We start from the raw sequence: 69247 nt of genomic DNA, 5'->3' as shown, positions 1-69247 counted from the left end.
GAAGAAGAGCCTCAGGTAAAGCTTCCTGGCGGGGGTAGGAAGGTGCAGGGAAGGGAGCCCACAGCAATGGGGTTGGGAGCCAGAACATGCAGGGATGGGAGTAGGGAGATGGAAGTGAAGGCAAGGAAAAGTCAGAAGGCAAAGACCTCGAAGTGGGACAGCAGTTTGTTCAGTCAGAAAGCTGCTTGTGGCTCTCTCATCACTTGTAGGAAACCAAGTGCCCAGGCCTGGGAGGGGCCCAGAGATGAATGAGGATTGGTGGCTGCAGAGTTGTCTCTCAGTCCCTGGAACAAGTAGCCTACACTTAAAAAGATGTTTAAGGCCATGGCTGGTTTGGCTCAACGGTTAGAGCGTCAGCCTGCGGACCAGAGAGTCCCGGGCACGTACCTCGGTTGCAGTTTGTCCCCGGCCCCCCGGTTGGGGTCGTGTGGGTGGCAGCCAGTTGATGTGTCTCACTCACATTGATGTTTCTCTTTTTCTCTTTTCTCCACTCTCTCCCTCCCACTCTATCTGAACATAAATGCAAAAATGTCCTCGAGTGAGGATAAAAAAAAAAAAAAGAAGATGCTTAAGGTTCCATGGGCCACAGAGGCCTAGAGTAAGCCACCTGCCCTTTCTAGGCCTCAACACTCTTTGCTGCCAAATAGCTTACCTGTCTGTAGCCCAGGCCCAGGGAAGCATTTAGCCTTAAAAAGTAGCTCACAGCCCTGGCCGGTTTTGCTCAGTGGTTAGAGCGTCGGCCTGCGGTCCGGAGAGACCCGGGTTCGGTTCCCGCTAAGGGCACGTACTTCGGTTGCAGTTTGTTCCCGGCCCTGGTTGGTCATGCGGGTGGCAGCCACTCAATGTGTCCCTTTCACGTCGATGTTTCTCTCTCTCTCTCTTCCTCTCTCTCCCTCCCACTCTATCTGTACAAAAAATGGAAAAATGTCCTCGGGTGAGGATAAAAAAAAAAAAAAAAGTAGCTCACAGGTAGTAAGCAGGCAGGTAGCTACTCCCCAACATTGGGGCCCCCTCCTGCCACCTGAGTCCTCACAGCCTGCCCCAAGGGGCAATGCTTAGAAATGGGCTAGAGAAGGCCATACCTGGTGGAGGCACACCCTGGACTAAGAAGGGGCACTTCCACTACTAGCCCCAGTCCACCACCAACACACTTGGGCATGGCAGGAGAGACACAGGGAATGCAGCTCTCCTCCTGGCTCTGGTTGAAAAAGGGATGACTGCCGCTCCTGAACTCCAAGTCTGACTCAGATGGAGAGCAGGTTTGGCAGAAGGGTCTCCCCTTTCAGTCTCAGCACCCCAGCCCTGCCTGGTTTTACCCCTCAAAAGCCCCTCAGGTGCAGTGTCAGGACCTTTCTGTGTCCCCACCTCAACTCCAAGCCAATGACTTTTTTTAGATCTTCCTGGGGGCCACCACTACTGACTGTGCACAGTTGTATAGGCTGTGCCCTGACAAAGGATGCCTGAGCAAGGAGGAGAGCAGGCACGAAAATGAAGCTGAGGCTCCTCTTGCATCCCTGTGTCTTTTCTGAAGTTCATAAAAGCACTATGTGAACAAGCTAGTGCAGCCCCTCATCATCCATGTCTTTAAAGGCAAAGAAGTTAGGGGATGAGTCAGAAAATGGACATAGTCCAAGGTTCTAGACACGCCTCAGCCCAGGGTGCCTCTGAGTTGGAAAAGTCTTGGCCATTGCCTAGTCCAGCCCTATGCATTGTCAGGAAAGATTCTGAAAGGCTTTTTAATAAACAGAACTAGCCCCAGGTGTCCTTTCAATGGAATGTTGGTGTATAGCTGATCTTTCCAGCTTATCTGTCTCTGGGCCTGTACAGACAAGAGTTAACATGTGCAGAGCTGACAATTCCCATTCGTAAACATGCAAATACATTTGGTTCTGTTAAGATACAATTGATTTCTGCCATGTAGAAAAGATGATTACAAATATTTTAGTGCATCTATTGGCAAATTTATTTCAGTATCAGAGTAACCTATATATGTACCTGTTCTGCAGATTCTCCTTTGAGAATTGGTAACATCTTGCCAGTTTTTTCATTAATAAAAGATCTAAGTAAGATCTCTGATGCATGTTCATTTTATATTTGTATGAATAGTGATGTTACCATTTTGGAAATTACCCTTTAACTGCATCTACCAGGTAATAGTACAGCTGAGGTCACCAATGGGGGAGGGAGACTTGCTTCAAATGACTCAGGGGCTGGGAATGGGTGACAGAGCTGAATCCAGACCATTCTGAGCTCTGCCCTGCTCCTGGAGGGAGGGAGCTGTGCTTTGCACAGGATGTGGAATTGGGGGCTGTGACACACCCCCACTCTGAGGATATAGAGTGACCCCTTTGGGCCCCTCCCTGTTGGTTCCTACCTTAATTCAGATCCAAGACACAGTCAACTCCCCACCCCCAGTGGTAGTTTGGGTAGGTTCATTCAGGACATGCAGGTGCTGAAATGCCCCACTGCCATCCTGGACACTGTGCTGGTGATACTTGTAGGAAGGGCTTTATTCTTGGGTGGGTTGTTCTCAGTTTCCTTATCAATAAAATGCAAATAATTATGGTTCCTGCCTTACAGGGGTGTGGAGAAGATTAAATGAGATAGTGGATGTGAAGCTCTTGAAATAGCTCAGTATAGAGTAAGCTCTCAATAAATATCAGCTACCAGTCATTAGGTCTGTTTGCTTTGCAGAACTTCCAGTGGCAGACATTTGGGAAAGGAGGCTTGGGATTCCTTCCAGATGCTGGCCTAGCATCTGCTCCATCCTTGGCTAAGACACTCAGCAATTGCTTCCTGGATGATGGATCAGTGACTCAGCTCCCTGGCCATGAGGATATCCTGGCCTGCCCTCTCTGACACTCCCATGCTCCCACCCAGGGGGCCCTGGGACCTGGAGGACAAAGGGGGAGGAGCAGAAAGATAGGTGAATTCCTTACAGGTAACTATGTGGTGCCCCAGGGGAAGTCATTCCTAAGGTTCTTGGTTTCTCCATCTGCACAATCGGCACTTTGGAGCTGAGAATTGCTGAGGACCTGGCAGCTACCTTCTAGGGAAGAACAGATGGTCTCCAAGAGCATAACAGCTGGAAGGTGAAGGTCTCCTGGGCCAGGCCCTGCTTCTGGAGATAAAGCACAGAAGACAGGAAGGAGAAGGCACTCCCCTCCACACCACAGGCAGTGACCTAACAGGTTGAAAGACAGAGATGGCCAAAAGGCCACATGCCCAAGTCTCTTGACTAATGAGGAAGAGATTTTGGTCCAGGCCTGCCTAATGAACTTGTAGGGGCCAGAGGGGTGGCTGTAGCATTGCTCCGACCTCAGGGGACCAACCTTAAATATGAGCAAATAACTCCACCAGGGCATGAGAAAGTGGGAAGGTAGATGTATTCTTCAGGGATCTGGGTGTAGTAAGTGACAGAAACACAGATCAAAGCAGCTGAAAAGAAAGAGACCTAGGTAACTATAGAGACCAAGGCAGACTGAGCATGGGGCATGCACCCCACATCTAAGGACCTTAATTCACACTGGAAGCGGGCTCTACTTTTTCTTGGACAACTTCACCCTCAGTAGGCTCTCCTCATGTGATGACCACACCTCATGTGAGGCCCACCTCATCTCCACTGAACAGCTAGGAGCCCCAAGGTATAGAAACACCTCTTTCCCTGCAGTCCCAGCTTTAGGTCATGTGGTCGGGTTTGGGTCACATAACCACTCCTGACTCTATGGTCAGGATGACAGATTGCTCTGAGGGACTAAGCTAGTCATGGGCCTACTCCTAGAGTTTTGGGAAGGGGGTGGGTACCTCCATAAGAACTACATGCACTGGGGTGGGGTGAGATGTATTGCCAAAAGAAAATGGAGGTAGTGTTTAATGGGAGGGAAGGAGTACTGAGTTGACGAAAGAAATGCCTGCCTACTACAGTAGGCCACCACGATATCCTTAAATGAAATCCCTGGCAGCCTTGGTCCCTCTCTGCCCACCATTTGGAGGTCCTCAGGTTTATGCAGTAAAGTTACCTCATCTCTCTCAACCACTAGAAATTCTGCCTCCTGAGTCAGATTAAAAGGTAGTTTATAGTAAAATGTCATTGTCTCCCAGAAGCAGTTAGACGTGTTTGTGGAAGTAGGCACAGCCTCACTGGAAATGGTAGAATTAATCTAATAGTGGAATTTAGGGCAGTGAGGCAAAAGGACCGGGGAGGTCTCTGGGGAGACTTCCAAGTACGCAGTGAAGCTAACGGCACGAAGGCAGCCCAGCAGCAAAGAAAAAGCTCCTTCCCGTCTTAGGTGTCCATTCGAGGCAGATGGCCCTCCCAGGCATGTCAGAGCTCTAGGCTCTTCTGCTTCCTTCCTCTGAGGGATCTATTTGTCCAGCTGTCAGCCTGTCACTGCAGCTCTGCTCCAAAGCTCTTGTATAGGTGTGTATCCATCAAGCATCAATTTCTCACATTGATGAAAGATCTTTCTAAAGAAGGAGGTTTATTCTTCTGGACGATTACACGTAAGTTCTGTGTGGGAGGGTCCGAGGGTCATTTGTGTGGCTTGGACAATGCTCATGTTCTGTCTGTATTCAGACGTGATTATGGAATGGTCTCATTTTTGTCTCAATCTATCCCAGTCACAGAGTGGCCTTGTCTGAACTCGATGGTCTATAAAATTGTTCATGTTCAACAGGAGTACACCAAGTTCTGGCTGTGAGTTCGAGGCCAGCTCCTGAATGTGGGGGCTGCTTTTCTCTTTCTTAGTGTGTTCCTAAGGAGAGGTCTTTGATCAGATTTTCTGGGAAGCCTGAGATCCCACAAAGAAACAAATGATTACTCTCTAAAATCATCTGTAGCTCAGATAGACAGGGTTTGAATCACAGATACCTGTCCATAAGTGGCCCTTCATATGGCTCATTACACGTGACCTCCACTGCTGCCTCTGTGAAATGGGTGGCTCTGATGTCAGCATCAGGTTGGTGGTGGGGTGTAACCACCAGCAGAGGCTCCAACAACATTGGTGAAATTTAATCACTCTGTAAAAACCAGTCTTGTAAAGTTAAATCCCTCACTCTTTTTTTTTTTCCTTTATTGATTTTAGAGAGAGAGGAAGTGAAAGGGAGAGATAGAAACATCGATGAGAGAGAACAGCGATTGGCCGCCTCCTGCATGCCCCCCACTAGGGATTTGGCCCATAACCTGGGCACATGTTCTGACTGGGAATCAAACTGGCAACCTCTTAGTGCATGGGTCGATGCTCAACCACTGAGCCACACCGGCCAGGCTTCTTTGTGCTTTTTTAAATGTCCTTTTTATAACCCCCAATGGAGAGAAATTTGGCATCTAATAAAAATGAATGTGCCCAGCCGGTGTGGCTCAGTGGTTGAGCATCGTCCCATGCACCAGGAGGTCACCGGTTCGATTCCTGGTCAGGACATGTGCCCAGGTTGTGGCACAAATCCCCAGTGAGGGGCATGCAGGAGGTGGCCAATCGATGTTCTCTATCATCGATGTTTCTCTCTCTCTCTCTCCCTCTCCCTTCCTCTCCTTCTAAAATCAATAAAGAAAAAAAAATTTTAAATAAATGTTTCTCTCTTTTGCCCCAGCAATCCCACTTCTGGCAATTTGCCCTAAAGATACACCTCCAACAATGTGAAAATACATATGCATAAGGTTATTCATTGTAGCCTGGCTGATAATTGAAAAATAAAATGACAACAATGTCAGTTTCTAGGTGTAGGCAGTGGTTGAATAAACTCTGATACAGTCACACAATGGAATCCTACACAGCAATGGAAGAAAGCTATGAACTGATGAGGAGTGGTTTCCAGGACATACCATTAAGTGAAAAAAAGCAAAGTGCACAAAAGTATCTACAGTATACAAGCCTTCATGTAAGAAACAAGGTAATATAAGAAAACATACATATATTTCCTTATCTATTTTTAAAATACTTTTTATTGATTTTCTAAAGAGAGAGAGAGAGAAACAGCGATGTGAGAGAGAAACATAGATCAGTCACCTCCTGCACGCCCCCCACCAGGGATGGAACCCGCAACCCAGGCATGTGCCCTGACCGGGAATCAAACTGGGACTTCTCAGTCCATGAGACGGCACTCATTCCACTGAGCCACACCAGTCAGGCTATATTTGCTTATCTTTACAAGAAGAAACATAGGAAGGATAAACCAGCAACTACTGAGACTGATTGCCTAGAGTCACTGGGTAGGAGTTGGCTAGAAGGAACAAAGAAGTGATACTTCTCTGAGTTTACTTGTTGGAATAGTTCGGACTTTTGAAACCATGTTAATGTTTCACATTCTTAAAAGATAAATAAAATTAACAAGGATGAGGGAAAGTCCTAAAACAAAACAATCAGAAACAGATGAACCTTTATTGTATTTTAAACGCAGCCTCACTCAAGGAAGTGGGAATAACTAACCCAAGTAACTATTGAACATAGATAGTGTCCATCAGGTTAAAGACAAAAAGGACTATAACAAATATTAACTTCTAGTTAGACTTGTCTTCTGTAATAGTATAGGTAGTAAATATGAAATTATTGCAATGTGTATCCTAGGATTGAGCAAATAAGTAAAATACTTGTGGATAATGAGATTCAGGTTTCTCACTGTTGGAGAACAGTTACAAATACAGAAAAGGGAAAGGCTAGGATGAACTCTCTGGTTAGGGATTGGTATTGTCAATAGGAGTTCATGGATTTTAATATAGAAGTAGATATATAAGATAGATGTGTGTACGTATTTACATACATATGTGTATACAGATTCACTACATATAGTGAATATATAGGAGATTATACATATATCCTAACTCTGTCCACTGAGAGAGCCTAGAATCAGCCACACTGCAGAAGCAATAAGTACTTCTAGTGCTCAGATCTTGGTTTCCTGAATGCCATTCTCCACTAAAAGGAAACAAGGTTTCTTGGGGGAGATGGCTGACTCCAGGACCAGAACTGGGAAAGTACAAGATGAGCCCGAAACATCCTGATGTAATCTAAAGGAAAGACGTGCTCAAAAAATGATGGCGATATGCCAAAAGGACACAGAAGCCAACTTGAGAGAACTCCCACTAGCCATATCTAGAACAATTTGAGCATTAAAATAAACAATGATAGTTCTTTCAACAAATGGTGCTGAGAAAACTGAATATCCACAAGCAGAAGAATGAAGTTGGACTCTTACACTATATACAAAAATTAACTCAAAATGGATAAAACATCTAAATGTTAAGGCCTAAAACTATAAAACTTAGAAGAAAAGTATAAAACTCTTAGAAGAAAACATAGAGGAAATCTTCATTACATTGATTTAGTAATGATTTCTTGGATATGACACCAAAAGCACAGGCATTAAATAAAAAGTAGAAAAGTTGACTATGTCAAAATATTAAACTTCTGAATATCAAAGGATACAATGAAAGAGTGAAAAGGCGATCCACAGAATGACAGAGAAAATTTACAAATCATATATCTGATAAGAGGCTAATATCTAGAATATATAAAGAACCCCTACAACTCAATAACAGCAACAACAACAAAAACCCATTTTAAAATGGGAAAAAGACTCAAATAGACATTTTTCCAAAATATATATATATAGATGGAGCCAATAACCACATGAAAACATGCTAAACATCACTAATTGTTAAGGAAATACAAGTAAAACCACAATAAAATACTACCTCACACCCATTAGGATGGCTACTGTAAAAACATTAAGTATACCAAGTGTCGCCTAGCCCCTGTGGCTCAGTGGTTGAGCACTGACCTATGCACCATGAGGTCGCTGGTTTGATTCCTGGTCAGAGCACATGCAGGGGTTGTGGGCTCAAACCCCAGTACGGGGCATACAGGAGGCAACTGACTGATGTTTCTCATCGATGTTTCTCTCTCTCTCCCTCTCCCTTCCTCTCTCTAAAAATCAATGAAAACATTTTTTTTTTAATCCTCACCCAAGGATATTTTTCCTTTGGTTTTTTGTTGTTGTTGTTGTTGTTTTTCAGATAGAGTGAGAGGGAGAAAGAGGGAGAGAGAAAAACATTGACGTGAGAGAGACACATGGACTGGTTGCCTCCCACACAACCCCGACCAGGGCAGGGTCGAACCGCAACTGAGATCCATGCTCTTGACCAGAATTGAACCCACAGCTCATTGGTCCAAGGGCGGACGCTCTAACTGCTGAGCCAAACTGGCCAGGGCAAAAATATATTTTTAAAAATACCAAGTGTTGGCAAGGATACCCTTGTTGCAACACTTGTGCACTGTTGGAGGGAATATAAAATAGTACAGCCACTGTGGAAACAGTATGGTGGTTCCTCTATAAATTTAAAATAGAATTACTGCCCAGCCGGTGTGGCTCAGTGGATTGAGCATGGTCCCATTGACTGAGAGGTCCTAGTTCAATTTCCTGTCAAGGCACATGCCCAGGTTGTGGGCTCAATCTCCAGTGTGGGGCACACAGGAGGCAGCCGATCGATGTTTCTCTCTCACATCAATGTTTCTATCTCTCTCTCCCTTCCTTTCTTTCCAAAAAAATCAATAAAAACATATTTTAAAAAATATATAATTACTGTCCTGGTCAGTTTAGCTCAGTGATTAGAGCGTTGGCCTGCAGACCACAGAGTTTTGGGTTTGATTTCCAGTCAAGGTACATACCTGGGTTATGGTATGTCCCCGGCCCTGGTCGGGGTTGGGCAGGAGGCAGCCAATCGATGTGTCTCTCTCACATTTCTCTCTCTCTCTCTCTCTCTCTCTCTCTCTCTCTCTCTCTCTCTCTCTCCCTCCCTCCCTCCCTCCCACTCTATCTGAAGATAAATGAAAAAATATCCTCAGGTGAAGATTTTTTTAAAAGCAGAATTACCTATAATCCAGAAATTCCACTTCTGGATGTATATCCAAAAGAACTGAAAGCAGGGGCTCAACAAGATATTTGTACACCCATGTTTATAGCAGCATTATTCACAATAGCCAAAAAGGGGAAGCAACCCAAGTATCCACCAATGGATAAACATATAAACAAAATATGGCATATACATACAATGGAATATTATTGTCTTAGAAAGGAAATTCTGACACATGCTACAACATGGATGTACCATGCTAAGTGAAAAAAGCCAGTCACAAAGGGGCAAATACTGTATGATTTCTCTTATATGAGGTACTTCAGAGTAGTCAAATTCATAGAAACAGAAAGTAGAATGGTGGATACCAAGGGCTTGGGGTGGGGGCAATGGGAAGCTGGTGTTGAATTGATATGGAGTTTAAGTTTGGAAAGATGAAAAAAGTTCTGGAGATAGATAGTGGTGTTGGTCGCATGACAATGTGAATATACTTAATGCCACTGAACTGTACACTTAAAAATGGTTAAGATGGCAAATTTTATGTTATGTGCATTTTTTTTTAATTTTTAATTTTATTTATTTATTTTGGTACGTGCCCCTAGTGGAAACCGAACCCGAGACTCTCTGATCTGCAGGCCGACGCTCCAACCGCTGAGCCAAACAGGCCAGGGCTATGTTATGTGCATTTTATCACAATTTAGAAAACATATGCTCAGTGAACAAAACAAAACACAGCACAAAAGATGACATATTGTATCATTTCACTTATGTGAAATGTACAGAATAAGCAAATCGATCTATAGAGACAGAGATTAGTAATGATTACCTAGGACGGTCCAGAGTAAATGGGGAGTAACTGCTAATGGGCACAATTTATTGTAGAGGGGGGTGATTGAAATGTCCTAAAATTAGATTGTGGTGATTTTTACACAAATCTATAAAATATACTAACTACCATTGCATTGTACAACTAACACAGGTGAATTTTATGGTGTGTAAATTATACCTCATTTAAGCTACTTTTATAAATAAATAAAGTAACTGACTTTAACCTGTAAATTAAAAGAATCCATGAGTCTCATACTGACACAAATAAACAAATGTATAAATAAATACGTGGGGAAGAGGGAAAGCTCTTCCTTATAGTAAAATCCCAACTGTACATGTAAAAGAAAATCACCATTTGGCTACCATAGTAGTAGTAATTGCTTCAGGCAAGAATCCCCAATGGATGCTAAACTAGTGAGTGGAGGTTTGAAGAAAAATAGGAGAGTTACATAGTCTCAAAGTATGTCCCTACAAAATACTTATTAATTACAAAGGGAAATAGTACACTTACAGTGGAGAAAACTGGAAGATGCCACCTTAATCAAATGATCAAAGTTAATAACAATTTGAGAATTAACCAATACTTTGTACCTCTGTATACACTAAGAAAAACACAGGTCACTTCCACAGAATTCCTGCCAAAAATGCAGAAAACAAATCTAACCCTGAGGAAATATCAGATAACCCAAAATTAAAGGACATTCTTCCAAATAATTGGCCTGTGACTTTTTAAAAACATCAAGACCATAGAGTTAAGGAAAGAGTGTGGCATTATTCAGATTGAAGGAGACTGAAAAGACCTGATAACAGAATGCAGCCCGTGACCCAGGATTTCCTTTTCCTATAGAGAAACATTATTGGCACATCCACTAGGATGGCTAGAACAAAAAAGTCAGATAACAAGTTTTGATGAGGATGTGGAGATATTGGAACCCTCATACACTGCTGGTAGAAATGTAAGAAAATGTCCTTATTCTTAGAAATTCATACTTAACTATTTAGTTAAAAGGGCATCATGTCTACAACTACTGTCAAATAGTTTATAAAATATATAGATAGAAACATGGATAAATAGATTAAATGTTATTATTATGAGGCTTGGCAATTTTTGCCAATCTAATAAGTGAAAATGTGATCTCATTGTATTAATTTGCACATCTTTAATTATGGGGAGACCATTTAAAATGCCCCAGAAACCATAAAGCAGAATGACCACAAAGGCTATAAAATTTGAAATATATTTATTGAGTACCCACTCTCTACTAAGTTCCAGTGATAAAAATATGAAACACCACACCTAGTAGATGTGAAATGTATCTAATTGTTGTTTTAATTTTGTATTTCCCTGATAATGAAAGAGATTGGGTTATCTCTTCACAGGTTATATATAATGGCCATTTCAGGGGACTTCTGCTGTGAATTATCCACTGTCCATTTTCTAGTGTAGTTTGTCCTTTTCTTATTAATCTGCAGATGTCCTTTACATGTTCTAGAATCTAGATACTAGTTCTTTATCACACACATTAAAAACTAGATGGAAACAAGTCTATGAAGCTCAGTGAGGCATATATTAAGCATCTTTCCATTTTAAATGCAAAGTCTTGCAATTAAGGGAAATATTTCTGGCATGTGCTGTGGGTCACTGTTGACTCTACTTGAGTATGTCTGAAAACAGAAAAAAAATGGAATGAAGTCTAATTTATAAAATGTATGGCCTGTATTCTGCTGTTAAGAAAAGGAATTAGCAAAAAGAACAAAAAATAAATAAAAAGAAGAAGGAAGGGGATTCATATCTGTGCATCTGGTCCATGTAATTTATTCATTATATATATATATTCTTACTGGGTTCAATACTTTTTATTTATAATACATGAATATTAATTTATGAGTTAAAACTCCATTTAACCTCAGGTTAACTTTTATTTTAAAGAGGGGAGACTTACACACTTCTCTTCAATTGCCACCGGTATTTCCAAGCAAAGAACTGCTAATCCCATTCTTTTGTTTAAGAGAAAGGGACACAAAGCCCAGAGAGTGGGCATGACTTGCCCAGCTCCATACAGGCAGGTACTAATCTGATTAGAATCTGCTTTCCTTAACTCCTCGGGTCATGGTGGAGTCCCAGCTTCACTTCGGCTACCTTCTCCCTTCCACATCATAGCTAAGCATGCAGTGCGCGCACAACAAATGATCCTTTGGAAAAATAGGCCCTTCATCAACCTAGGGACAGAATGGAGTGCCCAGACACTGCACGGGAGAGGAGGCAGGCAGCAGGTGTTGGTGCAGGCAGAGTCCAATACAAACCATTGTTGGAGACGCTGTAAAAGCTTCATAAAAGCTCCGGATCGATCGGTGCTCCGTAGCAGCCTGGTGGTTCACAGGGAACACTCACTAGTTGTTGGGGGTCACCCTCAATGCAGGGTGAATAATTAAGAGATGGGAAATGAAGCTAGCAAATCCGTTCTCAACGACCAGCCAAGTGCTCACAAGGAGTCCTTAGGGAAAGCACAGGCGCCTAATTGGTGGTCCTGGGTTACACAGTCAATACTTACAAATGTTTCTGGCCCGTCCCTGGGGGTGGGGAGGATTGGAAATTCCTTTAGTTCCCTCAAAGGATGGGAAGGAGACACCTCGGTTTATTTTCCCATCTGTGAAACGGGTGCACAACATTGTCTTGAGGACGTGCGCGGGTGAGCAGTCAAGGTGAGGGGGCTTTCCCTCCTCACTCCTCCATCTTTCCCATCTCAAATTCCAAAGATTAGGAATCTGACGATTGGAAAGTTTGTTCTTGGACTGCCAGAACACCTCCGGACGCGAATGTTCAGGACCTGCAACACTCGGGCCGGAAAGGTGCGGGCACAAACGTGGTAAGCGCAAACGTCCCGCACCACCCCGCTCCTCTCTACCTCCTGCTCCTCCTTCCCTCGACTCTCCTGCTTCCCTCCTCCTCCGCCGGCCCCGCCCCGCTCCTGCCGTCTCATTGGCTCAGCTGGCCGGCCGGGCCTCCCCGGGATTTAAAGGGCCCGCTCTCCGCGCAGCCCTGGGAGCCGCAGCTGGTCCCGGCCTTGCGGCCTGCGAGGGAGGCTGCCGGGAGGAGGCGGCGACGGTGGCGGCGGCGGTGAGTCCCCGGCCCCCGGGACCGCAGCTTCCTTCCTGCCAGGTAAGTCAAAGGAGTGCGCGCACGGCTCCCCCGCTCTCATCCTGAGCCGGCCTCCCCGCACTGGTCTGCAGCGCGTGTTCTGGGGTCCCCTCTCCATCACCTTTCAAACTCCCCTTTTTGCTCTGCTCCCAACCACCACCACCACCTCCCTGAAGCCCGGGGGCCTGGGCAGGGCTTTGTTGGTGGCCCGGAGTGGCCGGGTGGGGGTGAGATGTGGCATGCGGGGGATACAGGACACTCCTCACATCCGTACAAGGAGAGATGCACATGGCCCCCAAGTGTCACAGGATCTCCCTCTCTGCCCTCCACACAGAGTGACTCTACCTTGGAAACCAAAGAGACTTCCCATTTGATATACCGGCCTGGAATGCACACCATTCATTCCCCATCGGACCCTGACTCCTCACAGCATAGGAGAGACACAGGTCCTTCATTCACCACAGGTCATGGGCTGTGTGTGTGCACCCAGGGCACCCCACACACACACACAGTTGGCGGCTCAATCTGATGTACCTGACACCCACACCCTCCCCCAACACCCCAGTACCATGTGTCTAAATGGATTGGACAGCCTCAAACTGAAATTTGAGTGTTCAAGTCTACCCCTTGAGCATGGTCTGCCCCATGGACATACTGGCTCTGTGTCCCCACTTTGACAGGTCTCTCCATCTGTCCATCCATCCGTGAGGGGCTGCAATGGCCACCTTCAGCCGCCAGGAATTTTTCCAGCAGCTGCTGCAGGGCTGTCTCCTGCCTACTGCCCAGCAGGGCCTTGACCAGATCTGGCTGCTCCTTGCTATCTGCCTCGCCTGCCGCCTCTTCTGGAGGCTTGGTAAGTGCCTACCATACTATGTGCCACCATGCCAGGCCATATCACACCTGCTACATTTATCCATACCAAGCTACACCTTATGCTGCCACATCTTGTCATGCCAAGGCAGGCATCAATATGTCCAGCCCACCACATTCTCACCAGGCGAAGCACCATTTTACCACACCACATCCTACTATGCCCAGCCACCCCATGCAACACCACTGCCAAGCCACATCCAGTTATGCCAAACCATGCCTTTCAATATTCCTGGGTTCTAGGATTCTGGAAAGCTAAGGTTCTTGAATTTTGGGATTATGAAATGTCCTAATGTTATAAGATTCTGGAATGCCAGTGTGAAAGGGTTATGGAATCACAAAGTACCACGTTACAGGGTTTGGGATCTGACAAGTTGAAATTCTCACATTCTAGGCTTCCAAAATGCTGGCATTCTGGATTTCTAGAATCAGAGCATGATGAGATTTCCAGATACTAGGATTCTGAAATGTTTCCACAATGACAGCAAGCCTATAGCCAAATGCTAAGATTCCAAGTTGCCAAGGTCCCTATAGGATGCTGAGAATTATGGAAATCTGAAATTCAAAGGTTCTACACTTTCTTTTTTTCTTTTTCTGTTATTTTAAATAGATGTTATACTTTTTCTTAGATTTATAATTTTGAAATATTTCAGTTACTGAAGTTAAGTTGAAAGAATAATTAAATGAACCACCCATATATGCATTACCAGATTCTCCAACTGTCAACATCTTCCCACAGTACCCTGCTCTATCTATCTATTTATCTATCTATCTATCTATCTATCTATCATCATCTTCCTAAATCATGTGAATAACCTGCTGACACTTCACCCCAAATCCGTCCGTGTGTGTCCCCCAAAACAAGGACATCTTCCCCCAACAGCCTCAACCATCACCTCTCAAGAAATTTAATCTGGATGCAATAATATTACTCAATATTAGTTGATACTCACATTTCTCCCAGGGTTCCCAAATGTCTTTTATAAATATTCCTTTTTTTTAAACCCAGGCCTTGGCCCTGGCCGGGTAGCCCAGTTGTTTAGAGCGTCATCCTGATACAGCAAGGTTGCAGGTTCAATCCCCAGTTAGGGCACAAACAAGAATGAACTAATGAATGCATAAATAAGTGGAACAACAAATACGTTTCTCTCTCTCTCCCCTTCCCTCTCTCTCAAACCAATAAATAAACCCAGGCCTTGCAACCTCTCCAGCTCTCCAATACCTGCTTTGGCCCCCCTGTAATCCCACCACATTTCAACCTCTAGGCCTTTGCCCAGGCTGTGCCCTCTGCTCAGGTTGCCCTCCCTTCCTGCCAGCCCATCCAACTTCCCTTTCTTGTTCTCTCTCTCTGAAGGGTTGCCATCCTACCTGAAGCATGCAAGCACTGTGGCAGGCGGGTTCTTCAGCCTCTACCATTTCTTCCAACTGCACATGGTTTGGGTTGTACTACTCAGCCTCCTGTGCTACCTCGTGCTGTTCCTCTGCCGACATTCCTCCCATCGTGGCGTCTTCCTCTCCGTCACCATCCTGATCTACCTGCTCATGGGGTATGGGTGTGAACCCTCATCCCCACACTATTGGCAGAGGGTGGGTGAGCCACCCTCCCCCACCCGGTTGCTCCTCGTGAGGCTGTTCAGGACAAGAAGGGTGTGAGATGTTCCTGGAGGAGGGAATATGGGAGACTAGTTCTTTCTAAAGGCTGTACAGGACAGGCTGGACTTGGGCTCCCCCTGGAGGAGGGAGTCCTAGAGAATTATTCTTCCATGAGGTTGTGCAGGACAGGGGAAGGTATAAGCCTCTCAGAACCTTGGTCCCCGCCCCCCTTTGTGGTCTCTGAGGCCATAGGAATCATGGGCCCAAGACCGCCACCTTTTTTCCTCAGTGAGATGCACATGGTGGACACTGTGACATGGCACAAGATGCGAGGTAGGAAGCCCTGGCTCTCTCACCTGCCCCAGCCCCCTGCCCCACTCTACATCTCCTAACACCCCCAACCCTGGTTTTTCCTTCCCCACTTTTGTCCTTCATCTGCCCACCCCACTGGACATGCAGGCCTCAGATTCCTTTTCCATCCGTCTCTCTCCCATGCCTCTTCCCCCGTTTGTCTTTCCCATCTCATGTACATGACTGACTCTTGAAAAAAGGCATCTGCCAGTCCTGGGCCCACCTGCTCATCTGCCTATCTGACTCTGTGCCCACCTGTCCACCCAGGAACTTCTCTTTTCATACCACTTCTCACCTGGTGTTCCCCATCCCCCCATGCTGACCTGCTCTCTGCCCATTCACTTGACCATGGGCGCCACACATAGGGGCCCAGATGATCGTGGCCATGAAGGCGGTGTCTCTGGGCTTCGACCTGGACCGGGGCGAGGTGGGTGCAGTGCCCTCACCTGTGGAGTTCATGGGCTACCTCTACTTCGTGGGCACCATCGTCTTTGGGCCCTGGATATCCTTCCACAGCTACCTACAGGCTGTCCAAGGTCGCCCTCTGGTGAGGTCCTGGGTGGACAGGTGGGCAGGGACTGTGGGAGCCCTCACAGGGCAGTCTTCATGGAGCCTTGATCCCCACAGAGCCGCCGATGGCTACAGAAGGTGGCTCGGAGCCTGGCGCTGGCCCTGCTGTGCCTTGTGCTGTCCACCTGTGTGGGCCCTTACCTCTTCCCGTACTTCATCCCCCTTGATGGTGACCGACTCCTTCGAAAGTGAGCATGGTCTTCGAGGCCTCTGCCCTGCAGTGAGGGGGTTGGGTAGGGACCTGGGGTCTCCCCAGCTCTGAGCCTGTCTCTTAATGCTTCTGTCTGTCTTCTGTTACTACAGCAAGAAACGCAAAGCCAGGTAAATGAGGGCAGATGCTGAGGGCAAGTGGGCTAACTGAGGGGTGGGGGCACAGTCTGTGACCTCTTTGTTCTGTTAAGTCTAAGACCATCTGACCATCTACCCCGTGACCGGACAGAGACAGTGTCTTTCTGTGGCTGTCATTTGACCATTTCCTCTGTGACTCCATGTATGACTGATACTCTGGCACATACTGTGCATGAACGTCCATCTGCTACACTGTTTCACCATTAGAAGCCAATTACATGACTGTAACAGGGAGTGACAAGTATGGGTTGGTTGGTGATGCTGACCTGGCTAGATATGTGTATGGGTTGTTTGTCTCTCAGCCACTAGCTCCCTATCTGGGACTGGAGTTCTGGCTGTGCCATTGTCAATGATGGGGTATGTGGCTGTCATTGGGCAATTCTGGCTTGTCTGTAACTCTGGCTGGGAATGAGTCTAACTGTAGCATGTCATGTGCCTGTCTGTGATGAATGTCGCCTGTGGGTCTGCCTTCTTTGGCTGCATGGTGTTGTCTAGCTGAGGGGTTATGACTAACTGTGTGCCCATACCTGTCTGCAGGACTGACCACCAGTCTCTGGTTTAACTGTTGGATTTCATCCAGCTGTTTAATTGTATGACCCCCTTGTCCCCCACTCACTGGCTGCTGAGTGTGTCTGATGCTGGATGAGGCTCTGGAAGGTGGAATGACTGCCCAGTGTCACCCAGTTAAGCAGCCAGGAATTAATCCCAGGCCTGGTTCCAGAACCGACTCCTTTTCCAATGTGGGACCCTGCCTGTTTTTTAACTGTGTCTATTGTATAACTGACAAGATGACTGTCTTGAGTGTAGTCTTGTGTATGTGTGCATAGCAGGGTGCTTATGATCTCTGTGCCTAACTACAGGACTTTTGTGTGTCTTATGGTCACTGAGTCAGGTCAGAGAGCTGCGAGGCTGAGAGTCTGACAGTATTTGTGTCTGGCCACGTGGCTATGTCACAGTGTAGGACTGTTAGGTCAAGCCTCTGACAGTGGCTGGGTCTGGATGTCTGGCCATGTGAGACTGCAGGGCTGTGTCATATTGTAGAGCAGCTCACACATGAAACTAACAGTGTATGTATGTGTGTGATTATCACACTGTACCTCTTTTTGCCACTATGTTTCTGTCTTGTCTATGAACAACTCAGGCCAGCCTCCTAGGCCTCTGACTCTCTTTCCTTTCTTCTCTGCTGCCTTCCTGACTCCTGGGGGCATTAGGGGCACCATAGTAAGGTGAGTCTACAGAGAGGGGCTGGGGATGATGACACATGGCAGGGTGTCATACCAGCCCCTGGGCATGATGCCTCTCCCCCCTGCTCCTTTCTCCCCAGGTGGCTGCGAGCCTACGAGAGTGCTGTCTCCTTCCACTTCAGCAACTATTTTGTGGGCTTCCTGTCTGAGGCCACAGCCACGTTGGCGGGAGCTGGCTTCACTGAGGAGAAGGATCATCTAGAATGGTGGGGAGGGCTGGGGGGGCATCCTCTCCCACAGGGTGCTGCCTAGAGGAGCTACAGGGAGGAGGGGGTTGCTTCCGTGGGAGGAAACAGCCAAGACAAAAGTGTGGCAGTCAGGTGAGTTGACATCCCAGAAGAATTTGTATTTCTTTTGCCCACAGGGACCTGACGGTGTCCAAGCCACTGAAAGTGGAGTTGCCTCGGTCAATGGTAGAAGTTGTCACAAGCTGGAACCTGCCCATGTCTTATTGGCTAAATAACTGTGAGTCACCACTCCAAGAGTGGGGAGTCCTCACCACAGGCCCATTCACATACCTATACAGCATTTACTGAGAACCTATTATGTGCTAAGCACTGAATGTACTGCAGGGACCAAAAAAACCCAAATCCCTGCCCTTATGGAGCTGGCATTTTTGTGGGGGGAGCAGATAATAAGAGAAAAAAATACACAGTAGTTCAAATGGTGATAAGTGCTATGGTAAAAATAATAATAAAGCAGGAAAGGGTGATCTGGGAATATTGGCGGTGGGGGTAGGAGGTTGCAATTTTAAATAAATTAGCCAGAGCAAGTCCCACAGAGGAGGAGGTGACATTTGAACAGAGACCTGAAGAAGGTAAGAGATCAAGCAGTGTGGATATGTGGGGGAGGAATATAATATATGGAGGGAACAGCCAGTGTAAAGGCCCTGGGGCAGCATTGTGGTGGCATGTTTGAAGAGACCAGTTCGGCAGGACGAAAGAGAGTGAGAGGGCCAGTGGCAGGAGGTAAGGTCAGAGAGGTGACAGGGGCCTGGTTCTGTAGGGCCTCACTGGCCACAGGGAGGACTTTGGCTTTTTTCTAAGAGAGCTGGAGCCACAACAGGGGTCTGAGCATAAGAGGGCTTTGGGCTGACTTGGGTTATAACAAGACCCTCTAGCTGTTGTGAGGACAGATGGGGAGGGGGTGAGGACAGATGCAGTGAGGAGGCCACTGCAGTAGTCTAGGCCAGTGATGGTGGTAGCAGCAGTGGACGTGGAAAGGAGAGGTCAGATTCTGGATAAATTCTGATGGTGAAACTGATAGGATTTGCTGAGTTTGGTTGTGGGAGTTGGGGGAGGGCAGATCAAGGGTGATTCTCAGATTTTTACCCTGAAGAACTGAAACAGTGAAGTTGACATTGGCTGATGTCGGGGAGACTTTGGGAGAAACAGATTGGGAGGAAAGTTCAACAGCTAAGTTTTGGACATAGGAAGTATGAGACCATTACAAAGACTTTATCCTGGGGCTTCCAACATATTGCGTGTATCCTCACCCTGCCCTATGGCCCGCAAGAAGGGCAGGAGGGAATCTTGGGAGACTCTTGACCTGTATCTTCCTCTTCCAGATGTTTTCAAGAATGCTCTCCGCCTGGGGACCTTTTCAGCTGTGTTGGTCACCTATGCAGCCAGCGCCCTCCTGCACGTGAGCAGGGTGAAGTGGGATCAGGGTAGAAACTGGGCGGGGTTGGCAGGGCCTCCTCTTCACTCACCTCATTCCCTCCTGGGGCCCCACCAGGGCTTCAGCTTCCACCTGGCTGCGGTGCTGCTGTCCCTGGCATTTATCACTTATGTGGAGCATGGTGAGTAGAGCCCAGCCTAGCAGATGGGATGGAAGGTTGGTAAGGGGTTGGAACCACCGTCCCCTGAGGCTAACCTGATCCCCTGATTCCTCCTATCTACCTCAGTCCTCCGGAAGCGCCTGGCTCAGATCCTCAGTGCCTGCGTCTTGTCGAAACGGTGCCCACCAGACTGTTCACACCAGCATCGCTTGGTGAGGGTTCAGCCTGGGCAATTTCAAGCCCAACACTCCCCCTCAAAAATGTCACTTCTGTCTCCATCTTATATGTCTCAGGGTGCCCAGCTTCCTCTTCTGGTGCCTGAGCCAGCCCCAGAACCTCACCTCTGTTCACTGCCATCTGTCTCTCTAACAAACATTTATCAAACACCTGCTGTATACACACTGGGCATTCATGTCCCCAGTGAACAGTTATTGAATACCTGCTGGTACCAGGCACTATTTTAGATGCTGGAGACACAGTGGTGAGCAAAACAGACTATAATGTTCCAGCCCTTTAGGACAAACATTTTAACAGGAGAGACAATAAATAAAAAATAAGTCAGTAAAATGTAATAGTTTGTTAGACTGTGATTAGTGCCAAGAAAGAAATACATAAGGGAAAGGAAAAGGGAAGTATCAAGGGGTAAGTGGATTCAATTTTAAATAGGAAGGTGTCTTTTGAGTTCTTTAACTGAAGGACAGAAACATTCCAGGTAAAGGGAAGGACCAGTGTAAAGGCCTTGAGATGGGAGAGGGCCTGGAATATTTGAAGAACAGGAGACCAGTGTGGCTTAAGCAAAGTGAGTGAGGGGGAGAGTAGTGGGCCCTGTAGGACATGGTGAGGATTTGCTTTTGTTTTGTTTTCATTTTTTTCATTCTATTTGTAATAAGAAGTATGGACAGCCTCAGATTTGTCTCCCATTGACAACTGATGTTTATTACCATAAACCCCCAAATCAGAGTTCCACCATTCTGCCTCCTTTGCCTGAATACTCGCTTCTCCCCCAACCTGAACGCCTTCAATGCTAACGGTACCTTGATCCCTGGATACCTCTTGAGCTCCCATAGGAGGATCTGAACCATCTCTTTCCTATCCCGGGGGTGCCATGGACATCCTCATTCCTGAAACCCACTGCACTTTATGCATCTCCCTGGGTTCCCCTGCCCAGGTGGGACTGAGAGACAGTGAGTAGGTCCAGCTGCCAAGCAAATCCATCTGTCCCCCACAGGGCCTGGGGGTACGAGCCTTAAACCTGCTCTTTGGGGCCCTGGCCATCTTCCACCTGGCCTACCTGGGCTCCCTGTTTGATGTCGATGTGGATGATACCACAGAGGAGCAGGTGAGGTGGGGCCCTGGGCTGGGGATACCCAGGGATGTGCCACCTGCTCATGGGAACCATGAAGACAAAGGGGGGTGGGGAGGCTGAGACATGAGGACCTCGTGTAATATGTCTCTAGCTTGTGCAGCCAGTGCTCCTTGGTCCTTCTTTCCCGTTGTCCATCTGGTTGATTAGCACTGCTGGGTTTTTTTTATTTGGGTGAAGTATGCAAAATATGTCTATTTTACTTATAAAATTTATTTTATAGAGATGGAATGCAAAATCCAGGTTTTACTAAATTTTTCAATTAGTAATCTCATCATATTTTTTTGTTTAGGAAGAATATGCAAGGTTTCTTTCTTATTTAATTTTTTTTAGTATCTTTACTCAAGTTGAGTGTACAAACTCTAGATTCTACTTTGAAATGTACACAGTATTTTTATTTATGTGGAGTATGCATATTCCAGATTTTACTCTTTTTTAAATGAAAAACAATTTTTAATTTTTTTTTTTTTTTTTTTTATCCTCACCTGAGGACATTTTCCCACTTTTCGTTCAGATAGAGTGGGAGGGAGAGAGAGGGAGAGAGAGAGAAACATTGACGTGAAAGGGACACATCGAGTGGCTGCCACCTGCACAACCCAACCAGGGCCGGGGACAAACTGCAACTGAGGCACATTCCCTTAGCGGGAACCGAACCCGGGTCTCTCCAGACTGCAGGCCTTCGCTCTAACCGCTGAGCCAAACCGGCCAGGGCAAAACAATTTTTAAAATAGTGTTTATTCATATGGCTCTTGCAGGATCCAGGTTTTGCTTCTCGTTTAAATTTTTATTTTGAATTAAAAATAAAACTTTATTTTATATTATTTTCATCATTTAAAATAATTTGTAACTTTTATTCAGTTTGAGTGTGCAAAATATGGGTTTTCATTCTTTTTAAATAAACTTTTAGCTTATTTTAATTAAAACATTTAAAAATAGTTAATCTATATCACAAGGTTCAAAAACCAAACAGTATTCAAGATATTCAAGGGAAAGTCTTGCTCCTACCATCTACTCATTGCCCTCTTACAGGTAACCACTTTCATTCATTTTATTAAAATATCTTTCAAAAATTTAAGCATAATAAGCAAATGTAAAAATATATTTTAATTCCCTCCCCCCTGGTTTTTACCCTAAAGGTGACTCATGAATGACACTGTGTACTGCATGTTGCTTTTTTATATAATAATCCTTGAAAATCTTCCACATTAGTACACAGTGTCCTCAATCATTTTTTTCCATTGTAAGGATATGACGCAGTGTAGTTTGTCCCTTATCAGTAGACACCCAGGTGATTTCAAGTCCTTTCCTATTGCAAATTATATTACAGCAAGTAATACCCTTATACCCATGTAGATTCACACAGGTGAAGACAGAACTATAGGGTCTACTCTTGGTAGTCGAAATGGAGAAGTTACCTTTTTACCTTCCCACCAGCAATGTGTGAACATGTTTGTCACCCCACCAACAGAGTGCCTCTCAGACTTCCTGGATGTGTTTGCCAGTTTGAGAGGAGGAAGATTATGAGTGAGGCCACGCCTTTAAGAGCTATTTGGTTTTTTCCTTTACTGAGAATGGCCTACTCACCTCCTTTGCCAATTTTTGTCTTTTTAAAATATCAATTTCTAGGAGCTCTTTTGTTTTGTTTTGTTAATCCTCACCAGAGGATATTTTTCTATTGATTTTTAGATAGAGTGCAAAGGAGGGAGAGGAGAGAGAGAAACATTGATGGTGAGAGAACACTTTACATATAAGGGAGAATAGAATACAGGTCAGAGAGTGCAGAGAGTAAGGTTGTCTTATCTTGTTTTTATTTTTTATTTTTTTTTTTATCCTCACCTGAGGACATTTTTCCATTTTTTGTTCAGATAGAGTGGGAGGGAAAGAGAGGAAGAGACAGAGAAAGAAACATCTATGTGAAAGGGACACATCAAGTGGCTGCCTCCCGCATGACCCAACCAGGGCCAGGGACAAACTGCAACCAAGGTACGTGCCCTTAGCGGGAACCAAACCCAGGTCTCTCTGGACCACAGGCCCACGCTCTTATCTTGTTTTTAAAATTATTTTTAGCCCTGGCAGGTTTGGCTCAGCAGTTGGAGCATCGGCCCCGTGGTCCAGAGAGATGCGGGTTCGGTTCCCACTAAGGGCACATACCTCGGTTGCAGTTTGTCCTTGGCCCTGGTTGGGGTCATGTGGGTGGCAGCCAGTCAATGTGTCTCTCTCACATCAATGTTTCTCTCTCTCTCTCTTCCTCCCTCTCTCCCTCTCACTCTATCTGAAGATGAATGCAAAAAGTGTCCTCGGGTGAGGATAAAAAAAAATAATAGTAATAAAATGATTTTTAAAGAAGAAAACACGAAAGGGAAAAAAAAACTAAATCTGCTTACCTTTTATATGCACCCAGTCTCTTCTCTGGAGCCTCGCCTAAGATTACCATGGAGTCACAGAAATGGCCTTGAGCAAAGGATGGGTTTTCCTGAGACCTTCTTTGTTCTTGTTGAGTGGGACCATCACCTCTTTCTTTCCCACAGGGCTATGGCATGGCATACACTGTCCGCAAGTGGTCAGAGCTCAGCTGGGCCAGTCACTGGGTCACTTTTGGATGCTGGATCTTCTACCGTCTCATAGGCTGAGGCACATCTGCGGACCCTCCCAGCTCCCTCAAGACTCAAGACCCCTCCTCAGGGTGCCAACTGTTATGGAGAATGAGGGAAGGCCCTCTCTCTAATTCTTGACCCCTCTCCACCATAGCTCCAACACCCCTACACACACACACCCTATTTTCATGCCTGCTGATCCCCACCCCACCACAAGGCGGGAAGGGAGTGGTCCCTGCTGGGCCCTAGGGGTTGGGGATGCTTAGGGAAGCAGAGAAGGGGAGATCCACAGCCTTCCTAGTCCCTTTTTATATACAGTTTATTATTGTCAAATAAAAGTAAGAAATATGCAAAAGACTCTTTCTTTACTGCTCAGTGGGGAATAGAAGTGAGTGAAAAAGGGGGCGCAGCATGGATAAATTTTGGAAGCTGGAAACCATGAAGAGGGAGCAGGTTGTGACTAGTTCATGATTTACTATTGTTCATGATTGGATGATGAGCCTGAGGATGGCACTGCTTGATATGAGTGGGGCAGGGACAAATTGGACAGTTGCATGTGGAGAAGACCTGATACCAAAGGGCTGGAAAAACTGAGGGTTCCTCATTCTGATTGGTTGCTCTAACTGGGACAGAAAGAAGGAAAAGCAAGACAGAATTGTAGCTTACTAGTCCTTAGGACTGAGGGTTGTGAGTTGTAACTGGATAGGTTTGGGATGGGTCTGGATTCTGACTGATTGTGCGGTCTGGGTGTCCATTGGCTTAGAGTTGTGGACTTCTGATTGGTTCTTTAGAGCTGGCATAAGGAGATTGAGGATCTCCATGCCAATTGGCCCTCAAGGAGTTTTGATTAGTTTTTCTGATTTGAAGTCGGGAGAGGTGAGGATGAACGCTGAGGTAGAGGATGGAGGTGTGACCTGTCTTAGTATTGTTTCCTTGCTCATTCGAGCATTAAAAATAAAGGTTTTTTTCTGGAAACTTTAATTTGTCTGCTCAGAAACCAAGGGCAAAGATGAGAGGACGCAACGCAATGCTGATTCAACATCAGACGATAAGAATGACTACTCACTTCCCAAAAATGATTGACTGATAAGGGGATAGGGAAATTGAAGCCAAGGCTTGTTGCCAGTCGGCTTCGGCCGAAAACGCCTACCTACCTCCACAGTCCCTGCTTTCACCCATCTCCTGATTCTGGCTCAGCCAACAACGAAAATGGCACCACGCGGGAGGGCGGGGCAAGCGGCACACAGAGAGCTCCTATTGGTTGGAAGAGTGGCACTGGCCGCCTCCCCAACCCCTCCATTGGCCAACTCCATTAGATGAGGAACCTGTGAGGCAACGGGTCTGAACGGAGCCCACAGGCAAGCCTCAAGAAAGTCGGGACCCTGTAGGAGAGGTCGCTGCGACAGCGCCACTGAGTGAGTGCCACCCTGCCCGGCCCCACCTGGCCTGCCACTCCATCCCGTAGCTCTCCACTGCTAAATGGCTGGCCGCAGGTGCGCCTGCGCAAAACCCTTCCTCACCCACCCTGCCACCCTTCTACCCTTCCTCATCCATTCCGCCACTCTTCCACCTAACCCCCCGCGCCTGCGCCAGACCCTTACCCCTCCATCCCTCCGCCCTTCCACCCACCCCCACGCGCCTGCGTGAGACCCCTGACTACCGCGTGGTCAGACGGACACAGAGGATCCTCCTTCTCATTGGGCGGCTGGACTAGAGGGTTCTAGTTTTGATTGGTGGTCTCTGTATTTGACCCTCCTTCTCTCCTCTTTTTTTTTTTAATCCTCCACTGAGGACATTTTTGCATTTATTTTCAGATAGAGCAGGAGGGAGAAACATAAATATGAGAGAGACACATGGAGTGGTTGCCATCCACACGACCCCAACCGGCCGGAGACAAACTGCAACTGAGGTACGTGCCCTTAGCTGGGACCGAACCCAGGTCTCTCTGGACTGCAGGCTGGATGCTCTAACCGCTGAGCCAAACCGGCCAGGGCCCCCCTTTTCAGCGCCACGCGCTAGACCTGTGCTTTCCACCTTCCTATTTCTTGCAGGTAGTCGGTTTTCGCTATTGTGGGAAGCATCTGGCCTTCCACACACTGAACCTGAGGGTTGTAGTTCTAATTAGTCTTCCCTCTTCTGTCCTGCAGTTTCTAGGACTACAGAGAGGGAATAACTCTCCACTGAACGATGCAAAACTCTGACCCCTGCAATAGGACCCAACCTGGTGTCTGTGTCTCCCCCAGCAGCCTGTGACCCCTGAGGGCATGGACCGCTCCTAGTTTCTGTGTGTAACCTTACCAGGGCGTGACCAATGAGGGCTGTGACCTGGTCTCGTGCTTATTTCAGCCCACCAGAATGTGAACAATGAGGGCAAAGGACTCGTCCTGGTGTCTTCCTCCGCTGACTCTGACCCTGAGGGCAGAGAGCTAGTCTGGTTACTATGTCTACCACATCATATGGTTACCAGAGGGCTGGAACAAGCTTTCAGTCTTCCTTTGGACTTATAGTCATGATTTTAAAACAGCATATAACTAGATTTTGTTTCTAGTCCAGTTTTACAAGTCTGTTAACTGATAAATTTAGTCAATTTGCATTTCTTGTGATAATAACCATTTGGATTTGATTTTATGGTCTCATTCTGTGCTTTCTATTTGTTCAGGTTTTTCTCTTCCTTTTTTCTTCTTTCTACTTATCCACACACAGCCATCAGCCTACAAAGACATGGCCACCAATGCTAGCCCCTCGCACCCGTACTGGCCTCAGCACCTGAGACTGGACAACTATGTGCCTAATGACCTCCTAGCCTGGCATCTACTAGGTGTCCTCTTCTCTGTCTCTGGGGTCTTAGTTGTGACCACATGGCTGTTGTCAGGACGTGCTGCTGTCATTCCACTGGGGACCTGGCGGCGATTGTCCCTGTGCTGGTTTGCAGTGTGTGGGTTCATTCACATGGTGATTGAGGGCTGGTTCAGCTTCTACTATGAAGACCTTCTTGGAGACCAAGCCATCTTGTCCCAACTCTGTGAGTCCTGAGTCCTTTCATGTGCTATGGGAGGGAATTTTTCGGGAAGGGATTGGCTTAAATGTTTACCCACCTAACAACTTTTCTATTGATTTATTTAAAAATTTTATTTAACTTCTTTGTTGCGTATATATACTCACATGGATCAAAAAGCAAACCATTTAAAGAAGTATGCAGTGAAAATCTACCTTCTGTCCACCAAGTTTCCCGAATTATCACTGTTAATAATTGCTTGTTTTCTTCCAGGGTTTATTTACACATAAATTACACACAGAAGCCTCTGTTTGCTCAGTCGTAAAGAGGGATAATAGTAGTACCAAAATATATATAAGGCACTTAGAACAGTGTTTGGCAAACAGTAGGTGCCATATAATTGTTTATTATCATTATTTGGCAGACAATAGATGCTATATAACTGTTGATTATCATCATCATTTATATTTTTCCCTTTTATATAAACTAAGGTAACATGCTATATGCACTTCTGAATTTTGCTTTTTTTTTTTTTCCATTAGATCACACCTCATCAGTTCATAAAGAACTTTCTAAGCATAGATGTTACAGAATTATTTGACTTGTCTAGTATTGGTGGGCATTTCCCCCAGTCTTTTGCTGTAATAAGCAATACTCCTTTTTTGCTTCATGAATAAAGGTGCTATGAACATTGTTATACAAGTCTTTGTGTGGGGATCTGCTTTCACTTCTCTTGGATAAATATGGAGGAGTGGCTGGATTGTATGGTAGATATGTGTTTAACTTTATGAAAAACTTCCAAACTTTTCAAAAATGGCCGTACCGTTTTATATTTTCACTAGCAGTATATAAGAGTTCTACATCTTTGCTAACATTTGGTATGGTCAGGTGTTTCTTAAATTGTAGTCATTGTAGTGGATAAGATTTGGGGTTTTTTGTTGTTGTTGTTGTTGTTTTAATTTTTTTTCTTTTATTGATTTTAGAGAGAGGAAGTGAGAGGGAGAGAGAAAGTGAGAGGGAGAGAGATAGAAACATCGATGAGAGAGAACGTCAATTGGCCACCTCCTGCATGCCTCCCACTGGGGATTGTGCCCACAACCTGGGCATATGTCCTGACTGGGAATCGAACTGATGACTTCTTGGTGTATGGGTTGATGTTCAACCACTGAGCCATACCAGCCAGATGAGATTTGGGATTTTAATTTGCTTTGATTTAATGATTAATGAAAGTTTGAGTACCTTTCATCAGTGTATTGACCATTTGGAAATCTTTAGTGAAGAACCTATTCCAATCTCCTGTCTATTTTATATTATGTGATCTGCCTTTTTCTTAATGATTCTCTGCTCGCTCTTTCATTCATTCATCTGTTCACTTTTATTCTCTCTCAGTCTCTCCCTCCCTTTCTTTCTCTCTTTCTCCCTCTCTCTCTCATTGCCTACTTCATTCACTCCATCATCTATACCTGCCTCCTTTTATTCTACAGATATTTATTGAATACCAGACAATCACAGCAACATTTACTGTTCTGTCAGGTTTGCACACCTATCTTGTATACACATATTAACTCTAAAATCCGAACAGCTATCCCATTTCAGATGAGGAAAGGGAGGAGTGGAAAGGTTTTATAGCCTGCCTTTTTACATGGGCCCTCAGCTCTCACAAGTCTGAGTTCCTTTTCCTGCCTTTATTTTTCATGTGTGTCTCTTGTCTTCTTCAGGGAAAGAGTATGCCAAGGGAGACAGCCGATACATCTTGTAAGTGTTTGCCTCTGTCAAGGGAGACCTGAATTGATTTGGGGTTGTGGCGAGTTATGGCGCACTAATGGGGTTCCCTGTGGTTAGAGCACAGTGATGCCAGTGTCGCTTCATCCTTTCTCCTGCAGGAATGACAACTTCACGATATGCATGGAGACTATCACAGCTTGCATGTGGGGACCACTCAGCATTTGGGTGGTGGTTGCCTTTCTTCGCCAGCAACCTCTCCGCTTTGTCCTACAGCTCGTGGTCTCTGTGGGTGAGGAGAGGGCCCACACTGTGTGCTGGAGGGATATTCGGGGATGCACAGACATGGGGGCATCCGTGTGGGTGGGATCTCTCAGTTGTGCCCATCCAGGGCTGAGTCAGACTGAATGACAAACTCCCTGAGAATTTAGAACAGCCATGCCCTTCGCAGCATGTGTTCACAAATAAGTGTTCTCCTCCTCCTCCATCACAAAGTTTCCTGTGAAGGTTACATGAGGTGGCCCATGCTGGCAGGCCCTTGGGTCCTCTAGGCTCAGGATTTTGAGCCTCTTTCATCTGAGATTAAGTCTTCTTGTTTTCTTACAATGTTAGCTTTCTTTAGTTCTAGAAATGTGAGTCCTGGAATCCTCAACTGTCTTGAATGAAAGGATTTTGAGCTTCCATAAATTCTGGAGATATGAGCTCTCCTGGGTTCTGAAATTCTCAGCTTCCAATTTCTGGAATTCTCACTTTTCTGATTTTTCAACTTTTTGGCTATATGATTTCAGAATTCTGAGCTCTCTGAAGTTGAGAATCCTAAGTGCTGAGACCTCAAATGATGATTTGGAAAATGCCTTGGAATAGCTCCTCCTCCTCACAGGATTTCCCCATTTCCCTTCCACCTCCCACAGGTCAGATCTACGGGGATGTGCTCTACTTCCTGACAGAGTACCGTGATGGATTCAAGCATGGAGAGCTGGGCCACCCGGTCTACTTCTGGTTTTACTTTGTCTTCATGAATGCCCTATGGCTGGTGCTGCCGGGAATCCTTGTGCTCGACTCTGTGAAGCAGCTCACCCATGCCCAGAGCCTGCTGGATGCCAAAGCCACAAAAGCCAAGAGCAAGAAGAACTAATGGGTAATGGGCTGGACTTGACCACTGGCTGATGATGAACTCTCCACCTGCCAGAAGAGTCCAGTCCTTGCTCCCACAGGTTGAAAGGACAAAGCGAATTGATCTGTCAAACTCAGTCTGGTGGGTGGGCACCAAAAGGTCCAGCAACAGGGAGGAAAGGAGCTGTGTAGAGCTACTGCCAGGAGCTATTAGTACAGAAGTCCAAGAGAGCCTAGGAGGTCCACATTGGTGGCAATTTTTTACAACCAAGAAATAAAAGGTCTTGACCCTAACACAGAGATCTTTATGACCCCAAAGACACCTCTATCACTCACTCATTCCACAGACCACTATTATCTCAGCCATAGATTTCCATCCTCATCACATAGACCTTCAGTCACATAGACCTCACAAACTCCCATCACTAACCCCAGAAATTCTCATGATGGCTGATTAGATTCATGAGACATATACCTGCAATCTCTTTTAAAGAGTGATCTTCTACCCACACCCTTTGTGTTCTCTCCAGAACACACTTTCTCTCTCTTTTTTTTTTTTTTTTTCAATGGGGACAGGCTAAGAATTTCCCAAATCTTCAAGTTCTTCAGTTTACTCACCTTCTTGCCCCCTAATTAGGCACCCCATAGATAATACCCCATCACTCACCTCACAGACCCCCAATTATTCCAGAAACCTCCTTCACTGACCCCACAGACTCACCCATCACTACCTTAAAGATCCCCATCATTTAACCTAGAGACCCCACAAAACTCATCCCCACAGACCCTCTTATCACTCACCCCATATACCCCATCATTAACCCTGAAGACACCTATCATTCTCCCCACAACAGCCTTTTATTTGCCCTATAGACTGCCCATCATTTACCTCACAGACCTCATACCATGGACCCTATCACTTGCTCCAACACACATCCCATCATGTACCCAACAATCCCATGACTCACCCTACAGATCCCCCATCACCCACCCTTAAAATTTCCCATATACCCAGCCAATATAGCTCAGTGGATTGTCATCCCATGGACTGAGAGGTCCCGGTTCAATTCCCAGTCAGGGCACAGGCCCGGGTTGTGGGCTCGATGCCCATTAGGGGGTGTGCAGGAGGCAGCTAATTAATCTTACTCTCTCACATTGTTTCTCTCTCTAAAAATATCCAAAAAATTCCCCATAACTCACCTTGCAGAATTCATCATTTATCTCACATATCCCTGTCACAATTCACAGATCCCTAATTACCCGACAGATCTTCTATCACCCCACATCACTCCCCAGATTCCATCATTACCCCACAGATACCCCTCATCCTACAGACACCCCCATCATTCATCTCACAGTCTGTCATTAACCTCATAGACCTTCAGTCATAAAACAAATGGGTACTTGAGGAATGTTGAGGACGTGACAAGGAATGAGTAATAAAATTACAAATACCTGTACACTGGCTCCAGGTGACCTGTGCAGAGCAGGACTTTAGTTCCAGTCTTGGTTCTGCTTGAGCGTACAATATAACTTTTGAAAAATGCCTCACTTCTAAGGCCAAAGCCATGAGTTACTTCCTCACTTCACCTCATATCCATCACTTACCTCATCATTACTTAAGACATGCTGGCTTTCTTGCTGTTCCTCAAACATGCCAGGCATAGCCCCACCTTCCATCCATAGCACTGTCTACTCTCTGTGCCACTTACTATCCCTTTGACCTTGAGAATGTTTCTTCCTGACCTTCAGTGATCTCATCTATAAAATGCTAGTAATAGTATTATCTACCTCAAAGGGTTTTATGCAGTTTAAACGGATTAATAAATGTAGGCGCAATTTGTTCAATGGAAGAATAAATGAAAGAGCCCTGGTCGGTTTGGCTCAGTGGTTAGAGTGTCAGCCCATGGACTGAAGGGTCATGGATTCAATTCCTGGTCAAGGGCACATACCTAGGTTGCAGTTTTCATTCCCAACTGGGGCTGTGCAAGGGGCAACCAATCAATGTGTTTCTCTCACATCAGTGTTTTCTCCTTCCCTCCCTTCCACTCTATCTAAAAATCAATGAAAAAGTATCCTAGGGTGAGGATTAGAAATAAATAAATAAAAGAAAGAGTTCTCCTCAGGACCATGGTAAGGACCTCCTTTTTTATCTTGTTTCTATTATTTTTCCATCCAAGGCTCTGCACAACCAACACAGGGGCTTCTGACCACATCACAGCCACATCTAAAACCTGTGCTCCAGTGCTTTCAGGATAAACTCCAAGCTCCAGGCTGTTCGCTCATCCCACCCTATGATAACTTTAATGAAAAGGAAACTCAAACTCCTTGTTTCCATAAAAAAATCCAGCATTGCCATAAGAAATATTTTTGACTCCAGCCTGTGGAGCAAGGGAAATGTACTAATAACCCTCTTCTGGCTTTCAAAAGATTCCTCATTTATACATTCCAGAAAATAGATGTCAATTTAATATTAATACCAAGGCTGCCTGGCTGGTGTGGCTCAGTGGCTGAGCATCGACCCATGCACCAAGAGGTCACTGATTCAATTCCTGGTCAGGGCACATGCCCAGGTTGTGGGCCAAATCCCCAGTGGGGGGGCATGCAGGAGGCAACCAATCAATATTTTCGCTCATCGATGTTTCTATCTCCCTCTCCCTCTCTCTAAAAATCAATAAAAAATTTTTTTAATATTAATACCAAGGCAACAAGTTATTTTAAGATACCAAAATAGAATTGCAGTCTTTAAAAAGTTAATGTTAAGGGTAACATCCATACAACACCAACAACAGCTGAAGTCCAGGCATCCTTTATTAGAAATTACAAATGAAGATGTAATTTCACTTATTTGTGGAATACAATGAACAAAATAAACTGATGAACAAAATAGACCCAGAGACATAGAAGTAGTGTACAAACTGACAAACCTCAGAAGACGGGAGCAGGGGGGAGGGAAGAAGTAAACCAAGAACTTATATGCATGTATGCATAACCAATGGACCTAGACAACAATGCCATTGGGGGGTGGGAGCAGGATCAGGAGAAGGGTGTCAGTGGGGGGAAAAGGAGAAACATCTGTAACAAAAATAATAAATACATGTTAAGTTTATGTCTGAAAAATTTTTAAATTACATTTAAAGAAGAAAAGTAAAACAATACAAAACACACACACACACAAAAATTACATTTGCAAGAGCAGTCTGTATTTTGTCCAAACCATACAGATGTTGTGCAATAAAGTGAGAATGCCTTTTTGTATTTTCCATACATAAAGTTTCTCAGAGGTAGTTAAAGATATGTTCAGTCTTTCAGCCAATATTTAGTGGACACACACCATTTAATAACAGGACCAACCTCAATATGCTGTCCTGGAGGATTAAATAAAACAAAGTCAGCCCTGGCCTGTTTGGCTCAGCAATTACAGCACCAGCTCCTGGACCAGAGTTGCGGTTGCATTTCGGTCCAAGCCCTGGTCTGGTACTGTGGGAGGCAACCAATTGATGCATCTCACATCGATGTGTCTCTCTCATGTCAATATTTCTCTCTCTCCCTTCTTCTCTCTCTAAAATCCATAAAGAAAAAAAGCCAAACTTGAAAAAGCTAAGATCTCCAGAGAACATAAAAATGGCTTTTTTGTTAAATTATTTATTGAAGTATAACATGCAAAAAAATTACAAAAATTTAAAATTTACAGCTCCATGAATTTTCACAATGTGTAAACTATTTTTTTTAAAGATTCTGGAAAAAGGGTTATTTTTCCCGCTCAGCAGATTCATTTGAAGAGAGGGCCACAGCATTTGAAATACATGACATTCTCTGTAAGCTGAGGCACAGGCAACTTGGAGCAGGCTGGGGGGGGGTGTCTAACGTCATCGCGCAGCGGCTTCCTTTCCCCGCCCACTTTCCTCGCTAGACTAGATTATCACTTTAACACTAACTAGGTGAATCTGGAAGTAAACTGCCCAAACAACCAAATCGCGGACAAGGGGAGGTGGGACTTCAGTAGGCGCCTGCGCACTGGCTGATGTGAGGCAAAATGCCGGTCATTGGGGGGCGGGACTCCTGGCAAGAGTAGCCTATGCGCACGCGCAGGGGTGACCTCCATTTCGCCAGGTGCGGGGGGGGGCATGGAGGGTTTGCTAGGGTCGCGCAGTGCCCTCTGCGCCTGCGCCCGGGCGCAAGGTGGGGCTGCGGGCGCCCGCACTCTGGGGTGTGTGTGGGGGTAGGGGGGCAACCGTCACCCGTCACCCTAAGGTGGGTGGCGGCGGGATGGCGACGGCCTCTGGGTCTTCGGATTTGACCGGCTCCGGAGCGCCACCGCCTGGCGGGGGAGTCCAAGCGGCGGCAGCTGAGGAGGAGGAGCGAGAGGTGGTACGGGTCCGAGTCAAGGTGAGGCCCGGGACTCCCAGGGGAGGAGAAGGCGGTGGCTGTCCCCGGATGGAGGGCGGGACCTGAGATTTGCAGTGTTACCTGAGGGGCGAGGCTGGAGGGCCTAGTGATGGTGGCAGAGGGTGGAGTAGTCTGGACCTGGGAATGCAGGGGCAAGGCTGGAAGGTATAGAGACTAAAAATGGTTGGGTGGAGATTATGGTAGAGAAGAGGGGCTATAGAGGTGGAGGAGGGGCCTTAATACTTGAGGAATGGGGGTAGGGTTGCTGTCTGAAAAGGAGGCACCGAAGTCAGTTAACATATGTGTTGAGAGTGCACTTTTGTGCAAGTCCCCACCAGGTGAGGGAGACAACCAGCGAAATAAGTGAGATGCTTCAGACTCTGATAAATGACATGAGGAAATAATGAAAAAGGTTCTGAACTAGGGTGTTACTTTAGACAAGGTTATACAGGGAAATCCCAAGAGAGGTATTGAAGCAGAGACCCGAATTAAAAGGAGTCAGCATATGTCTAACCGAGGGATGAGTGTTCTAGGCAGAGGAAACAGCAAGGGCAAAGGCTTAGGAGGTGTGAGGAGCTTGGCATGTGCTCTTAGGTTTCCATATTGCTGGAGCCGAGGGAGTGAGAGGAAGAGTGGATGAAGGTGAATCAGAGAGGTGAGAGAGGGGCAGATTGTGAAAGGCCTTTGGTGTGTAGTCTGAGTAAGAAAGCCGTTGCACTAGTTCCAGCAAGCAATGATGGTGGCTCAGACTGGGGTGGTGGTACTGGTGGTGCTGAGAAGAGGGTAGATTCTGGAGAGAACCAAAGAACTACTTAAGGGTACTAGAGGAATCTCTAAAGTAGAGGTTTGGGAGTTCAGAAAAGAGATGATACCTGAGCTGTGAGTGAACCATTTAAAGAAAGTGGGAAGAACCTTTCAGACAGGGGGATCAGCACAAGCAAAGGCCTGAGCCAGGATATGTTCAAAGTAACTTACAGCACTTTGGTAGTACCAGAATGTAAAGTTCAAAAAAGTTCATAGGGAGAGGCTGGCTGAGGGCCTATAGGCCTATCTGTTGGGGACTTTTGAAGGTATTTAAGCAGGAAAGTGTTGTAACTTGATGTGCTAGATTTGTTGCAGCATGGAAGACTGATTAAATAGAGGCCAGACTGGACATGGTGATCCCCCACCACTTCTCTGACCTTGCCTCCTACTGCTCACTCCATTTCAACATGGTGATATGGCCTACTCCGTGTCTTCTCTCCCCAGAAATGTGAGAGCTTCTTGCCACCTGAGTTCCGCTCTTTTGCTGTTGACCCCCAGATCACCTCACTCGATGTGTTGCAGCACATCCTCATCCGAGCATTTGACTTAAATGGGTGAGTAACGGAAGGCTGGTGACTGACCAGTGGTCTACCCACCTCAACAGCGGTTGTTTGGCTTCTTCATGTTGTTGTTTGGTAGATTATTTGTCCATTTTATTATTATAAATAATCCCACAGTGAACAGCCATATATGCATATCTTGGAGTATTTGAGGAAAGCGAGTCATAGGATAAATTCTTAGCACTGGTATTGCTGGATTAAAGGGTGTATGCTTTTAAAAATTTTAACAGGTGGTTCCGAAATGCTCTCCAGACAGGTTTTACCAATTTACAATCTCACCAGCAGCATATAAAATCTGTTTCCCTCATACCCTCGAAAACACTGGAAATTTTGCCAACCTGATAGATGAAAAGTGGTGTCTCTTTAAGGCAGGTATGATGGTTATTTTATTGTGGTGGTTATTTTAGAGGAATACATGCATATGGTAACAAACAAAGAGTACAAAAGTGATGGGTATTTAGGATGTTTCCATGGTTACAGTAGTCATCACACGACATACTTCTTTGCATAGTTACACAAGTGTATCTGAGAACAAATTCCTAGTTGTTATTTGACTGTTTTGCATAAACATCTTTTGTTGTGAAAAATGACATACAGATTGCTTTTTTTAATGCAGTAAGAAGGTTGCTTTCTTTCCACTTCTATCCTTCAACTACCCTGTTACCCTCCCTAGAGGGTACCAACATTTTACCAGTTTCCAGTATGCCCTCCAGATACAAACAGGTGTGTGTCTGTTTCTGTATTTGTGTAACAAAGTAGAGATGAATGATCTGCCCTCAATCCTTAGCACAATATCTAGCACATAGTAGAAAGTTGTTGTCAACACCATCTACCTTCCCCTGATTCTTTTGGAAACTGTCCCTGAGGCCTCTAGGGCACTGGGGCACTGAGAGCTGCTGCACCTCCCATGTCCAGGAAGAAGAACTTTGGCATCAGCTACCTGGGCCGGGATCGGCTGGGGCAGGAAGCTTACCTCTCACTCCTGTCTGACTGGGACCTCAGCACAGCCTTCATCACTGCCTCCAAACCTTACCTGCAGCTGCGGGTAGACATTCGGCCCACTGAGGACAGTGAGTACCCAGTGTCCTGAGGGGCACTGCTCTGGGACCTACCTACCCTGTCCCCATACGGTGATTCCACTCCTTGCAGTACACTGTCTCACAGTGCGCTAAGGAGTAAGGTAGCCTAGTTCAGAGTCCTGGGTTGGCAACTGGGCCTCAATTTCTTTATGCGTATAGATAACCGTATCTTAGGGCTATCGGGAGGATTAAACAGGGAAATTCATGTAAAATGCCTGTAACGGTGCATGACTGTATAGTGAATGCTCAAAAAGTTTTAGCTCTGTCCCTGGCCGGTTTGGCTCAGCGGTTAGAGCGTCGGCCCACGGACCAACGAGTCGCGGGTTCGATTCCGGTCAAGGGCACGTACCTCAGTTGCAGTTCGTCCCCGGCCCTGGTTGGGGTCGTGCGGGAGGCAGCCACTAGATATGTCCCCTTTACGTCGATGTTTCTCTTTCTCTCTCTCTCTCTTTCTCTCTCTCCCTCTCTCCCCATCTCTCTCCCACTCTATCTGAACAAAGATGGAAGAAATTCCTCGGGTGAGGATAAAAAAAAAAAAAGTATTAGCTCTAATAACATTAATTATATTTACTATTGTAGTACATATTCTAGCAATATACAATTATATAATGCAGTATAGCAATAGAGCTATGGAATACAATAGTATGTTCCAGTTATAATAATATGTAAATATAGCAATGCTGATTATAATAATGGCAGTTGTATTTATTTATTTACTCATCCTGTACTCATATTCATTTGTTTAGATTCTTGCTCACTCATTCATTTGTTCCCTTGGTCTCAGTTACTTCTTGTCTTCTCATATTTATTCCCTACTCTTGCCTATGCTGGTCCCTCAGAGCACACAGATTCACCCAAAATGATATGTATATGCATGGAGAAAGTGAAATAAAACAAATGTGGCAAAATTGTGACTAGTTAGGGGAGCTAGATGAAGGATGTATGGGTGTTCAATGTATTCATCTTTTTTCCCCCTTAAGTATAAGGTCTTGTATAGTTTTTTTTTTATTATTGGGCACATCAAGGTGTTTCAGACTCATCTTGTACATTTTCTGTCCAAACCTGGAATCGTCCATTTCTCTAAGAAGCCCTAACTCCTTTTATTTTTATTTTATTTTATTTTATTTTATTTTATTTATTGTTGTTAATCCTCACCCGAGGATATTTTTTCATTGATTTTTAGATAGAATGGAAGGAAGGGAAGGAGAGAGAGAAAGAGAAAGAGAAAAACATCAATGTGAGAGAGACACATCAATTGGCTGCCTCCTGCACAATCTCGACTGGGGCTGGGGATTGACCCTGCAACCCAGGTACGTGCCCTTGACTGGGAATTGAACCCGCAAACCTTTGATCCATGGGCTGATGCTCTAACTGCTGAACCAAACCGGCCAGGGGAATGTATTCATCTTTTTAACTTTATTATAGATTTGAAAGTTTTTAAAATAAAAAAATTGTGGAACGGAAGACCTACTTCCTAGACTCAGGTAACTCCTGTGGCCATTTGGGATGACTGAGGCATTTTATTGACATCAAATAGCTAACATGTGTTGAACACTTGGGGACATTTTACACACATAATATTTTTTTAAATATTTTTTTTTTTAATCTTCACCTGAGGACATTTTTCCACTTATCTTCAGGTAGAGTGGGAGGGAGAGAGAGAGAAAAAGAGAGAATTATCGACCTGAGAGAGACACATCAACTAGTTGCCTCCTGCATGACCCCGACCAGGGCCAGGGCCCAAACTGCAACCCGTGGTACGTGCCCTTGACTGGAATCGAACCTGTGACTTTTTGGTCTGTGGGCCAGTGCTCTAACAGCTAAGCCAAATTGGCCAGGGCTTCATTGATATTTTAGAGAGAGGAAGGGAGAGAGAGATAGAAACATCGATGAGACAGAAACATTAATGGGCTGCCTCCTGCATAACCCCCAACAGGGATCAAGCCTGCAACCTGGGCATGTGCCCTGACCAGGATGTGGCTCAGTCCAGTGAGCCACACCAGCCGGGCTACACACGTAATATTTATTAATTGGATTGTCAAAAAAGTCCTATAGGATAATAAATTAAAAAATAAAAAATAATAAAAAATAAATTAGCCCTGGCTGGTTTTCTCTGTGGTTAGAGCGTCAGCCTGTGGTCCAGGGAGACCCGGGTTTGGTTCCCGCTAAGGGCACATACCTTGGTTGCAGTTTGTCCCTGGCCCTGGTTGGTTGTGCAGGTGGCAGCCATTCGATGTGTCCCTTTCACGTCGATGTTTCTCTCTCTCTCTCTTCCTCTCTCTCCCTCCTACTCTATGAACAAAAAATGGAAAAATGTCTTTGGGTGAGGATAAAAAAAAAAGTCCTATTGGGTAGAGCTGATTGTTCTCCCCATGTTATAGATAAAACAGGCTCAGAAAGAGGACAGAACTTGTCCATGTCACACAAACTAAGTGGGGGAACAGGATTTGAACTGAGCTGGTTGCTGAAATGACTCCCCAGTCTTTGCTCTTGACTATTTGACTCTATAAACTTTTGGGCTTATTAAGATTGGCAGCCTTGAGAAAAAGAGACAAGAGAAAGAGAGAGAGAGTGATACAAGAGTCAGAGAGAAAGATAGTGACAGAGACAGGCAGACAGACAAATGAAAAAAGACAATCCTGCCCAGTGAGGCTCAGTTGGTGGGAGCATCATCTCATACACATTTAGTTAGTTGTGGATTCCATTCCTGGTCAGAGCACATAGTAGGTTGCAGGTTTGATCCCTGCTCGGGGCACGTGTGGGAGGCAACCAGTCGATGTTTCACTCTCTTCCTCTCCCTTCTTCTCTCTCTAAAATCAATAAAAGCATGTCCTTGGGTTAGGATTAAAACAAAAAAATACAGTAGCCAGAGAAACAGGAACTTCTGCCCCTGAGTAGCCCTATGTGCTTACATCAGTCACTTAACTAATTTCTCAAGCCTGGCTTTCCTTACCTGTAAAATAGACATAGTAATGCTATTTCAGTAAAGAAATCAAATCTTCTCAGCTAATAAATACATAAAGAAAACTCCAAATGCATAAGAACTGAAACAAATCCAAATAAAGCACAGAGACAGACACCCATCAGTCTGGCAGAAAGACAGTTAGTTAGTTAATCCTCACCGGAGGATTTTTTTCCCATTGTTTTGTTTTGTTTTTTAGAGAGAGTGGAAGAAACACCAATGCGAGAGAGACACATCGACTGGTTGCCTCCTGCACATGTCCCAAATGGGCCAGGGATCAAACAGGGCCCCGGAATTGAGCCTGCAACCCAGGTATGCACCCTTGGCTGGGAATTGAACCCGTGACCCCTGGTGCACAGGCCAACGCTTCAGCCACTGAGCCACACCAGGCAGGGCCAGAAAGACATTTAAAAGTTTGGCGTTTTTTTTTTTTTTAAAGAGAATCAACTTTTCGGTTATTGATAAGTCCGTTCTTTTCTTCCTTTGATAAATGTCTTATTTATCAAATCCCCGCATCTACACAAGTTTGTTTCCTTTTTTTTTTTCTTTATTGATTTTTAGAGGGAGAGGAAGGGAGAGGGAAAGAGAGATAGAAACATTGATGAGAGAGAACATCAACAGGTCTCCTCCTGCATGCCTCCACTGGGGACTTGGCCCATAACCTGGGCATGTGTCCCGACCGGGAATCAAACCAGTGACCTCTTGGTGCATGGTTTGATGCTCAACCACTGAGCCACACCGAACTGGCTACACACGTTCATTTCTAAATTCCTGATGCTCTAACATTGATCTCTGTTAAATTCTTGACCAGTTATCATGTTGTTTTAATCACATAGCTTTATGATAGATAGATAGATAGATAGATAGATAGATAGATAGATAGATAGATAGATAGATAGATATTTTTATCCTCACCCGAGGACACTTTTTCATTCTTTGTTCAGATAGAGCAGGAGGGAGAGAGAGAGAGAGAAACATCGATGTGAAAGGGACACATCGAGTGGCTGCCACCCGCACGACCAACCAGGGCCGGGGACAAACTGCAACCGAGGTACTTGCCCTTAGCGGGAACCGAACCCGGGTCTCTCTGGACCGCAGGCCGACGCTCTAACCGCTGAGCCAAACCGGCCAGGGCGCTTTATGATATATTTAATGATTTCCTTTTTTAAATTTTTCCTTGAATATTCTGTGTATTTATTGTGCTTTTCATTTGATAGAGTTAGCTTATCATTCCATTGAAATCCTGATGGGAATTTGATTGGAGTTGTATTTTTAAAATAAATTATTTAAATTAAAACTAAGTTTGAATTACCCAGTAAAATATTCTCCTTATTAAAAACGAAGGCATTTCAAATACTAATGCTGAAGTTTCCTGGAACCACTATGCCTATTTCAATCCCCTACCCTTTTGCCCTGTTGGAACTACTTTGATTGGTTTGAACATAACCTTGCAAATCCTTTATTTATTCATGTCATGCATGTGTGCACACGCACGCACTCACGCACACCCCCTCAGAAATTTATCCACAAATAAAAATACTTAAGGATATTCGCATTTGTATATATACATAAATAGTATGTTTGTAACATAAATGGTATCATACTATACATTAATAAGTATCCAATAGATGGAGATTTTATTATAAATACTATTAACAGCCCTGGCCGGTTTGGGTCAGTGGTTGGAGCATTGGCCTGCAGTCTGGAGAGACCTGGGTTCGGTTCCTGCTAAGGGCACGTGCCTCAGTTGCAGTTTGTCCCTCGCCCTGATTGGGTCGTGTGGGTGGCAACCACTCGATGTGTCCCTTTCACGTCGATGTTTTTCTCTCTCTCTCCCTCCCACTCTATCTGAACAGGATATCGAAAAATGTCCTTGGGTGAGGATAAAAAAATAATAAATAAATAAATAAATATTATTATTAACAGCGTTCTTGTGGTTGTGTTTATGATGGTGAAAGCAATAGGCATTTCCCTGGCCGATTTGGCTCAGCAGTTGGAGCATCGGCCTGCAGATCAGAGAGTCCCAGGTTCGGTTCCCACTAGGGGCACGTACCAAATTAATTAATTAATTAAAAAACAGGCATATTATGACCATTTGGATGACCCAGTCCCTCTTTCTGGAAAGAAGTCAGTTTCTGTCACCTCTACAAAGGCCAAGCCTGGCCTTTGACCAATTTGTGCATTTGTGATAGGAATTCTCTTTCCGTTAGATGTATTGCAAATGTTTTTCCCAGTTTACCTTTTATTTTAAGGCATTGTTTATGGTGATTTTTTTTGTCCTATCAAAAATTTAAATTTAGCCTGGCCAGAGTGGCTCAGTGAATTAAGTATCGTCCCATGGACTCAGAGGTCCTGGTTCCATTCCACATGCCCAGGTTGCAGGCTCAATCCCCTGTAGGGGGCATGTAGGAGGCAGCAGATCCATGTTTCTCACATTGATGTTCTCTCTCTCCCTTCCTCTCTCTAAAAAATCAATTAAAAACATATTTTAAAAATGTTAATTAAGCCCTGGCCAGCTTGGTTCAGTGGTTAGAGCATCAGCCTGCAGACCAGAGTCCCAGGTTCGGATCCTGCTAAGGGCATGTACCTAGGTTGTAGTTTGTCTCCGGCTCTGGTTGGGGTCGTGTGGGTGGCAGCCACTCGATGTGCCTCTCTCACATTGATGTTTCTCTCCCCCCCCCCCTTCCCGCTCTACCTGAAGATAAATGAAAAAAAAGTTTTTTAATTAAAATTTATATGTAGTTTTATATATATATCTTTTTCTTTATGATGTTTGAGTTTCTCCTCTTAATTTGGAACATCTTCCCCATCCATAAGCTTATATAAGTATTCTCCTACATCTCCTAATATGTTTTTTTTTTTTTTTACATATAAATCTCTATTCTGTCAACATTATGACAACTAGATATAGCTTTTTTTTATAGATGGAGCTTTTTCAAAAAAAAATTCCAGGTAGTCAATTATGCCAGGATCATTTATTCATTTATTTATTTGTTTGTTTATTTGTTTTGAGAGAGAGAGAGAGAAGCAGACATAGATGTGAGAAACACCAATCAGTTGCCTCCTGCATGAACTTCAACCAAGGATTGAACCTGCAACCTGGGTATGTGCCCTGACCGAGTATCGAACCTGCCACCTTTTGGTGTATGGGACAGTGCTCCAACCGAGTCACACTGGCCAGGGCAGCATCATTTTTTATTTATTTATTTATTTTTATCTTCACCTGAGGATATTTTTCTATTTATCTTCAAATAGAGTGGGAGGGAGGGGGAGAGAAAGAGAGAAACATCAATGTGAGAGAGATACATCTACTGGTTGCCTCCTGCATGGCCCCGATCAGAGCCAGGGACAAACCGCAACCAAGGTACATGCCCTTGACCGGAATCGAACCCACAATTTGGTCTGCAGGCCGATGCTCTAACCATTGAGCAAACCGGCCAGGGCCAGCATCATTTTTTAAATAACCACTTTTTTTTTTTTTTTTAATCCTCACCCGAGGACATTTCCTTGCGTTTATCTTCAGATAGAGAGGGGGGAAGAGAGAGAGAGAGAAACATCGATGTGATAGAGACATATCGACTGGTTGCCACCCACACAACCCCAACCAGGGCTGGGGACAAACTGCAACCGAGGTATGTGCCTTTAGCGGGAACTGAACCCAGGACTCTCTGGTCCACAGGCCGATGCTCTAACCACTGAGCAAAACCAGCCAGGGCTGGGTTTTTTTTAATATGTTTTTATTGATTTTTTTTTTTTTTTTTTTTAGAGAGAGAGAGGAAGGGGAGAGAAAGAGAGAGGTAGAAACATTGATGTGAGAGAGAAACATCGATCAGCTACCTCCTGCATCGAGCCCGCAACCTGGGCATGTGCCCTGACCAGGAATCCAACTGGGACCTCTCAGTCCACAGGACAATGCCCAATCCACTGAGCCACACTGGCCGGACAAAATAACCACCTTTTCTATGCTGATTTGAAATGCCATTTTTGTCAATACTGAGTTCCCATGTGTACTTGTAATTATTTCTGGGCTTTCTATTGTATTCCACTAAGTGGTTCTCTTTGTCTATTGCTATGCTAACATCATATTTTTATCACAGTGCTTTTGTGGTAAAAATTTTAATAAGGCAAGCATTGCCATCCTCCCACTGTTCTTTTTCTTGATTCTTCTTTTTCTTAACTATTCTTTTTGTTGTTGTTGTTCACCTGCCCACCCCACCCCCCCAGCACCCGCCCGCTTTGAACTTCTTAACTATTCTTAAATGTGAATTCTTTCATATGAACCTTAAAATAATTCTATCCAGTTCCAGGAAAAACCCCATTTGATTTCTGATTGGCATTGTACAGCATTTTATTTTTTTGTACAGCATTTATATATTAATTTAGGGTTTGGAAAGTTTGACAATTTTATGATGAGGAAATATAGTACATACAGAATATGTTATGCAATACCACAAGCAGGGCCTGGGGCAACACCCTATAATGAAACACTTGGGTGTTTCTTCAGGGAAATGTGTGCATATTCACAGTGGGTTACATAACTATATATAGTCTCATGTCAGTTCAGATCAGGTTTTGCCACTAGATGAGTTAGTGCTTGTAGAAATCCTTTACCCAGTGGTTTCTTTCTTTTTAAAATCAATGTAGAGCACAGCCAGTGTGGCTCAATAGATTGAGTGTTGTTCCATGGACCAAGAGGTCCAGGTTTGATTTCTGGTCAGGGCACATGACCGACCGGGTTTCGGGTTTGATCCCCAGTAGGAGGTGTGCAGGAGGCAGCCAATCGATGTTTCTATCTCTCTATCCCTTCCTCTCTCCCTAAAAAAAATAAATAAATAAATAAATAAAGTCAATGTAGAATATCTCTTTTTTCCTGTAATGTTTTTGGCCTTGAGTGGTGTTTTTTTTCTGACATTCACATTGCTGCTCTTGCTTTCTATTTGTGTTTACCTGGTATGCTTTCAAGTTTCTACAATTCTCATCCTTTCTTTGTCACCTAGTTTTAGGTATATCTCTCATAAAAATCCATAGCTGTATTTACATTTTTACACAATTGACAGTGAAATCTTTAGACCACTTTTCCCCTTGAGTGTTTCCCACCCTCCCTCGTCCTTGAAATGAAAACTTTGGAATACTTTTTTGGGGGGAGGGAGAGATGTGTCATTCCACTTATTTATGCATTCATTGGTTGATTCTTGTATGTGCCCTCACCGGGGATGGAATCCGCAACCTTGGCTTATTAGAACAATGCTCTAACCAACTGAGCTACCCAACCAGGGCTGGAACACTTCTAATTCCAATTCTTCCTCTGATCCCTAACCCTTAACTTTTGGGTTTTGCTAAGACGGTAATTTTTGTTTCTTTTTAAATTCCAGTCTATTATTATCTTTTCTTTATAGTAGGTTGCTTATGTTTCAAGAATGCTAAAGTAACACTTAAGATTACAAACTCCCAATCACAGTGTCTGTCTTTTTATGTTTAACTATATATGGTACAAACTTATGGCCCATTATCATTTACCCTTCCTTTGCCTTCCCTACCTTGAGCCTTGTAGTCATTCAGTAGTCATTTTCTTTGAGAACTTATTTGTTCTCTTCCAATAAGGTATGTGGGTTAGATGTACTCTAGTGACAAAAAATGTCTTTCTTTGGCCACCACAAATATGTATTGTTTTGGCTGGGCATGGAGCTCTTGGATCTTAGGCCCTTGTACTCAGCGCTCCATAGGTGCCGTGAGCCACTATCTCTTGCTTCCAGAGTTGTGGAACAAAAGTCCATCACCATTCTGACCTTCTTTCTGTTGTAAGCAGCCTGCTCCTTGTCTTTGGAAGCTGGCAAGAGTTTTTCTTCCTTCCTGGAATTTGGGCATTTCACCAGCATCTGGATATAGTCAGGGAGGCCTGTTGTATGTGTTTTTGTTTTCTTTTGGTACGTTCCCCCAGCAGGAACCGAACCCAAGTCTCTCTGGTCTGCAGGCCGACGCTCCAACCGCTGAGCCAAACCGGCCAGAGCTGTTGTATGTGTTGTTTGTTAAGTAATCCTATCTAAGACTTGGTAAATCATTTCTTCATCCTAAGGACATTCTCCTTCATGCCTATGTGAATATACTGTCTTCACTGATATCCTTCCTCCCCCTGCATTTCCTAGTATTTGTGTATTAGGTCTCCTGGACTTGTCTTCCAGGTCTCTCTACTTTTTTACTCAAATCATCAAGCTTTAGCTCTGTGCCTTGACAGATTTCTTCTTGGTGTTTCAGGCCATTAGTTTAGCCTTCTTCATTTTACCTGTTCAGTAGTGTGACCTCCATTTTACCTGTTGTGTTTTAATGCTGTGATTAATGTTTTGGAAAGACCTCTCTGACAGCTGCCTGGAGAGAGTGGAGAGGGAAAACAGGAAGCAGGGACTGGTTAGACGGCAGTTTCAGGTGAAAGATGTCATGGCTCAGACAGGTGACAAGGTGGAAATGAGAGAAGAGGTGGGATTAAAGTATGTTCTGCATGCAGGAGCCACGGGGCATAGCAACGGTTTGACCCTGGAGTTAAGAGAGTGGGAAGCAGCAAGGACATCTCTCGGGTTTCTGGTTTAAACAACTAAACAGATAGAGATACTGTTGACTCATGAGGAAAAGAAAAGGAGGTCATGTGTAGAGTGGCTCTCAGGCTCCCCTTTGGATTCCTTGTTCATAGTACACTATGAGACATCCAACAAGGGGCAGTGACATCCAAATATGGTCTAGGGTTTGCTTCCCCCTCAGCTCTGAGGGAGAAAGTACAGTGAACTCCATGGAAAGGCTGCTTAGGGATGACAACAGATTAAACAAATCCAAGTTGATTTGTTTCATATAATAGAGTTTGAAAGCCACTGGATATTGTCAGCTTAGCAGTTCTGTAGTGCCAGGGCTGACATCTCCTAAATCTCTCGAACTTAACCTTCAAGTGGCCACTGCTGCTTCAGCCATCATATCATATTTGAGATGGGAAGAAAGTATGTGAGGGAGTTTAAAGAAATGAGAAAAGAGACTGACTTCTGCTGATGTTTCAAGGGCCAGAACTGGAGAAAGTCAAGCATAGCATTGTTTCCTCTGTCTATCATATACAACATGCTTGTTCCAAATCTATCTGGGCTCTTGGAGTAAGGCAAATGAGGAAGTTCAGATCCTGGCCCTACCATTTCCTATCTGTAGCACCTTGGCCACTTACTAATTGTTCCAACCCTTTAGTCATTGGCTGTAATGATCATGGTAATCTATATATACGATTATGAGTTTGGGCACTCCAGCTTCAGGCCTGGGCTTAAATTTTTGGTTCTTTCACTCACTAGCTGTGGGGCCTTGGGCAACTATCTTATCCTAACTGTGCCTGTTTCCTCATAAAAAGAGTGGTGATAATAATAGTGCCTAACTTATAGGATGGATGTGACTATTAAATAAGCTAAGCCTTGCCCAATGTAGCTCAGTTGGTTGGAGCATCATCCCGTGCACCAAAAAGTTGTGGGTTCGATTCCCAGTCAGGGCACATACCTAGGTTGCGGGTTCGATACTTGGTCAGGGCACATATGGGAAACAACAGATCGATATTTCTCTCTGTGTGTGTGTCTCTCTCTAAAAAAAAATCAATTAAAAGATTTCAACTCTAGCCCGGCTGGTGTGGCTCAATGGTTCAGTATCGACTCATGCACCAAGAGGTTGCTGGTTCAATTCGTGGTCAGGACACATGCCCAGGTTATGGGCCCAATCCCCAGTGTGGGGCAGGCCGGAGGCAGCCAGTCAGTGTTCTCTCTCATTGATGTTTCTATCTCTCCCTCTCCCTTCCTCTCTCTAAAATCAATAAAGAAAAAAAATTTTTTTAATTCAACTCTAAAAAAAAAAAAGCTAAAATTTGCAAAGGGCTCAGAACACTTCCTGGTACCTAGCACTATAGAAATGTCTCATGTTCTTATATTTATTTATTTATTTTTTAATCCTCACCCAAGGATATTTTTTCCATTGATTTTTAGAACGTGGAAAGGAGAGAGGGAGGGAGAGAGAGACATCGATGTGAGAGAGACATCAACTGGTTGCCTCCTGCACATACCCCAACCAGGGCCAGGGATTGAACCTGTAACCCAAGTATGTGCCCTTGACCAGAATCGAACCCGAGACCCTTTGGTCCGCAGGCCGACACTCTGATCACTGAGCCAAACCAGCCAGAGCTATCTCATATTCTTATTATTTATATTAAAGCTACACCCTTGTCAGAGTACCTGTCACATAGTAAATATTACTATTAGAGTCTGCCCAGCCATTTTGTGAGACAGTTACCTTATATAAAAGACCGTCTAGCCCTGGCCGGTTTGACTTGGTGGTTGGAGCATTGACCCACAGACCAAAGAGTTGTGGGTTCGATTCCGGTCAAGGACACGTACCCTACTTGCAGTTCCATCCCTGGTCACCTGGTCAGGGTCGTGCAGGAGGCAACCAGGCAATGTGTCTCTCACATTGATGTCTCTTTCTCTCTCTCTCTTCAGATAGAGTGGCAACCAGGCGATGTGTCTCTCTCACCTTGATGTTTCTTTCTCTCTCTCTCTCTCTCTCTCAAGATAGAGTGGGAGAGAGGGGGGGAGAGAGAGAGAGAGAAACATCGATGTGAGAGAGACACATGGACTGGTTGCCACCCACACAACCCCAACCGGGGCCGGGGATAAACTGCAACTGAGGTATGTGCCCTTAGCAGGAACCGAACCCAGGACTCTCTGGTCTGCGGGCCAATGCTCTAACCATTGAGCAAAACAGGCCAAGGCCATGGCTTTATTTTTTGCATGATTTAGATGATATGGAAAGAGAGAGTGGGAGTTGCTCATTGCCCTGTGGTTGCCTGGCTCTGGTAGGAGAGGAACCCAGCCCTGAGGTACGGGGTTCTCATCCTCATTCTCATGTTGCTTCACTCTGTGTGTCCAGGCCCACTGCTGGAAGACTGGGACATAATCAGCCCCAAGGATGTTATTGGCTCCGACGTGCTGCTGGCTGAGAAACGGTCATCATTGACAACAGCTGCCCTGCCCTTCACACAGTCCATCCTCTCTCAGGTTGTGTCAGGGACTCCTGGGCCCAACTGTGGTTGTAGGGCAAGGCCTACCTGGCTCCCCTGATTCTGAACATGCTGGTTGACCTCTGCTTTTAGCCTGCCTAGCTGACCAGTGGCCTCCCCCCTTCTTCACAGGTGGGTCGCACCTTGTCTAAGGTCCAGCAGGTGTTGAGCTGGTCATATGGGGAGGATGTCAAGCCTTTCAAACCACCCCTGAGCGATGCTGAGTTCCACACATACCTGAACCACGAGGGCCAGCTCTCCCGCCCTGAGGAGTTGCGACTGCGGATCTATCATGGTGGTGTTGAGCCCTCCCTGCGAAAGGTGAGCCTCCTTGACCACTCATTGGATCCATCACTCCCACAGTCATGAGTAGCTCATAAGACACATGCAGTGGATCGCACTGTCACAGGATGGTATGGTCATGTTCCAGGGCAGTGAGCTCTCCTTCACAAGGGGCTAGGAGTCAGAGGTGGGAAGGCAGACTTTTCTGGAGGACAGAGGTCCAGAGTAGATGGGTGGGTGGTGACAGATATACCCTGGATTGTGGCAACTCATCTATAGAAACTCAGCCTCATTCTTTTTGTCTTTGGCCAGGTGGTATGGCGGTACCTGCTGAATGTATATCCAGATGGGCTGACAGGCCGCGAACGGATGGACTATATGAAACGCAAAAGTCGGGAATATGAGCAGCTTAAGAGTGAGTGGGCACAGCGAGCAAGCCCCGAGGACCTGGAATTTATCCGCAGCACGGTCCTCAAGGATGTGCTGCGTACTGACCGGGCCCACCCCTACTATGCAGGGCCTGAGGATGGCCCACACCTGCGGGCACTGCACGACCTGCTCACCACCTATGCCGTTACGCACCCACAGGTATCTTACTGCCAGGGCATGAGCGACCTTGCCTCACCCATCCTTGCTGTCATGGACCATGAAGGCCATGCCTTCGTCTGTTTTTGTGGCATCATGAAGCGCCTGGCTGCGAACTTCCATCCTGATGGCCGTGCCATGGCCACCAAGTTTGCCCACCTCAAGTTGTTGCTGCGACATGCTGACCCTGACTTCTACCAGTATCTGCAAGAAGCTGGTGCTGATGATCTCTTCTTCTGTTATCGCTGGCTGCTGCTCGAACTCAAGCGCGAGTTTGCCTTTGATGATGCCCTCCGCATGCTTGAGGTCACCTGGAGTTCACTGCCCCCTGATCCTCCTGAACATGAGGTAGAGCTTGTTGGACCCCCCAGCCAGGTGGCAGACACTGGCTTTGGTAGCCACAGGGGACGGCCTGTGAGACAGAGGCACATGTTGAGGCCTGCCGGTGGGGGAGGCAGTGCTTTTGAAGATGCAGTTGACCACTTGGCCATGACCAGCCAGGGGCCTGGTGGTGGGGGGCGTCTCCTGAGACAAGCCAGTCTGGATGACTTCCAGCAACTCAGGGATAACACCGGCCCCAGGAGGGACCCTCTGGTCCAGCTGCCCCACCCAGTTGCCCTCATCAGCTCTAAGTCCCTCTCTGAGCCCTTGCTGAACTCCTCAGACCCACTGCTCTCCTCCTCTTCCCACCCTGATTCCCCATCCTCCTCATCTCCGCCATCCTCCCAGGAGGCCTCTCCTGCTGGTGATGTGGCTGCAGGATCCTCCTTGATGCCAGAGGTGGGCTCCCCACAAGACCCTGGGAAGTCCCTGCCACCCCCACACCCACTGGGCCTGCCCCCACCCCAGGAGTTTGGCCGGGGGAACCCATTCATGCTCTTCCTCTGTCTCGCCATCCTGCTGGAGCACCGTGACCACATCATGCGCAATGGGCTGGATTACAACGAGCTGGCCATGCACTTTGACCGCCTCGTGCGAAAACACCACCTGGGGCGCGTCCTACGCCGGGCCAAGGCTCTCTTTGCTGATTACCTGCAGTCTGAGGTGTGGGACTCAGAGGAGGGAGCTGAGGCCACAGCCCCATCTTGATCAGGCTCCCTCCAGCGCACCATCAGCCCCACCAGATCTCCTTTCTTTTCCATGAGGGCCTCCACATGAGACCCTACCTCCCTGCCTGTCAGCCCTAGACCTGTTGGAGCGTGGGACCCTCTCTCTGCAGGTCTGAGAGTACAGGGCTCTGCTTTGGCACTGTCCCATTGAGGCTACCGCCTCTTTTCTGTTTTTGTTGCTTTGTTTTTAACAATTGTACTTTGCACACATGAAGGTCACTGTGGTCTGTTTATTTTTCTGCCCTCTTTCTGGTTTTTGCTATAGATGGAGTTCCCAGGAGCTCTTACCTGATGGAGCTGAAATACTTCACTTGGTGGAGGGTGGGTCATGTAGTGCCTTCTTGTCCAGAGGTGGGAGAGTGGATGCTGAGAATTCGTTCTAAAAGATGAGCCCAGGTCAAGGACTGTGTGGTACATCTGTCTGCCTACAAGGGTCTGGATTATGGCTGTGAATGTATGTTTTCAGGACAGACCCCTGAATGAGGAATGTGAGAGTTCCTGACTCAAAAAGGGCAAGATTCATCATAAAGACTGGGAAGTATGGGCTACTTAGAGAGAAAAATTGGGCCTGCTATCTCTAGCCTTCCACATGTCACCAGTTCTAGGATCCAGACCCTTTCTTGTGAGTCTTCTGTGCTAATTCTTGCACTCGTAGGCCCAGGTCTAAGGCTCCTATTCTTGTCACTTGTTTTGGGACTAGCTTCAGGGACTGTGGTCTTGCCGTACCTAGAGCTCTAAGTCCTAAACTGGGTTTCCAGCTCATGGGTACCTGTATTAACTGTTTCACCAACAGACACCTTTTATTTGCCTTCTCCATTCCACTACTGTAGACAAACAAATCAAGCACTGATAAAGCTCAGGCCCTAAAAAGAAGTCACCTACTTATTTGGAGATTAATGATCAAAAGAAAGTCCTTTTGCCCTGGCTGGTTTGGCTCAGCGGTTAGAGCGCCGGCCTGCGGACCAGGGAGTCCCGGGTTCGATTCCAGGCAAGGGCACATACCTCGGTTGTGGTTCATCCCCGGCCCCAGTTGGGGTTGTGCAGGTGGAAACCAATCGATGTGTCTCTCTCACATCGATGTTTCTCTCTTTCTCCCTTCCATTCTGTCTGAAGATAAATGTAAAAAAATATCCTCAGATGAGGATTTAAAAAAATAATAAAAGAAAGTCCTTTTCCCCCACTTACGTTCTCAGAAGCGGATTGTGTCACAGGTCAGGTGCTGTCCTCCACAAGGACGTAGCAGACAGTGGGTGAGATAACAGGTCCTATAGGTTGTAGCCTCACTGTGCCAGGTTCTGGCCAAAAATTGTTCTACAGGGTAATGCTAACAAGGTAATGGCTGTCCTGATGAGGGGCATCAGGGCAGCCATCCTCTCATCTTGTCTCCCCAAGAATGCCATGTAAAGATGAAGATAACTTTTTTTTTTCATCTTCAGACAGAGTGGGAGGGAGAGAGAGAGAGAGAAACATTGTCGTGAGAGACATCGATTGCTTGCCTCCCGCATGACCCCAACCAGGGCCGGGGACCAAACTGCAACCAAGGTACGTGCCCTTGACCGGAATCAAACCCAAGACTCTCTGGTCCATGGGCCGATGCTCTAAACACTAAGCCAAACCGGTCAGGGGTGGAGATAACTTTTTTTAATTTTTTTTAATTGATTTTTAGAGGAAGGGAGAGAGAGAGAGATAGAAACATCAATGAGAGAGAACATCGATTGGCTGTCTCCTGCATGCCACACACTGGGGGGTCGGACCCACAACCTGGGCATGTACCCTGACTGGGAATCGAACTGGCAACCTCTTGGTGCATGGGTTGATGCTCAACCACTGAGCCACACCGGCCAGGCTGGAGATAACTCTTAAAAAGCTCCCATCACACCCCAATATTGGAAGGGAAGCTGACCATTCCTCAGATAAAAGCTCAGTCACTGGAAGGGCAGGACAGGACCATTCTATGTCTAGGGTTCTCCAAGACTATGGATCTAACAAGTACACATTAGGGGCTCAGGCACCCCACACACACACCAAGGACCATCTAAGATATTGGGGTATCACCCTCTAAAGACCTGAAATGCCCCCTCCCTTTGTCAGTAATCAGCTGACACCCCCTGGGTGCATCCTATCATTAATGAGCTTATATATTTGAGGGACCAGACAAATCAATTCTGAGGATGTGGCTTGGGACCTCTGAGGGTGAGAGGAGTCCTTTCAGTGAATAGGAGGCTGATATAAACTCTATTAGTCCCAGAGGATACCTGGCTGGGGTATCTGGCTCCTGCCAAGATGGCAAACAGCACAAACCACCAATTCCCTTGCCCGAAAGGAACCCTGGAGAAACCGCAGAAACGAGCACAGCTTTGGAGACTTATGGGGAAATTAACTGGCCCGTATTATGAGTGGTGGATGGCTGGAGGCAGCAATTACAGGATAGGTTAGAGATTTAAATTCTGGCACTTAACCTCTCTCCCATGTTGCCTTGGGAAGGCCCTTGGCTGTACCATCAGTGCAGAAATCATCTGAACCACTGGGACAGGTGTTTAGGGGGCTAGTGTCAGGGGACCAAACACTGCTGAGGGGAGGAAATGAGCAGCCAGAAGTAGTCACTCTTCCACCTTTCCCCCTCCAGACTCAGAAAGATGGCCTCCTCTGAGGGTTTAAAGATGAAACCCTTGCTAGAGGAATTGTCAGGTAGTGTGATAGCAGATGGGAGTGAGAGCTCTGCTGTGGTGCCTGGGACTGTCCATCCTCTGGCTTATCCCCCCACACATCCCCTTACCCCTTGAAGTCCAGGTGATTGAACCAAGTTGAGTCTAGCTTTGAGCTTTCCCTTAATACATTTTACCAGCCAGAACAGCTCCTCACATCAGGGGAATATGAGCTCAGCACCAAAATAACTAGATAACAGGGCTATATACCTCCAGAGATAGATAAACTGCGTCTCCCTGGACTGCAGGTCGATGCTCTAACTGCTGAACCAAACAGGCCAGGGCACGTATCTCGGTTGCAGTTTGTCCTCGGCCTTGGTTGGGTCGTGCGGGTGGCAGCCACTCGATGTGTCCCTTTCACGTCGATGTTTCTCCCTCTTTCTCTCTCTCCTACTCTATCTGAACAAAAAAATGAAAGGATGTCCTCGGGTGAGGATAAAAAAAAAGACCCAAAGAAGCCTGGCCGGTGTGGTTCAGTGGTTGAGCATCAACCCAGGAACCAACAAGTCACCGGTTTGGTCACTGGTCAAAGCACATGCTCACACATGCTCAGGCTGTGGGCCTGATCCTCAGTGGGGGCATGCAGGAAGCAGCCAATCGATGTTTTCTTTCATTGATGTTTTTATCTCTCCCTCTCCCTTTCTCTCTCTAAAATCAATAAAGAAAAAAAATTTTTTTTAAGACCCAAAGAAAATACTGGGTATGAGTATGATGGTAAGAAAAAGGAACAGAAAAACACTGTAAATGGAGAATATGAAATGAGATGTAAATTTTTTAAACTTTTTAGTGTTTTTATTGATTTTTTAGAGAGAGAGGGAGAGAGATAGAAACATCAATGTGAGAGACATGGATTAGCTGCCTCCTGCATGCCCCCTACTGGGGATCGAGTCCACAACCTGGGCATGTTCCCTGACCAGGAATTGAACCAGGACCTCAGTCCATGGGACAATACTCAATCCACTGAGTCACACTGGCTGGACCAGAAGTATTTTTTTGTTTTGTTTTGTTTAAATTTTTTCTTTGATGATTTTAGAGAGAGAGGAAGGCAGAGGGAGAGAGAGATAGAAACCGATGAGAGAGAACATCAATTGGCCACCTCCTGCATGCCCCACACTGGGGATCCAGCCCACAACCTGGGCATGTGCCCTGACCAGGAATCGAACCAGTGACCTCTAGGTACATGGGTTGACGCTCAACCACTGAGCCACACCGGCCAGGCTGGGCCAGAAGTTTTAATAGTAATTACAGAAATAGAATGTAGAAACACCCGCCCCCCCCCCCCCATTGAATTTTCTTAAAGGTCCAGCAGTATACCCACACATACAAAGATTTAGAAAAGTTAAAAATGAAAGGATTAAGAAAAGCTATAGCAAGGGATTCATAATTGGACCAAGTGAGGGGCCCTTGAAAATTAACAAGAAGAGAAATATGGGCCCTGGCCAGTTTGGCTCAGCGGTTAGAGCGTCGGCTTGGGGTCCAGAGAAATATGGGAATATAGGAATTAGACTAATAGGAATATAGATACGAACAAGTAATTTACATGAGGAAATCTAAAATCAAACAAGCACATGAAAAGTACTCAAAAAATCATTGTCAATCATTTTATTTTATTATTTTTTTTAATCCTCACCCAAGGATATTTTTTCCATTTTTTGTTCAGATAGAGTGGGAGGGAGATAGAGGGAGGGAGAGAGAGAGAAACATCGATGTGAAAGGGACACATCGAGTGGCTGCCACCCGCACGACCCAACCAGGGCTGGGGACAAACTGCAACCGAGGTACGTGCCCTTAGCGGGAACCAAACCCCGGTCTCTCTGGACCACAGGCCAACGCTCTAACTGCTGAGCCAAACCGACCAGGGCGGTTGTCAATCATTTTGAAATACAAGTTGTTTTTTTTTTTTTAATACTCACCCGAGGATATTTTTTATTTATCTTCAGGTAGAGAGAGAGGGAGAGAGAGAGAAACATCGACGTGAGAGGGACACATCGACTAGTTGCCTCCCGCACAACCCTGGCTGGATGAACTGCAACAGAGGCAGGTGCCCTTGGCTGGAATTGAACCCGGGACTCATTGGTCCGTGGGCTGACGCTCTACCACTGAGCCAAACCAGCCAGGGCTTAAAATACAAGTTTTTTAAAAAATTGAATGAAATATGACCACTGGTTTAACTAGAAATTTTCATTTTTTATTTTATTTTATTTGTTTATTTACTTTTAGAGAGAGAGAGAGAGAGAAACATTGATGTGAGAGAGACACATTGACTGGTTGCCTCCCATATGACTCCGACTGAGGCTGGGGATCAAACCTACAACCCAGGCCCTGGCCGGTTTTGCTCAGTGGTTAGAGCGTCGGCCTGCGGTCCAGAGAGACCCGGGTTTGGTTCCCGCTAAGGGCGCGTGCCTCGGTTGCAGTTTGTCCCTGGCCCTGGTTGGGTCGTGCGGGTGGCAGCCACTCGATGTGTCCCTTTCACATCGATGTTTCTCTCTCTCTCTCTCTCTCTCTCTCCCGCACTCTATCTGAACAAAATATCAAAAAATGTCCTCAGGTGAGGTTTAAAAAAAAACCCTACAACCCAGGCATGTGCCCTTGACCAGGAATCAAACCCGAGACCCTTCATTCAGTCCATGGGTCAATGCTCTAACCAACTGAGCAAAATCAGCCAGGGCTAGACTGGAAAATTTTAGAAAGCTGGATAATGCTAAGTGTTGATGGAGATTAGGCAAATGTAGGCCCCTTCATACATTACTCTATCCATTCCAGATAATAATCTGGCACTGCTTACAGAAATTATGTACATCCCCTATGGTCTGGCTATTCTCTGAGTATACATCCTAAAGAAATTTTCACACTGGCCCATAAGGGAACATTTATTATTTTTTTAAATTCTCATCTGAGGATATTTTTCTATTTATCTTCAGATAGAGTGGGAGGAAGGGAGAGAGAAACATCAATGTGAGAGAGACACATCAACTGGTTGCCTCCTGCATGACCTGACTGGGGACGAACCGCAACCGAGATGCATGCCCTTGACTGGAATGGAACCCGCCACTCATTGGTCCACCAGCTGATGCTCTAACCACTGGCCAAGCTGGCCAGGGCAGAGAACATTTATTGAAACAGGGTGTTGGAGGCAGCCCAGTGTCCCTTGTTGAGCGCACCTAGGGGTAAAATGATGCACTGGATGTACACATTGGAGTTTATTGTAACCATTAGAAGCAACAGATAGATTAGATGCACCTATAACAACAGTGATGAGTCTTAACATAATGCCAGTTGGGGGAAAAAAATATAAAATGACACTACCATTTGCTTTAATTAAAAGCATAGACAGCCCAGATCGGCTCAGTGGTTAGAGTGTCAGCCCGCACACCGGAGGATGGTGGGTTGATTCCCGGTCAAGAGCACGTACCTGGGTTGCAGGTTCGATCCCGGGCCCTGGTCAGGGTGTATGGGAGGCAACCAATCAATGTGTCTCTCTCTCCCTCCCTCCCTTCCACTCTATCTAAAAATCAATGGAACAATATCCTCTGGTGAAGATTAACAAAACAAAAGCATAGACAAAATGTAGATTTTATATGAAATCACACAAAAAGATACACATTAAATCCAATAAAATGGTCAACTGTGGGAGGAAGAGAATGATAGTTGGGTGCAGGGATAAAAGAATACATAAAAGGAGAGGCTTTGCATGGAACAACAATGATGATGCGTCATGTACTGTGGAATATGATCAGAGGTCAAAATTTTTTTTTTATTTTTTTTTTATTTTTAATCCTCACCCGAGGACATTTTTCCATTTTTTTTTGTTGTTGTTGTTCAGGTAGAGTGGGGGGGGGGGGGGAGGAATAGAGAGAGAGAGAAACATCGACGTGAAAGGGACACATCGAGTGGCTGCCACCCACACGACCAACCAGAGCCGGGGACAAACTGCAACTGAGGTACATGCCCTTAGCGGGAACCGAACCCGGGTCTCTCTGGACCGCAGGCTGATGCTCTAACGGCTGAGCCAAACCGGCCAGGGCAAAAAATTTTTTTTTCTTTATTGATTTTAGAGAGGAAGGGGGAGAGAGAGAGAAACATCGATGCGAGAGAACACCGATCAGCTGCCTCCTGCATGCCACCCACTGGGGATTTAACCCACAACCTGGGCATGTGCCCTGACTGGGAATTGGACTGTTGACTTCTTGGTGCAGGGCTCGATGCTCAACCACTGAGCCACACCGGCCGAGCCAGAGGTCAGACACTTTTATTTATTTTTTTATTTTATTTTATTTTTATCTTCACCCGAGGACATTTTTCGATATTTTGTTCAGATAGAGTGGGAGGGAGAGAGAGAGAGAGAGACACATCGATGTGAAAGGGACACATCGAGTGGCTGCCACCCACACAACCCAACCAGGGCTGGGGACAAACTGCAACCAAGGCACGTGCCCTTAGCGGGAACCGAACCAGGGTCTCTCCAGATGGCAGGCCAACGCTCCAACCACTGAGCCAAACCGACCAGGGCAAGACACTTTTAAAGACAAACAAGTAACTTTTTTTCATGGGTCTCAGATTCTCTGAGGACTATCTAAGAATAGCATGTTTGTGGACAGTGTGAAATCTATTCATGTCCATCCTGGGCATAGGTCTCAATATGGCAAAACCCAGAAAAGTTTGTTTTGTAGATACATACTCCAAAAGTTAACAAATTTAGTCTGTGTTGGGGGGGAGGGGCTGACCCTTAGAAGCTAGACAAGTCCATTCTATGGATGAGAAATTTATTTATTTATTTTTAAAGAGAAGTATTTTTTTTTTATCCTCACCTGAGGACATTTTTTTTTTTTTTTTTTTGCATTTATCTTCAGATAGAGCCAGGAGGGAGAGAGGGAGAAAGAGAGAGAAAGAGAGAAACATCGATGTGAGAGAGACACATCAACTGGTCGCCACCCAGACAACCCCAACCAGGGCCAGGAACAAACTTCGATAGAGGTATGTGCCCTTATTGGGAACCAAACCAGGACTCTCTGGTCCGCGGGCCGACGCTCTAACCGCTGAGCCAAACTGGCCAGGGCTATGGATGAAAAATTTAGTCTTTGAGGGCAAAGTAACTCGTTTCTTCCTGGATGGGGAGTTCAGAAATGACGTCTGTGAAATTCATTCATTGCAAAGATAGCTCACACACTCTGAAGGCTGTACAAGACCAAATTGTGGATAGTGGGCTCAGACACACCTTGCTTTGGATGAGTCCACTGTGTATTGTCAAAGTCCTTTCTGTGGATCAAGGGCTCAGCAACCCTGAGTGACAGCAAAAATTGTTGTGTGGACTGGGATTTACTTCTGACGATTGGAGCATCCTATTTTTTTTAGAAGGCACCTCAGGCAGTCTACTGGTGGAGAAATCAAGACTGGCTTCAGGAGGTTGTCAGATAAAGATGAGAGCTGAAGTCAGAAATGAGTAGGAACGGTGCCAGGGTAAAGAGGCCCATGACAGGCGGCTAGATGTTGCGCACAGAGAAGAAAACGTATAAGTCATGATCAAACACTGAGAAAATGTCTGATGTTAAAGACTGTGAAGGGTGATGACGTCAGGGAAAGCGGGGGATTAAATTTTGGGCCCTTGCTGGGCTGGCTTGTGTGGCTCAGTTGGTTGAGCGTCCTCCAGGTCACCCAATCCATTCTGGTCAGGGCACATTCCGGGTTTGCGGGTTCGACCCCCAGTAGGGGCCGTGCAGGAGGAAGCCCATGGATGTTTCTCTGTCATGTATGTTTCTCTCTCTCCCCCTCTCCCTTCCTCACTCTGAAATCAATAAAAACATACTTTTTAAAAACACCAAAAAATTGGGCCCTTGAGGTATAAAGCATTAGTCCCTCTAGGGATATGAGGTTAGAGGACTAGAAAGTGAAGGAGGTTATCAGAGGGCACTAATAATGTCGTCGGGTGCCTAGAGAAAGACATCTGGGATGGTGAGAAAGTCGTGGGAACCAATGGGGAAATGACGTCAAGGAAGTGAGGGCAGGACGGAAAGAGACGTGAAAGCGAAAAGGTTCGTGCGCATAAGAGGTGAAGATGGCTGGGGCCAGTGGAGGGATGTTTACGTCATAGCACACCGACCACACAAAGCTCGCCTTGGTTCCCGGAAGCATGCAGAGCGGTTCGCGTCCTTTAATCTGTTGTCCATTTCTCCCACCCCGCCCCTCGCTGGCCTTAGCCAATGAACGCGCGTAAGGGGACGTACAGTGACGTGTACGCTACGTACGCTTTATTAAGCGTCTTCCCGCGCGATCTCCTCCTCAGTCGCTCTGCTCCTTGGCGGTAACTGTCCATCCAGCCCTTTTACTTAATTTCCAGGTAAGCGGTGTCTGGCTTAAGGAGCGGCTTCGCCTCGCCTCACTGGTGTGTGCTACGCCGTCCTAGAGCAAGGCGTGCAAGTGGGAAGAGTAGCGGCTTCGGACACGTAGGCTTGGGCTTCTTCGGGGCGGGCGGGTCCCGTGCTCCGAGGTCAAACTTTTGATTTGGTGGGAGGCTGGCACGCTGTATCCAAGCACGAGGAGTGCCAGGAGGGGCTGGCGGAGTGACCGGGGCTGGAGGGGCTGGGGTTGGTCTCAGGGGTGACCACGCGGCGGCCGAGACCTGGGGGGGAGGGGGGCTTTTTTCCCACGTGACCGCCGCCATCTTGTTCTGCGGGCGCACAGTGAACGCATGGATGTTCTGGGCTTGCGCGGCGGCACAAAATGACGGGCGTGGTGGCAGGGGATGTTGTGAGCATGCGCGAAGGTGGCCCCAAATGGCTGAACCTGCCCCGCAGATTTCTGTCTTTTTCGGTCTGCCTTTTTGGTTTCTCCTTAGTTATGCCTTATTTTGTTATTCGTGTCTATTTTCTGTCTTGTCCCCCTTTTTTCCTCATTCTCTTCCAACTTTGTTCTCTCACTTTCACTGGTTTTCCATTCTCTTCAATATTGTCCTCACAGGACTCGAATTCACTGCCATGTCCTCTGAAGAAGGGAAGCTCTTCGTTGGAGGGCTCAACTTCAACACCGACGAGCAGGCTCTGGAAGATCACTTCAGCAGCTTCGGGCCAATTTCTGAGGGTGAGACGTGGACCAGATCCATGATGGGGTGGACAGTTAGAGGAAGCGTGGGAGGGACCCTTGCATTTCAGCAAACATTGAGAGCGAGGTCAGGGCCCCAGACCTTCATGTACTCCTTTCCTTGCTTTGTTCTTAGGTCTAAGGTGTAGTCTAGCAGGCTTTGGAGAACCTGGTAGCTTTTTAAACCTCATTGGAGGACGTTTTTCTATTTACCTTTAGATAGAGTGGGAGGGAGAAAAAGGGAGAGAGAAACATCCACGTGAGGGACACATCGACTGGTTGCCTGCCGCACAACCCCGACCAGGGCCAGGGATGAACCGCAACGAGGTATGTGCCCTTGGCCGGAATCAAACCTGCGACTCATTGATCCGATCCGCAGGCAGATGCTCTACCGCTGAGCCAAACCGGCTAGGGCCTGATAGCTTTTAATTGAAGATTGGTCGGTTTCTTCTTACCCATCTTATTCTTCTTTCCTAGTGGTCGTTGTCAAGGACCGGGAGACTCAGCGATCCCGGGGGTTTGGCTTCATTACCTTCACCAATCCAGAGCATGCCTCAGATGCCATGAGAGCCATGAATGGAGAGGTGAGGCCTTCTACCTGCATTAGGGGTCCTGCCCCCATCTCTACCACTTCCACCATTCTTTCTGTTTTTCCCTCTGTGTCTGCTAGGGGCAGCGCGGCCACCAAACCCCACAGTGCCCACTCACAGGAGCGTGACTGCCTTCTGTTCTAGGGGGTGGAGGGCAGCGGCAGACAGAGCCGGGCTGCCTGGGAGGCGACGACTGGTCCTGCATGAGGCCGAGAAGCCACCTGTGGATGGTTGACCTGCCCTGGGCTTAGGTAGTAGAGTCTGCAGACCTGCGGGCCTGGCCCGGAGAGGACCTCGTGAGTCTTCTGGGATGGACTCTGGAGTCTCAAACCAAGAGAGGTGTCTATCCTAGCCCTAATAGTTGGGCAGTTTAGAGGAGTGGGGAGGAGAACTCACCTGAGTTCAGTCAAGATGTAAGTAGTAGCAGGGGAACACGGTGGATTCAGGTCATTTTGTGGGATTCTATAGCTCCTGATAAGGCCATTCTGGTCAAAGGAGCTTGTTCTGGAACATGGCACCCAGAACCTGGTGCCCAGCAGGAGTTTCTGGGTTCTTTTGCCCACCTGCCCTGCCCACTCTTTACTCACCACTTCCCTGTGTAACCACCAACCCATCTTCTTGTGTCTCCTCAAACCTAGTCTCTGGATGGTCGCCAGATTCGTGTGGACCATGCGGGCAAGTCAGCCAGGGGAACCAGAGGGGGTGCCTTTGGGGCCCATGGGCGTGGCCGCAGCTACTCTAGAGGTAACTACAATGGTAGATTTGATTGGGGGGGTATGTGGGAAAGGACTGTGTATGGACAATTCCAGTTTAAATATTTGTCTCCCATAGGTGGTGGGGACCAGGGATATGGGAGTGGCAGGTATGACAGTCGACCTGGAGGATATGGATATGGATATGGAAGATCCAGAGACTATGGTGGCAGGTGGGTAGCCAAGGGTTGGGGCCCTCTCTTGGTACTGCCTTTCCTTAAGAGTTTGGCTGCCTGGGTATTTGTATTTATCTCACTGTGATGTTACTGGTGTTTGTTTTACAGATTGAGGATCATATAATTGTAGTACACAATAGATAATGTTTATTGTACGGTGTTGGTTCTGTGTTAACATTTAATGTGATTCAATGTGCTATGTTTATTGTATATAGTTGTGATTTCTACGTGATTATATGCTTAATGTATCCTGTTTAACACATTAAAGTTTATAATACAAAATGTGATGATATGTAAATATGGTTTTTAATATTATCTGATACAACGCTGTGTTTTTTCCCAGAAGCCAGGGTGGTTATGACCGCTACTCAGGAGGAAATTACAGAGACAATTACGACAACTGAGATGAGGCATGCCGCACCTAATGTAGGTGAGACTCATGCGTGAAAACCTGTCTCCCCTGTAATCTGCTGGGCATGGCGATGAACAGGGAGGGTGTCCTTGTGAAGCTCTCAGTAAGGTGAGCATGTCAGAATGTTTCTTCCTGACATCACAATTCTTCCCCTTCTTACTCTTTTCAGATACACAAGGAATAAAACTTCTGATCCAGGATCGTCCTTCCAAATGGCTGTATTTATAAAGAGTTTTGGAGCTGCACTGAAACATCTGTTTTATTCTATTTTTCAATTGAGCTCCCAAGGTAGCTTGTTAAAGACCTTTTAGAAAGCTCCATGTGTTTTTATTTTTAGTTTGGGTTCTCAGCATTGGTCCTGGCAAAAAAAAATATGTTTGACCAGACTGATTTTTTCCCCCTCTCCCTCCGAAATAATGTGTGTCTAAGGACATTTTAAAAACGTGTACACAGTGTTTATCATGGAAGCAATTTCTAAATGTAACTACAAGAAATCAAGAACATGATTACTTAGAGGTTTTTTTTTTGTCTGTTTTTGTTTTTTACTGAAGATTATTACTGCCCTGATTATATAGAAGTTTCTTAAAATACTTGTGAATGTCATTTTTTTAATACTGGAAGAAAAAATATTCTGTTGTGTTTCATGTAGCGTTTAGGATGTCCTTCATGGAGCTGATTAAAAAGATGAAACCTGAAAATAAATGGGTATCAATGGTACTTTTTCCTCCCTCTACCCAGTTTGTAATTTAGTAGAAGTATACATGAAGATTGTGAAGGGGGAGGCCTTGAGCAAAGAATTTAGTGGGGGGTGGGGCAAGGACTGCCAAAAGGGTAGAGTCCTCAAGTTTAAGGTTCGGGTATACAGGCACACCCCAGACATTGTGGGTTTGTTTCCACGCCACAGCAATAGTAGAGCAAGTCTCACTATAAAGTGGAGTCAACGTGTTTACTGGTGGAAGGCCTTGCCTTAAGTTTGTAAAATGTCTACGAAGTGCAGTAAAACAGGATATACCTGTACATGAAGCTTTGAGGTGAAATCCCTAATCAGTTGTGTCCATGGCTTCCATCTGGCTGAAGTTCAGCGACATACCAACAGATTGCCAGTTCCAGGACAACCTAAACTGCCTTATTGTCATTCCTGAAGTATGGTGTTAATTGGTTATGTCCCTTCAAAATACAAACACCAGAATCCTCCCCAGTACCATAGTATTAGGAAGTGTGAGGCACTTCTGGGATAACTTGGGTTAAATGAGGGTGGGGCCCTCATATTAGAGACAGCTTGCTTCCCCCTTTGCCACATGAGGATATACAAGGCATTCTGGAAAGAAGGCACTCACCAGAGTTGAACCATGCTGGTACCCTGATCTTGAACTTCCAGCCTCCAGAACTGAGAAGTTTCTGTTTAAAAACCACCAAAAGTCTGGTACTGTTAAAACAGCCTAAACTGACAGCATAGGCCCCTGTATTGTGAGTGCCAGTATTAGCACCCTGCTTCCCAGGTCTGCCCTCTAGTTGGGACAGGCCCCCAAGGACCCTTCTTCCTTTCAACCAGGTGGTCCTGCCTAGCCCACTGAGCAAGGCCCAGGTAAGGGCATTGTGGTCACCTTCACCGGTTGGGTACTTGGTCTGAGTAGGCATTCTGTGCTGAACCTTAAAGGATCTAAGGCAGTGGACCAGTGTTCCAGCCTTGTGAGGCGTTTGAGGAGGAGCTCCTCTGCTCCCTGCACCTCGGGGAGTAAAATGTCCTCATCCACAGTGCAACCTGAGACAGAATCATTTAATCTACAAAATTCCTGCAACAAAATGATCCCCCAAGCAAGACCAATAAAGACCATAGTTGCCTAGACCTGAATGACAACTTGATCGACTTGCTCTGCTCTCCTGGTTTCGGAAGGTGCCCTGTAATCCAGCCCAGGGAGGTGCACGGTATCTTGCTGTTTATTTGCTTAAGGGAAGGGACCTAGAGAACTCGGTTTTTTCTGGCACTAAAATTGCTGATCAATAAAATTTGCAGACAAAAGTGCCTATTAGTTCTCTGCTTCAGTTTAACCAGGGTCTCAATAATGTGCATGTTTCCCAAGAACCCACAGAAACAAGAAACTTCCAAACATTCAAAGGTGCCTTAGGAACCTGTGTCCCAAGGCCTGTGACAACCCGACCCCTGGCCTGCAAATACTTTTAAAGCCCTGAATCTTGCTTATACCAAAAACTGTCTACAAACATCCCATAAATGACCCCTTTCATTCAAGTTGCAGAATAACAACCATACCTTTCCTTTCTCACCCCATGTGAGCTGAATCAGTTTTCAGACCCTGCTTCCTATCTCAATTTCTTTGCCTCAGGTTCAATGTGTGTAAAATGGGAATAGTGCCCACCTGATGGTGGAGTTGGACGACCCTGACACTACCCCCACAGCCTTGCCCGCATTCTAGATGTAGAGGTGTAGAAAACTTAAATAGCCTTTTAAAATAAGATGCTGTGGCCCTGGCCAGTTTGGCTCAAGAGGTTGGAGTGTTGGCCTGCAGACCAGAGAGTCCCGGGTTCGGCTCCTGCTAGGGGCATGTACCAAAAAAAAAAAAAAAAAAAAAAAAAAAGCTGTGACTACAGGTATGTTTTAAAAAAAAAAAAACACCTTGGATAAGAATCAGTACCAGTGTTCCTACCACTCCTCTGCTTATCAAGACAAAACATGCCACATCCCTGCCTGCCTAGCTGCATACCTCTTCCATCTCCCACCCCTTCCTGGGCTAACATAAGGACCATGATCCCTTGTAATTCAGAGTACCCCAAGGTCTGAAAAACCAGAAGTTTTTTTTTTTTTTTTTTTCAAATTTGGTGACAGGCCTAACTTGAAGCTTTTCATAATCTTTATTTTTCCCACTCTGTGAATATACATACAATATACTGGAGAAATGTTCAAGGTTATGGAGAGCCTCCTTAGATCCTATGGGGTGGGGGGATCTTTAAACTTAATGGTATTGCCCTGGCCAGTTTGGCTCAGTGGTTAAAGCATTGGCCCACGGACCAGAGAGTCTCGGGTTTGGTTCCCGCTAAGGCCATGCACCTCGGTTGCAGTTTGTCCCTGGCCCTGGTTGGGGTCATGTGGGTGGCAGCCAGTCCATATGTCTCTCTCACATCGATGATTCTCTCTTCCCCCTCCCTCCTGCCCTACCTGAAGATAAATGGAAAAAAAAAAAAAAGAAGGTCCTCAGGTGAGGATTAAAAAAAAACTTCATGGTATTGTCCTGCATTACCATTTCTAACGTGCCAGCAGGTCAAATTTTTAAACTTTTTAAGTAAAACTCATATCTGAAAGTTTCCTTTATCTAGTTCAGTTTTACAAGCGCAGAAAATGCAATCTATTTTAAACTTTATGACTACAATCCATAGTGAAGTATATTTTTCTTCACTGGGGTTTAGTCTATCCAGTTGTGTAAGAGGAAGAAAGGTTTAATGATGAAATGTGCAAAGTCCCCTGATGTTTCCTGGTTTATTGTGTTTTAACAAAGTCAGTTGGCCCAAAACTACTCAAATGTTTATGGAACCTGCAGTTTGAAAAATGCTGTTTAGTCCTGGACAATGTGGCTTGTTTGGATGGAGCATTGTCGCATGCACCGAAGGGTTACAAGTTGGATTCCCAGTCAGGGCTTATGCCCAGGTTGTGGGTTTGATCCCCGGATCAGAGGAACCGACTGATGTTTCTCTCTCTCCCTCTCCCTTCCTCTCTCTCTAAAATCAATCTTAAAAATATCCTCGGGTGATGATTAAAGGAAAAAAGAATAATGCTATGTTCATGACTGTTGAATCTGGGTGATCTCAATACTAGTGTAAGTTTGAGATTTTCCATAATAAAAAGTTAAAAAGAAAACTGTTTGAGGTGTGCCGCATCGGCGTGGTAGGTGGGTAGCTGTCATCTGTTTTCTATAGGTCTGCCCTGTCTCCCAAGGCTCTCTCCATAGTTGCAGGCATTTCTATTCCAAGGGCCTCAAGACACCCTGCTCTATAAATGCTAGCTTCTATTTCTTGACATCTGACAATTCTTTTTTTTTTTTTATCCTCACCCGAGGATATTTTTCCATTTTTTGTACAGATAGAGAGGGAGGGAGAGAGAGAGAGAAACATCGAAGTGAAGGGACACATCGAGTGGCTGCCACCCGCACGACCAACCAGGGCCGGGGACAAACTGCAACCGAGGTACGTGCCCTTAGCGGGAACCAAACCCAGGTCTCTCTGGACTGCAGGCCGACGCTCTAACCGCTGAGCCAAACCGGCCAGGGCAGACATCTGACAATTCTTAAGTTAATATTTTCTAGGTAATGGCTTCCTGCTTCCCCTCCCCTCAGGACCCCCTGGGTTCTCTAGACAGAAGGACTATCCTTTTGCTCAGCATCAGAGGTCCTGTCTTCCCTCCTCCAAAACCCATTTCTAAAAACCTGTCTCTTCACTTACAACGTGGGGATAATACCCATTAAATGAGTCAAGATATGGGAGACATCTAGAACAGTGTTTGGTAGTTAGATGTAGTCAGTAAATACTATGTGTGTTAGATAATAGTAGGGACACAGCAAAGAATATGACAATTTTTTTCCTTCAGGAGTCACTCATGTGTTGGTGGGGTCCACGGACAATAAAGTAGTAAATTGGTGGGTAATGTGACATTAGGAAGTGGCAAGCATTAAGGAAAATAAAGCAGGGGATGGAGAATGATGGGATGTGATATTTTACACAGGGTGGTCAGGGAAGGCAACTCAGAGAAGGGGACTTGACAATAGAGACCTGCAGATAGAGGGAAAGTAAGGAGGAGGATATCTGGTGTAGGGCAGTGGTTCCGCCATGGCACTCTGGCTGCCTTGCAAGACTCCAGGTAGGCCAGGTAGGCAAGTTGATCTGACTATTGGCAGAATACTCTCTGATCTTCAGAGCACAGAGCACGAAAGGCTTGTGAGAAAATGCTTCGAGGCCAGTTCTCATTAACCTCCCTAATGTACCAAAGAGGCTGTGGTGAGACAGTTTCTCATCACCTGAGGTTCTGATGAGGAAGGAGGCATTCTGTCCCTCTCTTCCCCCCAATTTAGGACTATAGAACTGCTTAATGTGGAATTAGTTCCTCTGCAGCAGAGTGTCTGTCCTACCACTTGTACAGCAGTCATCTGGCCCCTTTTGTTTCACTGTTACCCACACGAGGAACATGAGCTGGCATTTGTGGCTATTCTTGCTTTGCTGTCTATGTAAGTAGCAAACACCTGAATTGAACAAGGGCTTGTCTCTTTACTGGCCAAATCTGTCAGCCTTGCCTCTGGAAAAGGAGAATTATAGGTAGAAGGAAAAGCAAGCAAGTACAAAGGGCCCGAGGTGGGAGCTTGGCTGTGTGTGTGTGTGTGTGTGTGTGTGTGTGTGTGTGTGTGTGTGTAACAAGGTCATCACAGTGGGAGCAGAGAAAGCCAGAAGGCAGGTGGCAGGAGTTGAGATCAGAGAGGTGACGTGGGCCTGGTTGTGTAGAGCCTCATTGGCCACAGGGAGGACTTTGGCTTTTTCTCTGAGAGCTGGAGCCACAACAGGGGTCTGAGAATAGGAGGGCTTTGGTCTGACTCGGGTTGTAACAGGACCCTCTGGCTGCTGTGAGGACGGATGAGAAGGGGAAGCAGTGAGGAGGACACTGCAGTGGTCCAGGTGGTGGAGGCAGTGGACATGGAGAGAAGTCAGATTCTTTTTCTTTTCTTTTCTTTTCTTTTCTTTTCTTTTCTTTTCTTTTCTTTTCTTTTCTTTTCTTTTCTTTTCTTTTCTTTTCTCTTCTCTTCTCTTCTCTTCTCTTCTCTTCTCTTCTCTTCTCTTCTTTTCTTTTATTGATTTTAGAGAGAGAGGAAGAGAGAGGGAGAGAGAGATAGAAACATCGATGAGAGAGAACATCAATTGGGACCACCTCCTGCATGACCCCACTGGGGATTTGGTCCACAACCTGGGCATATGCCCTGACCAGGAATCGAACCAGCAACCTCTTGGTGCATGGGTCGATGCTCAACCACTGAGCCACACCGGCCAGGCTTTCTTGTCTTTTTTTAAAGCTCAAATTCCATTACTACAGAGTATGGAGCATTTTTTTTTCTTTTATTTATTTGAGAGAGGAAGAGAGAAAGAGAAACATCAATTTAGTGTTTCGCTTATTTATGCATTCATTGGATGATTTTTGTATGTGCCTTGACCAGGTATCTAAACTCCAAACTTGGTGTATCAGGATGACACTCTAACCAACTGAGCTACCCGACCAGGGCCATAGGTCAGATTCTTAATAAATTCTGAAGGTGGGCCCGGCCGTTGTGGCTCAGTGCTTGAGCATCAACCCATGCACCAAGAGGTCGCTGGTTCAATTCCCGATCAGGGCACATGCCCAGGTTGTTCTCTCTCATCGATGTTTCTCTCTCTCTCTCTCCCACTCCCTTCCTCTCTCTCTAAAAATCAATAAAGGGGAAAAAATGTTGTTTTTTTTAAATTCTGAAGGTGGAACTGACAGGATTTGCTGACAGATCAAAGGAGGAGTGTGAGGGGAGAAAAAGTACTTGTTATGAATCCGCACTGGAGGAGCTCACACAGAGTAATTTGGCTTTTGGTGTTAAATAAGAAGCCTGAAACACCAATCAGAAAGAATATATGTACCCCCATGTTTGTAGCAGCACTATTTACAATAGCTAAGATCTGGAAACAGCCCAAGTGTCCATCAGTAGACGAATGGATAAAAAAGCTGTGGTACATATACACAATGGAGTACTATGCAGCTGTAAGAAAGAAAGATCTCTTATCCTTTGAGACGACATGGAGGGACCTGGAAAGTGTCATCCTAAGTGAAACAAGCCAAACAGAGAAAGACAAGTATCATATGATCTCACTTAGTTGTGGAATATAATGAGCATAACAGTCTGAAGAATGGGGTAGTCCCAGAGACGTGGAAGTGGGGTAGAGACTGACAATCCCCAGAAGAGGGGGGTGGTGGGGGAGAGATAAACCACAGAACTTATATGCATGTGTGCATGAACAGTGGCCATGGACAACAAACTGGGGACAGGGCAGGGAGGGAGGGAGGGAGGGGGAGGGGGAATCAGCAGGGGGGGGAAGGAGAAACATCTGTAACAAAAATTAATAAAAAAGAAAAAAAGAGAACAAAATTAAATTGAAGCCAGTTGACCTAGTACAGGACATGTGACGGGATAATCTAATGCCTCAGGCAATAAACCTTCAGGTCTCAAAAAAAAAAATAGTGTAGTGATTAAGAACAAGGATTCTGGAGCCAGGTGAGCTGGGTGCAAGTTCAAATCCATTGTTTACTGTGTGATCTTGAGCAGGTAACTCTTTGCCTC

At 45.8% G+C, this 69247-nt stretch overlaps 4 protein-coding genes across 15 annotated transcripts; all 4 read left to right on the top strand.

Moving 5' to 3' along the window:
• Positions 1–12718: 12718 nt before the first annotated feature.
• PORCN (porcupine O-acyltransferase) lies at positions 12719–23887 on the top strand. Of its 3 annotated transcripts, XM_036270659.1 has the most exons (15): positions 12719–12836; positions 13496–13668; positions 15040–15232; positions 15568–15611; positions 15995–16176; positions 16257–16387; positions 16503–16520; positions 17759–17773; positions 17872–17997; positions 18156–18256; positions 19359–19435; positions 19529–19592; positions 19698–19783; positions 20800–20910; positions 23463–23887. In XM_036270659.1, exons 2-15 carry the CDS (start codon positions 13533–13535, stop codon positions 23562–23564), a joined length of 1386 nt encoding a protein of 461 aa, XP_036126552.1. In that variant the 5' UTR covers positions 12719–12836; positions 13496–13532; the 3' UTR covers positions 23565–23887. The 3 variants fall into 3 exon arrangements, with proteins under 3 accessions (XP_036126552.1, XP_036126554.1, XP_036126555.1); XM_036270662.1 differs by lacking the exon at positions 20800–20910 and having other exon boundaries at positions 12755–12836; positions 23463–23802; XM_036270661.1 differs by lacking the exons at positions 16503–16520; positions 17759–17773.
• Positions 23888–24848: 961 nt separating this feature from the next.
• Positions 24849–29916, top strand: LOC118635884 (EBP cholestenol delta-isomerase). Of its 5 annotated transcripts, none has more exons than XM_036270882.1 (5): positions 24849–24943; positions 26188–26550; positions 28242–28278; positions 28407–28537; positions 29157–29916. In XM_036270882.1, exons 2-5 carry the CDS (start codon positions 26250–26252, stop codon positions 29378–29380), a joined length of 693 nt encoding a protein of 230 aa, XP_036126775.1. In that variant the 5' UTR covers positions 24849–24943; positions 26188–26249; the 3' UTR covers positions 29381–29916. The 5 variants fall into 5 exon arrangements, with proteins under 5 accessions (XP_036126775.1, XP_036126779.1, XP_036126777.1 ...); XM_036270886.1 differs by having other exon boundaries at positions 24881–24943; positions 26232–26550; XM_036270884.1 differs by lacking the exon at positions 24849–24943 and adding an exon at positions 24996–25021.
• Positions 29917–33567: 3651 nt separating this feature from the next.
• Positions 33568–50403, top strand: TBC1D25 (TBC1 domain family member 25). Of its 2 annotated transcripts, XM_036271215.1 has the most exons (6): positions 33568–33747; positions 34996–35105; positions 36027–36181; positions 48084–48211; positions 48346–48534; positions 48808–50403. In XM_036271215.1, exons 1-6 carry the CDS (start codon positions 33628–33630, stop codon positions 50167–50169), a joined length of 2064 nt encoding a protein of 687 aa, XP_036127108.1. In that variant the 5' UTR covers positions 33568–33627; the 3' UTR covers positions 50170–50403. The 2 variants fall into 2 exon arrangements, with proteins under 2 accessions (XP_036127108.1, XP_036127109.1); XM_036271216.1 differs by lacking the exon at positions 36027–36181 and having other exon boundaries at positions 33571–33747.
• Positions 50404–59097: 8694 nt separating this feature from the next.
• Positions 59098–62599, top strand: RBM3 (RNA binding motif protein 3). Of its 5 annotated transcripts, none has more exons than XM_036271668.1 (7): positions 59098–59228; positions 59849–59968; positions 60446–60552; positions 61197–61302; positions 61390–61483; positions 61830–61916; positions 62068–62597. In XM_036271668.1, exons 2-6 carry the CDS (start codon positions 59866–59868, stop codon positions 61888–61890), a joined length of 471 nt encoding a protein of 156 aa, XP_036127561.1. In that variant the 5' UTR covers positions 59098–59228; positions 59849–59865; the 3' UTR covers positions 61891–61916; positions 62068–62597. The 5 variants fall into 5 exon arrangements, with proteins under 5 accessions (XP_036127561.1, XP_036127560.1, XP_036127558.1 ...); XM_036271667.1 differs by lacking the exon at positions 59098–59228 and adding an exon at positions 59624–59701 and having other exon boundaries at positions 61833–61912; positions 62068–62599; XM_036271665.1 differs by lacking the exon at positions 59098–59228 and adding an exon at positions 59625–59701 and having other exon boundaries at positions 61830–61912; positions 62068–62599.
• Positions 62600–69247: the final 6648 nt, after the last annotated feature.

The sequence above is a fragment of the Molossus molossus genome, unplaced genomic scaffold, assembly GCF_014108415.1.
Source record: "Molossus molossus isolate mMolMol1 unplaced genomic scaffold, mMolMol1.p scaffold_m16_p_2, whole genome shotgun sequence".
NCBI lineage: Eukaryota > Metazoa > Chordata > Mammalia > Chiroptera > Molossidae > Molossus > Molossus molossus.
The sequence above is the reverse complement of the archived record's forward strand: the minus strand, read 5'-3'. Positions and strand labels throughout refer to the sequence as shown.

What these genes read in the sequence shown, in the direction of transcription:
- RBM3 (XM_036271665.1), top strand. Translation starts at nt 59,665, where the DNA reads ATGGCTGAACCTGCCCCGCAGATTTCTGTCTTTTTCG. An exon ending in TGAGAGCCATGAATGGAGAG is followed by an intron (nt 60,553 to 61,196) that starts GTGAGGCCTTCT and finishes CCTCAAACCTAG; the next exon opens with TCTCTGGATGGTCGCCAGAT. An exon ending in TGGCCGCAGCTACTCTAGAG is followed by an intron (nt 61,303 to 61,389) that starts GTAACTACAATG and finishes TGTCTCCCATAG; the next exon opens with GTGGTGGGGACCAGGGATAT.
- PORCN (XM_036270659.1), top strand. Translation starts at nt 13,533, where the DNA reads ATGGCCACCTTCAGCCGCCAGGAATTTTTCCAGCAGCTGCTGCAGGGC. An exon ending in CCGCCTCTTCTGGAGGCTTG is followed by an intron (nt 13,669 to 15,039) that starts GTAAGTGCCTAC and finishes CTCTCTCTGAAG; the next exon opens with GGTTGCCATCCTACCTGAAG. An exon ending in GACATGGCACAAGATGCGAG is followed by an intron (nt 15,612 to 15,994) that starts GTAGGAAGCCCT and finishes CGCCACACATAG; the next exon opens with GGGCCCAGATGATCGTGGCC.
- LOC118635884 (XM_036270882.1), top strand. Translation starts at nt 26,250, where the DNA reads ATGGCCACCAATGCTAGCCCCTCGCACCCGTACTGGCCTCAGCACCTG. An exon ending in GGAGACAGCCGATACATCTT is followed by an intron (nt 28,279 to 28,406) that starts GTAAGTGTTTGC and finishes TTTCTCCTGCAG; the next exon opens with GAATGACAACTTCACGATAT. An exon ending in ACAGCTCGTGGTCTCTGTGG is followed by an intron (nt 28,538 to 29,156) that starts GTGAGGAGAGGG and finishes CACCTCCCACAG; the next exon opens with GTCAGATCTACGGGGATGTG.
- TBC1D25 (XM_036271215.1), top strand. Translation starts at nt 33,628, where the DNA reads ATGGCGACGGCCTCTGGGTCTTCGGATTTGACCGGCTCCGGAGCGCCA. An exon ending in CATTCGGCCCACTGAGGACA is followed by an intron (nt 36,182 to 48,083) that starts GTGAGTACCCAG and finishes CTGTGTGTCCAG; the next exon opens with GCCCACTGCTGGAAGACTGG. An exon ending in CACAGTCCATCCTCTCTCAG is followed by an intron (nt 48,212 to 48,345) that starts GTTGTGTCAGGG and finishes CCTTCTTCACAG; the next exon opens with GTGGGTCGCACCTTGTCTAA.